Source organism: Ammospiza caudacuta, chromosome Z, assembly GCF_027887145.1.
Source record: "Ammospiza caudacuta isolate bAmmCau1 chromosome Z, bAmmCau1.pri, whole genome shotgun sequence".
In the NCBI taxonomy this organism is placed as follows: Eukaryota; Metazoa; Chordata; class Aves; order Passeriformes; family Passerellidae; genus Ammospiza; species Ammospiza caudacuta.
Window position 1 is genome coordinate 5,767,403 of NC_080632.1, and position 71,486 is coordinate 5,838,888.

The 71,486-nt window shown below is 48.2% G+C and overlaps 1 protein-coding gene across 1 annotated transcript; it reads right to left on the bottom strand.

The window, feature by feature from the left end:
• Positions 1 to 11,657: 11,657 nt before the first annotated feature.
• Positions 11,658 to 52,627, bottom strand: LOC131571249 (serine/threonine-protein kinase PAK 2-like). The gene is made up of 11 exons (XM_058823892.1): positions 52,283 to 52,627; positions 46,940 to 47,014; positions 45,154 to 45,195; positions 21,768 to 21,902; positions 21,158 to 21,490; positions 16,995 to 17,107; positions 16,225 to 16,342; positions 15,052 to 15,151; positions 14,590 to 14,786; positions 13,142 to 13,270; positions 11,658 to 11,771 (listed from the first exon to the last, which is right to left on the bottom strand). The coding sequence occupies exons 1-11, from the start codon at positions 52,625 to 52,627 to the stop codon at positions 11,658 to 11,660; spliced, it is 1,701 nt and encodes a 566-aa protein (XP_058679875.1).
• Between the last annotated feature and the right edge of the window lie 18,859 nt (positions 52,628 to 71,486).

The following is a 71,486-nucleotide window of genomic DNA, read 5'->3' on the forward strand; positions in this document are numbered from 1 at the left end:
AGAATGTATGGAGGACAACTTTTTGTTGCAGCTGGTGGATGAACCCACCAGGGAAGGGACTACATTAGATCTGCTATTTACAAATAGAGATGGGCTGGTGGGAGATGTGATGGTTGGAAGTCGTTTGGGGCAGAGTGATCATGAAATAGTAGAGTTTTCAATACTTGGCGAAGTCAGGAAGAGCACCAGTAAAACTCTTACACTGGACTTCCGGAGGGCGGACTTTGGCCTGTTTAAGAGATTAATTCAGAGCGTCCCTTGGGAAGCAGCCCTTAAAAATAAAGGAGTTCAGGAAGGGTGGGCTTACTTCAAAACAGAGATCTTGAGGGCGCAGGAACAAACCATTCCTGTATCCCGAAAGATCAGTCAACGGGGTAAACGTCCAGCCTGGCTGGGAAAGGAGATCTTGGAGGAACTTAAGAATAAAAAGAGGACGTACCAGCGTTGGAAGAAGGGTCAGGTCTCCAAGGAAGTATTCAAGAGGGCTGCTAGAGTATGCAGGAAAAAAATTAGGGAGGCCAAAGCTCAGTTTGAACTCAGGATGGCAACTACTGTTAAGGATAATAAAAAATGTTTTTATAAATATATTAATGGTAGGAAGAAAGGTAGGACCAGCCTTTGTTCTTTACTGGACAAAGGTGGGAAGTTAGTATTTGCAGATGAGGAGAAGGCAGAAGTGTTTAATGCCTATTTTGCCTTGGTTTTTAATCGGAAGATGACTTGCCCTCAAGACTCCCGTCCATCTGGGCTGGTTGATGGTTTTAGGGAGCAGAATGGTCCCCACATTATCCAAGAGGAGGCTGTCATAGAACTATTGAAATGCTTGGATATTCATAAATCTATGGGACCAGACGGGATCCACCCCAGGGTAATGAGAGAGCTGGCAAATGAGCTTGCAAAACCACTCTCTATCATTTACCAACAGTCATGGCTTACTGGTGAGGTTCCGGATGACTGGAAGCTGGCCAATGTGATACCCATTCACAAAAAAGGTGCAAAGGAAGATCCTGGCAATTATAGACCCGTCAGCCTGACCTCAGTACCTGGCAAAATAATGGAACAGTTTATATTACGTGCCATCATGCAAAATTTGCAGGATGGCCAGGGTATCAGACCCAGCCAGCACGGATTTAGGAGGGGTAGATCATGTCTGACTAACCTGATCACCTTTTATGACCAGGTAACCCGGCTAGTGGACGCAGGGAAGGCTGTAGATGTTGTTTTTCTGGATTTCAGCAAGGCCTTTGACACCATCTCCCACAGCATATACTCCTAGACAAACTCGCTGGCCGTGGTCTGGATAGGAATACCCTTTGCTGGGTTCAGAACTGGCTGGATGGCCAGGCCCAGAGAGTGGTGGTGAATGGTGTTGCATCCAGCTGGCGACCAGTCACCAGTGGTGTCCCTCAGGGGTCTGTGTTGGGGCCAGTTCTGTTCAATATTTTTATTGACGACATGGATGAGGGCTTAGAGCCTTTTATTAGTAAATTTGCTGATGACACTAAATTGGGAAAGTTTGTAGATCTGCTAGAGGGGTGTAGGGCTCTGCAGAGAGATTTGGAATGGTTGGATGCATGGGCAGAATCAAACGGGATGAACTTCAATAAGTCCAAGTGCCGAGTATTGCACTTCGGCCACAATAACCCCCTGTACCGATATAAGCTGGGGACGGGGTGGCTGGATAGTGCTCAGGTGGAAAGGGACCTGGGGGTGCTGGTTGACAGTCGATTGAATATGAGCCAGCAGTGTGCCCAGGTAGCCAAGAGGGCCAATGCCATCCTGGCCAGTATCAGGAATGGAGTGGCCAGCAGGAGCAGAGAGGTCATTCTTCCCCTGTATCGGCACTGGTAAGGCCTCACTTGGAGTATTGTATCCAGTTCTGGGCCCCTCACTTTAGGAGGGACGTTGAGTTACTTGAGCGTGTCCAGAGGAGGGCAACGAGACTAGTAAGGGGCTTGGAGCACAAGCCATACGAAGAGCGACTGAGGGAGCTGGGGTTGTTTAGCCTAGAGAAAAGGAGACTCAGGGGCGACCTCATCACTCTCTACAACTTCCTGAAGGGTGGCTGTGGTGAGCTGGGGGTCGGCCTTTTTCTCCGGGCGATAACAGATAGAACAAGAGGACACAGTCTCAAGCTGCGTCAAGCGAGATGTAAGTTAGAATTAAGAAGGAAATATTTCACAGAAAGAGTGGTCAGATACTGGAATCATTTACCCAGTGAGGTGGTGGAGTCATCCTCCCTTGAAGAGTTCAAAAAAAGACTGGATGTGGCACTTGCTGCCATGATCTAGTTGAATAGTTAGAACATGGGCTGGACTTGATGATCTTACAGGTCTCTTCCAGCCTTGAACTTCTGTGATTCTGTGATTCTGTGATTCTGTGACACCTGTCAGGGATGGAGAGAGATGGAGAAGACTGCCTCGGTGATCACAATCCAACTTTATTGTGGGATACAAGTGCTTATATACTATTTCAGGGAGACTAGTAATGTGTACTACAATGATTGGGTTAAAATCACATACACAAAGTTATGCATATATCAACATCTCTTGCTTGCAGAGTTTAATGGGATTTTCTTTTTCCAGTAAATCCATTTGATTTCATCTTCTGGCAATCTAGGTCTAATTTTCAAAGTTCTGTTTGCTTTTGTCAAGGCATCCCGTTATCAAATCTCTGATATTAACCAGGTCCAAAGTCCTTCATCTGTCTGGTGTCCTCCAACATTCCAATAGACATCCTGTTGATCAGGGGACTGGTAGCAATCCAATTGAAATGGTGGCTGCCATACTCCTGGAGAGGCAGATATGGTTCTGTTGAAGCAGTGATCCTGTAGAAGGGTGTGGTCTTCCTCTGAAGATCCAGTGGTGGTGTAGATGGGCCTGGTCTTCCTCTGGGAATCCAGTGGAAAAGGCAGCTGCTTCTCTGGGAATCCAGTGGAAAAGGCTGTCCTGGTGTCCCAAAATCTCAGCTTCTATCCAGTTAGGAATGTTTGGCTCCTCCCTCTGGGCAGAGCTTCTCACAATGTGGGATGATGTAATTTTATCAGTCATGCTGTGGCACTCAATGGCACATTAAGAGCAGATGTCTCCCTGGAGGGAGGACTGGTTTGTGGAAGAGATGAAGAAAACGGCTCAATTAACAGAAGATAACAGAGCCACGCCTCTAACAGATGCAAATAGAATATACACATTACCTTGCAACCTAGGACAAAATGATGACAAGTGGCAGAACTTCAGTTAAAGAACTTTGCAACTAAAATTTGGCTATGATAAATAGATTTTTTTTTTGGTATCTTAGTGGATATCCCTTGGATCTTAACAATCCTTCTTGAAACAAGGCAATAGTAATGAGTAGGAGTATTAAGAAAACACTTCTTAATACACACACAATTAGACTTCCTTGATGCACAGCAGTAGTTGCCTGAGACAGAAATATGCATTTTCTGAATCATAGGCATATTGATTTTGGTCCTAAAAATCGCAAACACCCATAATGTGCATTTTACTACGAACTCCTGGGCATATTTTACAAACAATTGTACATTTTCCTAACTTTTGTAGGATAATCCTTCAGTGTGTTTATATTAGAGTTTTTGGAACATGAGAACCTTGATTTTTCAGGAACTAAGGTGGTTGTGAGGTTTTAAAAACATTAATAGGGAAATGCTCGCTTTCTCTTGCACTTGGTCAGAGAGTGGCTCTCTCTTAGCTGCTGTGAAATGGCTGTGGCATGTGGCCAGCACCATCTTCTCAGGATGGCTGGGTTGCTATTGCTGGCATGGCCCCACACCCTCGCATGCTCCTTTCCACTGTTTTTTGCTGGTTGGGCCCTCCACAGGGGCTTTTCCCACACTCTGCTTCTGGGTTTGGTGTCTGCAGCTCTTCTCAGATCCATCCTTGGAGGAAGGCTCGGGGGCAGGGCCACTCCCGGTGCAGACATGGCGAGGCTCCATAGAAGTGTGACTTTGGAGCCAGCCCACTCGCTTTCCATGGTGATGGGAAGTGCGGGGGACCCGATGCCAATGGCAGGGTCGATCTCAGCGGCCACGTGGCACGGTTCAATAGCTGTGGAATTGCCCTTCAACCCGGAGGGCTCGGAGCAGCTGCATGGTGTGGTGTACCCAGAGGGGCAGAAGTGCCCACAATGTGCTCTGCTCCCCCAGAGCAGGGTGGCATGGTGTGCCCACCTGAGTCAGCTGCCAGAGCTGTGGGGCCCTCATCTCTCCACTTGTCTGGATTGTGCAATCGGCACCACCTGAGGGGTGTGGGACTCCAGGCAGCTCTCCAAAATGCAGTTTATTCCATCCAAGAGATTACAGCAGTCCAGGGTCATGGGTGACAGAGCCTATGCCTACAGCTGTCAGCTCCAGCTGCAGGCAGGCCTGGAGACCCTTTGGTTTTGGTTACATTGCATTATATACTTTTCTTTGCTTAGCATGTTAATACGGTACAACCAATCTATACCTTAACTATTATCTATAGCCTATCATAACTACTATAATTACCATATTCATGTTACTATTCTCCAATCTCCAAAAGTTAGCACATTACAGTTTAAGCTAGGAGTTGTTTTTCAGTTTTCTTGCAGTGGGAAATTCTGAGACCTTTTTTCTACTTGCAGTTTTGCTGACTTGTTTGCCTGTGCTTTCTGCTTGGTAAAAACATCTTGTTTGAAGTAGGTTTCTCAGACTTTGCTCTAAGTCATAAAAACCCCTTCTAACTAACATACCCTTTGCCTCCTTGGTTATCCAGTAAGACTGGCTCAGCAATTGTTTTCTTCTATATCAAAACTTGCTTCCATCTCTATTCCTTCATCTTCATTCCTTCCACATTTAAAAATCTTTCTGCTAAGCATGCATATCTGTGTGACTTTCTTGTCAAGTTTTCATCCTTCCCAACAGCCACCGGCTCTCTGGACATCGTTGGTGTCCTCGGCTTGGGCAGCCCCTGGATGCTCTCTGTTTTCCAAGATTCCCCCACTCCCTGGTGCTGTGCTGTTTTCCATGACCACTCCGCATCAGTCAGCCACAGTTCCATTGTAGTAGGACACGTTTTCTCAGAAGCTGTGGCCCACCGGCTCCCGCGGCAATGCTGCTCATGCCCAGGGTGGAACAAAGAGGTGGCTGCACTGCTGCCCTTCCCCCTTTGCCCTTCATAATCCAATTTCATAAGTCCAGAACAAGCATCCATGGTTTTATAATACCGATGGAGGCATCATCACCAAATGACACTGCCTCAAATATATTCTGTCCAACCCTCTCCCAAAAGGGCAAATCTAAAATGTCCCCTTCTGATATGTGCAGCTCATGGTTTTCGCACCAGGTGAATAAAGCTTATAGAGCTCGTTCATCATGGTTTATCCCTCTTCTTTGAAAGAAGAAAATCAGTACCTTCATTACGCAGTTTTCTGGTCCTGACATCCAAGCTCCCACGGTCTCCTAAGTGGTTCCAGTCCACAAAAACAAGGCTAGCAACCTCACAGCACTTCACATTACTTAGCAAAGTCCTGGGTTTTCACCATATTGGCTCTGTCACCGTTTCCAGCTCCCAGGCTGTATTTCTCCGGTTCCAAACACCAATCCCGGGTTAGATGCCCTTGTAATCTGGTTCCCACACCGCTTCCCAGCTCTCAAGCTGCTTCTAATCCAGTTCTACACCATTTTCAAACTCTAATGTCGTGTGTCTCCTTTGCTCTGTGCTTCTGAGTTCTTATCATTTCAGAGTTTACCACGTGTTAGGCCACATGAGGGGGTTGCGGGTGCAGGAGACAGAGATTGCTCAGCCTCAAGGTTCGTGCGGCACAGAGAGTGTTTATTTCCCAGGCTACCCCTAATATAGAGCATTTGAAAGACCCGGTCTGCATATGCTCATTGGTCTGAACTCCACGCCCCCTGGGGATCTGGCCAGTGAAATGCTTGCAGCTTCCTAAGAGACCTGACTGGGAGAAGCCCCTGGCAGTCAGTCCTGAGGCTTGGTAGCAAGCTTATCCATGACATTCGGTAACACCAGCAAATGGGTGCCTTCTTTCTGCTCAGTTGTGTTAGGTTTCACTTTGGTTTCAGTTATATCAGGTTGAGATTAAAGGCATAAAAAGGATGCAATTTTTACAATAAACAGATCTCCTTTGGATGCATGAGGGGGTCCCTGTTGCTTTGTTCTCCACTGCCACATGCAAATCTGCCTTTTGGGAGTGCTAATTCAATAAATAGTCGCTATACATAAACAAAGCTAGGGCTATAATTCTCAAAAAAACTTAGAACTGTCTCAAGGTGTTTTGTTTTGTTTGACAGAATACCTTAGGTGTGGAGTTGTGGTGGTGTTCACAGGGGTCCCATGACAAGGGAAGAGACGAGAATCTTGACTCCATGCTTCAGAAGGCTGATTTATTATTTTATTATATATATATTATTAAAATGATATATTAGAACTATACTAAAAGAATAGAAGAAAGGATTTCATCAGAAGGCTTGAAAGGAAAGGAAGGGAATGAATAACAAAAGCTCGTAACTCTCAGAGAGTCCAAGCCAGCTGACTGTGATTGGCCATTAATTAGAAACAACCACATGAGACCAATCAAAGATCCACCTGTTGCGTTCCATAGCAGGAGATAATTATTGTTTACATTTTGTTCCTGAGGCCTCTCAGCTTCTCAGGAGGAAAAATCCTGGCCAAGGGATTTTTCAGAAAATATCATGGCTACATGGGGTAGAGAGTTATATCTTACAGGCTGCCTTAAAAGAAGAGATACTGCAATCCCACGAAATCACATCAACCAAAGCACTCCCAGTCTATTAGTAAGAATTAACAAAGTCTGAACTTCGAGATATTTTCTATCTCAAAGCTTTGTACGTACATCCATCCATACAAAACCACTGTGATTACTACACTGACACACAGGTTTGCATAAGTACTATTTCCTCAAATAGTATGGTAGAGCAAAAGAAAACATCAAAAAACCCTTTGTGTTCACAGCTTTAAATTAAAATTTACCCTTATAAATAAAGGTATTAGAGGTTCCCCATGAACTCCACAGATTTTAAAAAGGTGTTTGAAGGCTGAATCTGAAGAGAGGTATTTCATTAGAAGGTTTCAGTTGCAGAGTTTTCTGACTATTTGCCACCTGTCACTTCTGTTTACAGTGTCTATAAAATCATTTTCATGCTGAAACTCACTAACAACTACCTTCCATATTTATTTATGGTTAGGCACTCATGCCAACTCCTGCTGAAGTCAAGAGCAGGTTTCTAAATATAGCAGGAATAAGATTAAACCTGAAAGGTCTGCCAGTGCTATCACTGAAATATTGATATAAATGTTTTCTTATTTTTTGAACCAAAATATAACCATGGCATTTACAAACGTATTTTGAACCAAAATATGACCATGGCAGCTGGTATGCAGATGCAATAATCACAGAACTGAAGTCATTTGAGATTACAGAAAGGTTAAAAATTATGCATGGGAAGGCAATAACAGGAATTTCTAGCTAACAAAAAATGGTTTCTCCTGCAGCCTTGAGGTCATGTCCTTACACCCTTCTCAAAAGAAAACTTATTCATTGAACTCTCATCATCATCCCACACATATTTAAATTAATTGGAACTGTTGATTAGCCCATGTCAATCTTGCTTTTTCTTTCTGCTGACTAACTGATTCACTTTCAAATCATAAATCTTTCAAGGAAAAAATATACCATGCAGAGGAAAACCCAAGGCATAGGCTTCTGTACATGCTATTGGCAATCCCTGTGTGACAGCCTCCTGCTAGCTTCCTACATCAGACACAGGGCAACTTCGCTGCAGCACTGACTTTCTTAATATTGGTGACATTTTAAAAATCCAAAGACACTGCTTGTTTTAAAAGTCCTAAAAAGAGCATTCTGAGTTCCTGACAGCAAACATAGAGGGACTAATTTTGTTTAGGAGAGAAGGTGTTTGTGCAGTTGGATAACAGCTTGTATGTTGATGTGGCTGTGGGGATTTATATGTTTGCACTCCCCTTGTTTGAGGCAATGAGCGCAATGTCACCTGTGCATAGCCAACACCACAGTTTAAGACTATATGCCTTGAAGGTGCAATGCTTTATTTGTAATCAAAGGGGAAATGTATCTAAACTTATTAGGATAAGCAGTTCCTTTGCAAATAGACTGATCTAGAAACTTTGTCATTTTTAAGGAGTAAACTCCCAAGGTTATAAGGAAAATGCACATATGCTTTTCATCGCCATATAGAATTTTCTTGGACACGATTTCATTTTTTTGAAACTGGACTTGTACACCTGCAAATACATATGAAGGGTCTTGTTAAATTTATTTCAAAGGTATTTCAGACAGCAGGAGTAGCAGTAACATCTTTCATTTCAACAATGCTTGTTGGTTTCTTTTATACTTAACTCCTAGGCTATTCATTTCCTTAAAATGGGATTTAATTTATACAGAGATATGTTATTGTTTTAGTCTACAGCTGTTACTCAGAACTGAGTTTTACAAAATGAATGCTCATAGAAGTGCTGATTTGACAATCTTAAGTACTGCAGCATTTTAAAGAGATAGGATATTGGGGTCTCTATTCCACATCTACTCCAATAGACGTGGAATAGAAACCACATTACCTGTGACTTCCTTTCTCAGTTAAAAAGAAAAAGAAGAGAGAAATAGCTGGGCTTTAGCTGTGTGTCTGGACATGAAGCCATGTGAGATTTTTGAATGGCTCCACACAAGTTTTTCAAGTTTTCTCTGTGTCTCTTAGTTCCCCAGCCCTTGGACCACCACTGTCTGGTTTTGTTGGTTTTGCATGGCTTAATTTTTGGAGAGGAGGAAAGAGGGCAGCCACCAAAGTGGGATTTCTCTGAGGAGCTGCTAAAAGCTTTCTCCACGCAGGCAAAACCAATTACTGACTGGCTCTGAAAATAGGCCCACTGCTGAACCAATCAGAAAAGCTGGTGACGCCTCTGGGACAACATATTTAAGAGAGGAAAAAAGGTGCAGGAAGCTCTTTCTGCCTTCCGAGGGAGGCTGCGGGAACAGCTGAGCCCCTTCCCAGTGGGGTTGGTGGCTCTTTCCCATCAGGGCCGCCGGGCCCTGCTGCCAGGACCCATCCCAGCACCGCCAGCAGCTGCGGCCAAAGCCGGGAGGTGGCCCTGGGGACAGGAGCAGGAATGGCCCCGCTGCCTGTGCCGGGAGCAGCCCCGGGACCGGTGCCAGGGGAGGCCCCACGGCCGAAACTGCGAGGGCCAGGGCCACAGGAGCCCACGCAGCCACCGCCACCTGGGCGCGGCCCGCGACACGCTTTGCCTGCCAGGCCACCAAGAGCCTGCTGCGGCGCAAACCAAAGGACAGAAACCTTCTTAGCAGGACCACTCTCTTTGTTCTCAAGGCTAAGACAACAATTTGCACGCATTAGTCACTGCACTGGGGGAATAGAGGGCTCAACAATGTCTGCTACAGCTAAAGGAATTCAGCATTTGTTACAATTCAACTTTTCTCAACACCTTCCTGCTCTGGGAATTGCTCACAAGCATTTCATCAGTGCACCTCACAAATGCTTTTGCTGACTGAAGCTGCTTTGCCTTTTTCCTTCAGAAATGAATGAAGGAAACACAAACTGCCTTCTGAAACCCTTCTGCTCCCTTCCAAATCAGTTCACTACCCAAGCACAAGCCACAGACTCATCCCTGATTCCCTCTGGGAGATAGGAGGTAATATTTTGCTGCAGCCAAAAGGTTATTAGAAAAAAAAAAAAGAAAGCTGTTGGCACTAGGTGGAGTTAATTATGCTTTGCATTTGTTCCAGTTAATTTAGTGGGTGTTCCTGTGAGCTGGAAAAGGGGAGGGCGTGAACACTAGACCAAAAGGGAAGTAGAAGTGGAGAGGGGACAGAAAATTAGGCTGTCAGGAGAGAACAGAAGTTCCCTAGTACCCAGCCAAAGGGAAAGGGGACGGGGATCGCGCAGGGCTGGGAAAAGCAATAAAAAGCAGTATTACCTTGGCGTGTGTATGTTCGGCTCTCAGGAGAGAGAGATACACAGCTGGCTCAGTTGAATCCTTACCAAGAAGGTTCTCTTTTGCTTAAATAACTTTTTCTCCATTAAATTGTATTTCTAACACCCCTCTCCCAGCAGCTCAGAGCTGCACTACACAGCGCTTGCTGTGTGCCAGAGAGCAAAAAGCAGGCTGGCCTGGTGGGCCTGAATATTCCTGCAAAACACTCTGCATCTCACACCTTTGCTCTGGCTCAGTGCAGAACTGCAGGATTGCGGGCGCTTCCTCCCAGAGCTGTGTGAGGCGCTGGCTCCTGCAGATGTGCCCTGCCAAGCTGTCCCTGCCTCACGCTGGCCTCGCTTCCCCTGGCACAAGAGCCGGGCCTGAAGGAGGCTGCCCTGTGCTCCAGCCTGCCGAGCAGCCCGGCTCCCTGCCCCGGTGCCCAGAGTGCTGCACACACTGCTGACCTTTGCCAGGAGTTGCAGGGCAGCCGGCAGAAGAGGAGGAATCCTCAGGCAGCCCAGCGGCCCTCGCTGCCCTGGGCCTTTCTCTGCTCCTGGGCACACTCCAGACGGCCAATGCCTCCAGGCTGGGCTGTGCCCAGCACGGCTGCGCTTCCCCTTGGCAGCAGCCAGCTGCCACCTGGGCTCTGAGAGCGGAGGATTCGCCCGCTGCCAGGAACAGGCACCCAGGGCCCGGCTGCTGCCTCTTGCAGCTCCAAGGGCCTCCTTCCAGCCTGCCTCTGCCGGGGCTCATGCTGCTCCGGCCTCTGCTGACGCTCTGCTGGGGCTCCACCCCAGCCAAGGCCGGGCCCGCTCTCACCTCATGTTGTCATCTTATTTCAAAAGTTTCATACCTTCTCAGTGATTTCTCATGCCCATCTCCTCACACCACTGATTCCTTCTTTTCCACAGCAAAGCAACAAACTCAATCTCTCTCCTCACCCAACTAACCCACTCTTTTTTAGCACTCATCTTCTCATTGGACACACCTGTGGCCTATTAGGGACAGGCCTGTTCCTAATCTTTGGTGATTAGTACAGCTGCAGCTCCTCAGGGGTGAGATTGCCTTCTGCACTATTCTCTTACATTCTATCCCTCCACAACCTCACAGGTGCTGACATCTCTGCACCACAGGAGACCTTCCCGAGCACCCTCTTTGATCTTTCTGCTTTCTCACTTGAGCAAGGCTCTCCATCTGCCAAAGACATTGCACTTAGGGATACAAATCCAAGTGGCAGGAACTCAAATGCTCTTGAGTCACAGGTCAATGCCTTCATCTGCACAGGGGATTTGGGCTGCTCCATTCTTCCTTTGGTTTTTCCTGCAAACGCCATTGCTTTTTCTGCCTCAACTAGAAATACCACAGCTAGGCAAAAACCAGCCAGTGGGCTGTATTCCAAAGTCAATATGCTCTGGGTAGGATGAATGAAGAAGATCCTACCCCCCTTTTCAAAGCACACCAAAGAAGCCATAAGTGTGACTTAGCACCAGTAAAAAACAACTGGTAATTCAGAAGGAAATGTTGAGTTTTCTGAAGGGGTCAGAAGGAGGGGAATCTTCCAAATGAGTTGATATTTCAGAAACTTTATTTAATTAATCCTAATCTATAATCCTATTCTACAAAACTCTTCAACAATCCTACTCTAGAATCCTACTCTACAATCCTACTCAAAATTGGCTATGGAGATAACGTGTTGACACAATTGTTACGTTCTCGTCTCCTACTTCTCTTGATTGAGCTGATGAGTGGTGCCAAAATGGATGCTGGCTTGGCTGAAGTTACAAATGGATGCTGTCCACAGGAAAAAAATACAAAAACAAAACAATATACAACAATGAACCAATACTTTCCAAGCTCAGTGCTTCACAGCCTCAATCAGGATTCCTCTGGGTCCTAAAAAGACCCAGAAAGTAGAACAGTGGGACCATCTGCTCCCCAGTTGTCATGTGCAAGACTTTGCCATCACAGGCAAAGGAGGCCCAGAATCCCACTCATCTGTTTATTGTGATGTCTTCATCTCCCTGGGATTTTTGCCCTGCCAGTGCTCTAGAAATGGTGCTTTCTTTCCCTGGGGTTTCTTCTTTCAGGAAACTCCAAGGACTCACATAGGTCCCTGCATTTGCAAGACAGGCACTGTGCTGATTTCCACAGGGACAGAAAGCAGTGTCTACCTTTCCATGCCCTGCCCCTCGTGTGCTGGATGGCATCTTCCTTCCCAGCAGGGCCAGCCCAGTGGCACTGGGCCCTGCAGTTCCCTCTCTGCCACACAACCTGGCAGTAACCCTGGCACAGTTCCCATCTGCTTGAGCGTGCCAGGCAGCAGATGGGGCTGGGACAAGTCCCTCCCAGCTGTCCCTGTTTGCGTGGCAGAAACCTCTAAGGGTGGGCTGGGGGGCACAAACCAGGGCCCCTCAGAGGCTCACAGTGAGCCCCCCACGACCCCTGCTGCCCACAGCCAAATCTCTGACTGCTCAGCTGGGACTGGCTTCCTTGGGTTCCTGCACCACCATTTCATGTCTCTGCACCCTGCATTGCTCTACTTCAGTTCTTTTGCGGTTAGATAAAATGAAACATCCCACCAAATTACAAAAGAGGGCGACAGAAACAGTCAGGAAACAGAGCACCTCTCCTCTCAGGAAATGCAGAGAGAGGTGGAGTTACTCAGTTTTGTGAAGAACAGGCCCCAGGGAGACTTTGTTGCCACTTTCCAAGACTTCAGAATGGCTTTGAAGAAAGTGGTGGATAGCTTTTTTACAAGGCCACTTAGAAGAGGATGTGGGTGAATTTTTTAAAAAACAAAGGACATCTAATCAGAGTAGGTCTAAACAAGAATTTGTTCACTCAGAGCATGGTGCCACCCTTGCACAGGTTGTTCCAAGAGCTTGTTGGTGCCCCGTCCATGGAACCATTCCAGGTTAGGTGGCAAAGGGCTCTGAGCAGCCTGATCTCTTTAAAGATGTCCCTGCTCATTGCAGGACACTTGGACCAGAGGAACTTTACAGGGCCCTGCCAGCCCAGCCCAGTCTAGGATTCCTCACCATTTTCAGTTGAAGAGCAGCAAGAGTGGAGGTGAGGAGGAAGGGGGCTCAGCCTTGGACTTGAGTGGTGGAGGAGCCCAACCCTCGGACCCCTGTTTCACCTGCAGCCCCTTCACATTTTACCTTCAGGAGCTCCCTGGCAGACCAGCGCTTCTGCTCATCTGTCTGCAGGCAGCAGCTTAGGAAGTCACACAGGCAAGACGAGAATCTGTTGGGCTGCTGCAGCTGTGGGGTCCCTATTATGGGTTTAACCTGGGAAGAAAGGAAACACGAGGCTCCACCTGCTGCTTTCACATCTCTAGGTGCTCTCCCAGATCCCTTTGTTTAACCTCTGTTCTTCAGTGGCAGTTCCTGCCCTGGCAGAGACCCAGAGATGACCTTCCTTTACCAACCAAAAACCCAAACCCCAATGCAACCACAGCTTTTCCACCATCCCGTAGATCTTGCCTTGTCAGCTGATTTCATTGACTGACCTAGTTAGTTGGAACTACATCAACAAAAGCATGTTTGCTTCTCCAAGGATTCATACCAGCTTGAGAGGCTTTTTGGAAGAGGGACTTTGCTATACTAACTAATTTCAAAGATTAGTACATGAAAGGCATCTCTGCAGTGCTTGTTGGTCCCTTAAAACAGCTGCCGTAGAAAAAAACTCATCAAGCTTTTTGTGCTGTTCTTGAAAACAATGGTAATTGGAAGAAAGAATCCATCAGTTAATCCCCAGGTTAGGAAACAAACATTTACAATCTCATCTTCCAACACAGACACATTAAGATGCATGCACAAATGTATTTGGATTAAAATGCCTGCTTGGGCACACAGGAGTCACCTGCAGTTCTGTCTCTCAGCAGTCTAAAAAATTTCAGCTTCCCATTTTTCAGCAAAAGAAAAATTGTTGTGGTCAGAAGAAGAAGAGGTTCCATCCCTATGGTCACCCGCTGCTCATTTGGCTACTCAAGTGAATGCATTTATGGTAGGCCCAGAAAATGCCAGGAAACACTGGGAGGTTTTGGCAGGCTCTCTGCATCACCAGACTCTGGCTTGGTGACGTGGAGAACATGCCTTGGGCTATGAGAGAAACACGGTCACTGAGCATTTCAGCAACACTGCACAAGAAGCAGAAGAGACTCTGTTGCCTTTACACCCTCATGCCCAGGTTTCAGGCATGTTTCCTAGTGAGAACATACTGCACAGTGGGCAAGGTTCCTCCCTAAAAACTTTAGAAACTTTGTTGGGTTTGGGTTTCCTTCCTTCATGTCTGGAAAGATAACAGCAGTTCTAATGTGCTTGTTTCCTGTTACTGGGGCCATCTTCACAGATAAAAGAACTGGAACCAAAGGGAAGTGTTGCCTGAGAATAGAGTTTCTTTGGAGTTTGTTTCATGTGGTAAGGCTTGTGTTCCCCCACTGATGCAACCAAAACTACAGCAGATGCTGATGTGTTGCAGGGACATTTTTAGGAGGGGACGTTGGTGGAAGTAGTTCCAGCAGATGGCAATGGGATTTTGTCCAATGGCACACAGGACACGGGGCAGGTGAGAAAGACAGTAGGATCAGTGAGTATTTGCTCCTTACTGAGGCAGGACTTCGATTCCAGTAAGGAGGTTCTTGATCTACCATTTCGATGCCCACGATTCCAAAAGACCATATGTCCACTTTGGGGCCATATGGTTGATGCGTCACCATTTCAGGCCCCAGCCACCAAGTTGTCCCGGCTACCGAGCACCGTCTGCTCTGCTCAGGTGTGAGCTGAGTAGAGAGGCCAAAATCAGCTGAGGAGAAAACAAAATACGGGTTTTATTTGAATTCTGTGCAATTAGGAAAGCAAGCAAAAGAATTCCCCAGTAGAAGTTTGAAAATGTGCACTGCTTGTTCCTTCTCATACCTCTGTGCACATTGCAACCATGTCACCAGCTCATGGTTGACATGGTGTTCCTGTGCTGCCACCAGCACCATTTTTGGGGAGCTGGCTGTCACTCAAAGCAGCCCTACACCCCACATCCCTGGAATGCTGAACGTGACGAAGAATATACTAACCCAGCTTGACAGAACCGTTGCTTCTGAGAAGGATGTTGCTGCTCTTCACATCTCCGTGGATCACATGGTTTGAATGAAGAAAATGCAGTCCTTGCAGGCACTGAAAGAGAAAACAGAAAGAGGAAGGAAAAAATAAGTGATGGGATTTCATCACACAAGAAAGGAATCAAAGAATCTAAAAGATTCCCTTTCCACAGAGGAATGGGGAGTAATGGCAGAACACAGTGCCACTGAGAGGAAGAGCTTGCTGTTCCAACACTTGCAGAGCAGGACCTTTCTGAGGAAAGGCACATCAGCTTCTGAAAGAGCAACAGCACCTGCTGTTGTAGACTGTCCCCTGCAAACCAGCCAGGATGACGGCTGCTGCAGTGCATGTGTTCAGAAGTAAAGAGCATTTGGGCTGCACTCTTGTCCTTTTTAGCTGAGGACTGAGAGAAACGAGTCTCTCTCTTTTTTCCTTTGCTGTTTGTTTCAAATCCTGCCACCAGCACCTTTGCTTTCACAGGCAAGAAATGTAGTGAAGACAGGCAAAAGTTTAGCGAGGCAAGATGGACAACAGCAAATACATGAGGCAGAGTGAGAGTACAACAGCAGGAGATAAGAGTACTGGCACTGAGTACAGTGAATGCAGGGGCACTGGCAGGCATTTCACTTGAAGTGCTTTTACTTGCCTATGGCATACCAGCAGCACAGAAACACAGCTTGGCACGTGAAACTATAGGTGGCCTTGGAGTCACAGTAAAAGATATGTATTGTATGTAAATATGTCTATGAAACCTGTTCTTCTAAGTAAAAGGGAAAAAATATAGTAGTATAGTAGGAATCTCTGTAAAATCTATGTACTGTATAAGTGGCCTTGCCCCAGTTCTAGTTATTCTAAATGAGCCACAGCTGTGAAGCCCGTAGTTGGGCAGTAGCTGTGGCTCGTGAAGGTTACTAAGCTAAAAGGGGGTGGGTTAAGAGCCCTGGAGCAGCCCTGATGAAGTCACAAGGAACTGCACTGCTAAGAAGAGCTGCATGTGAGAAAACTACTCAGAAGGTACGGACTTTAGAAATAATATAACAATATGGGACTCTAGAAATATGAATACAACGTGAAACCTCTCCTGATCTGAGCCCCTGTTTCCCAGACAACCCTGCCCAAGCCCTTGGAAACACAGATGGATTGCTGACCTCCCAACAGATGGCTGCCATGTGGTCTTCAGACAGGCAAGTCTTGCTGATGACGTCGCTCAGAGTGCCTCCGTCCATGTACTCCATAACTAGCCAGAGTTCCTCACCCAGAAGGTAGCTGAAAGAAGGAAACAAGGGTGTGGAGATAAATATGCATGGCTATGTTGATTTTTTACTTCTGGGTTTTTTGTTTCCAGGTTCCTTTGTGACTAGGACAGAATCAAAGGAATAGACGTTCCCTGTCAGCTCTGCATTGTTTGCAGTCTGTGCAGTCTGGAGGAGAAAGACACAGCTGTGAAAAGGGAGATGTCTTAGTTGGACAGCAAGTGAAATGTGCAGTTTAGTAACAGCCCAGATAAAAATATGTCAGGCATAGTGTTTCTGGAAATAAGCACCTAGTCATTGCAATGGCAACGAGCGCTAACGATCTAAGGGAAATCCACTTCAGGATGGTTCATCAGCATTTAAGAAACTTTAAAAAATCTATCCCAAAAAAGTGTGGAGGCCATGTACTTCAAGGCTATTGACTTAGGAAGACACAGCTGATCCAGGTTTTGAATAATTTTGGAATAATTTTCAAACTAGGAGTGCCAGGGAAGACTCATGCTGACAAGATGCACTCTCTTCTCATCCATTGGAGATGAATAGAGAAATACGAATGAATCAAAATTAACAGCTCTACTTTCTGCCACTGACCAAAGTGGGTTTTTAAGCTCTCATATTTGCTGTATGTAAATGCCTATTGATGGGATAAGACCAAGACCTCTCACCTGTCTAAATAATTCACAACACTGGGACTCCTGTATCTCTTCATAATCATGATTTCATTAACAGTTAGTTGCTTGCTCCTCAGTCCTTTTAGATTTATTTTCTTTATGGCCACCTAAAATGACATTGAAAATCAGTAACTTGAGAAGTGTGTGGCATGAGACCACAATGCAATGGAGCAAGTGATTTTGCAATGACACAGCTGAGCTGTGCCAAACTGCCTTGTGATTAGGCACTGCAGTAATTAGGAACTGACATTCCAACAGCCGATTTCTCTGCTCCCTTGGGAGACAGCTACAGGACACCTGCAGCCACTGACGTTTTGCCTTGACCACTTGGTAACAGTGGTGTCTCAGCTATGACCCACAAACCTCTGACCACACTCTCTGCTGCTTTGTTTGGGATTCAGAAGAAGTAATCCATGCCTTAATACTCTGTGGATACATCTTGGGCTATGGGCAGGGCTTAGAGCTTTTAGGGACACCTTGCAGATCTCTCCCTACATGCAGTTCCCAAGTGCAGCACTGCAGGTGGCTAAGGAACTACCAGTAACTTTCAGATGGATTTGCTGGCAGCCAGAATCGAGAATTCAGTACTCTGAAGCTGTAGCCCCAAAGAGCAGTGAGGTGCTCTAAGGCACCGCCTTTGTTTTAGCAATGGAGAGCAAGTGAGCACGTCCTTCTCTGAAAGGAAGCGCTTCCCTCCACGCCTTCCTTCTGGCAGCTGAGGGGGACAAAAACTGGCCCAGATGTATTTTGCAGGCTGGCACCAGTCTGTGCTTCTTGTGCCTTTTCAGCACAGCTCTACCCAAAGCTCCAGCCACAGCTCACACCAGAAGGGAAAGCCCCTCAAGAGGTCTGAGGGCCTGTTGACATTTACCTCTCCTCCTGTGCCATTGTGGAGTGCTCTGACCACTTGTCCAAAAGTTCTAGAAACAAAACAGAAGGAGAGAAAGGAGAAGCTGTTTAGGTCCTAGAGTGAAAGTCAGCCCACACAGGAGATCTGTGCTGGCAGTGTCAAAAACCTGGAGGATGCAGGAGGGCTCTGCCAGAAGGCAAATGATGCATTTTCCTCTCAAGTGCAGGCACTGGGCCTGTTCCTGAAGCGATGGAATTCAACTTCTAAAGGGAGTTTATTCTTTCCCCTTGGGTTTCACTTTCTAAACTGTGTGGTTCCTGTCCTGACCACAGAGTATTTCCTTCTGCAAACAAGGGGAAAGAAATGCTCCTGGCAACTCTTATCTCAAACAGCTTTGATAGGGAACAAGTTACTCTTTGAGGCAAGCAAGTTTCTTCTTTTTCCATTAGTGTGCCAGTATGATTTTGAGACACAGAAAAATGCTAAAGAAATTAACACAGAGGGTTCCCACATTTGAGAGACAAGGAGATCTCCCAGATCCTGTTCTTTGATGCAGGCAAGACTTTGTCAGCATAGAAATGTCTCTGACAGTGCCTTCTGAGCACACTCACAAATTCTGAGCAGCACTGAGAGATGTGATTATCTATCCCCAATGTGTGAACATGTTTGCAGCTGGCCTGACTTCATGCTGCATACACATTTCACCAAAAAAACCTGGCCCATGACTGTGCAGGGGTGTCTGTAGTTGGACTCACCCGCTGCCAATACGTTCCTTTTCAGTGTATTTCATCACAGGATTTTCCTGGTTCACCATTCTCCCTGAGAGAAACAAAATGCAAGATGCTGACTTTAAAGCAGAGATCCCAGCTTCCAGGAGATACAAAAGGCAGCCCCACTCTCTGGGGCTCCCCACCGTTTGTGCTCAGCTGGGTAACAACCACCACAACAGCAACAGGATGGGCAGCCCTGCAGTGCAGATGGCTGGCACAGAGACTGATTTTGTACAGTCCTTTGAGAAGTTCTCTTAACAGGAAACAAAAGCACAGGGACATGCATTTCCAGGAGAGAAGGACATCTTCTCTACCTTTCAGCTGTTTGCCAAAATAATGCCTTTCCGTTTGTAAAGCAGAGCAGCTCATGCTAGAACCAATCCCGATGGGGTTTCAGCATCAGGACCCTGACCTGTTCATGAGCAGGCTGAGCTCAAAGATGCCCCTCTCCCAGCTAAGGAAGGCTCCAGCCTCTGCAGTCAAAGCAACCCTCAGGGACAGGGTAGCTAGCACAACAAAGCCCAAGCATGAGCACTGACAGGCAGTGGGAAGAAGCCACAGCCAGTCTGAGCCCCGTATAACCTGTTGTCCCCATTCAGAACACAACAGGATGGGCTTTGACATCAGCCCCACCGAGGCGTGGATCAGTGCCCTTTTTGTCCCAACAGGTGATGGTAGACACAGAATCCACTGGGCTCTGCTCTCAGCCCCACCAGGTCTTATCTGAGAGCACAGCACTGGCAGCTGGTATGGGCAAGAGGCAGATTCATTGGGTTGTGCTGCAGAATCACAAAGGACTTGATGTGTTTTCCTAGAAACTGACCTGAGCAGGGCTTGGCCCAACAGGTAGGATCCTAACAGTCAGGGGAAAGAGTGGGAATTTGGTATGGGAAAGTGCCATGGATCTGAGGAATATACCATGGCTGGGCTGGAGGCTCTCTCCTGAGAAATGCCTGCAGTACAGTTTTATCTGATCACGCCACTTGGATGTGTCTCTTGGACACATCTTGATAAGCATAAAACTAGAAGATTAAATAAAGGTTGTTACAAAAGTATCTGGTTTCTTTGGGGGGGGGCACATGGAAAACACCTCTTGCTTTCTATTTGTCCTGTAACCTGATGTTCTTTCAAAGTAGGTCGTATTGACAAAAATATAGTATTCTCTTATTGACAAAAAATATAGCATTCTCATGAAAATAAACTGCAGGTGTAGTAGTGGTAACAGTAACAGTCATAAAAATGCCAGCAGTTAGACGTGACACAGAAGAGCTCTTTCAGGATGGAGATAAACCAACTCCACCAAAAAAACCCCACAAACCATCAACAAAAAAAAAAAAAAAAAACCCCAAAACACAACAAAAACCACACAAAAACCAAAACCAAAAATCCCCACAAAAAATAAACAGTACAAAAACATCCTCCCTGAAAAAAAAAAATCCAACCAAAAAGACAAAACTCCAAAACCAGTCCATTTCTGTGAAGGTTTTCTGCTCTGATGACTGGTTGGAAGTCAGGACTCTAAGGAGAATTTAGGAAGCTGAAAATTCTATTCAGTTTGGCCACTAGCACACAGGACTTTCCTAGATCATTTGCTAGGTCACAGCATTCTGCTGATGCAAGAACAATCCCTGCTTCAGCCTTTAGCAGAGAGGGAAGCTCAGGCCAGTCCAAGGTGCCCTCAGAGGCAGCAGGAACACCCAGAGCGCTCTCTCGCTGCCTCAGAGCACAGCACTACTCAGGGGAGTCCTAAATGGCCCTGTGACACCAAACTCAGGAGGAGCATTTGGTACAGCTCTGCTGACACCTGCACACAATGCACTGTCCCTCAGACAAGAAACACACCAGACGTACCCAGCATCTCCAGGTACCTCTTCTCAGTCTCCTGTTTCGGAGAGATGAAGGAACTGCCCAAGCTTGAGGTCCCAGGTTTGATAGAAAGGCTTCTTCCAGGCAATGCTGCTGCGGCAGCAAGCTCAGAGCCCTTGATGTGCTGGACCTGGAGCACTTCTGGTGGGCACTGTTCCTGTTCCTCACTCCAAACAGGGGGCCCTTCATTGCCAGACATTTGCTGGAAGTCTTCGCCGGCTGCCTGGTCAGATGTCAACTCTTGCTCCTCAAATGAAACAGAACAAAGCAGTCAGACACTACAGCTTGTGCCTGTCAGCCAGGAGTCATCAACTGTGAGGAAAGGGAAAGAAGATTGACAAGGGATACAGACAGCTTGTTTCAATCCTCCACCTGGGTCACCATGTTCCACTGTAAAAACACCTCAAGAAACAAGGAGAGCAGGAACAGGCCAGCAGGAATCAATTTGGATGACTGCTGGCCCAAAGGCCAAAGGACAAGTCCCTCTATCCAGGGCAGCAGAAGAGATTGAGCACACCAGGAAATGCCCTTCGGAGTGACTGTGATACACACTACAGCAGGATGGCACTCAGAGGCATCACCCCACTCCCTGCTGCTCTGCACTGGAAAGGCAAGAAGGGCAGAAACCACCAGTTTGGTGACTGCAGTGACTGCATCCCTCTTTCACTCACTTGCTTTTGTAGAGAATGAGGGAAGCAATTAAGTTTATCCCTGATGATTTTCATTTCTTCCTCCAGCCTCTTCTGCCTTGTCTTGATCCTAGTGTCAGCTATCTGAAGCTCTGTGTTCAGCTGTTCCTTCATCTTCTCTAAAAAACAAGAGAGAGGATGTTTCATGAGTGGAGTGCCTGCCACTCTTTCACTCACCTGGTTTTGTTGATCGCCCCTCTGCTGATTGAGATTCTCCTCTTGAATTCTTCCCATGTCTTCCTTTTTCTTTCTCTTCACGTCCATGATGGCACTCTGAGCTTCGGGCAGCTCTGCTTGTGGCTCTGCCTTGATCTTCTGTACACACAAATGCAGAGCAAGTGACTGGGAGCTGCCATCAGGCTCAGCTTTTTCCTCTTGCAGCCTCAAAATCACATTTATTCAGCCACTTCTTTCTGCCTCCCTGCCCACCTTTGCTTCCGTTACAAACTTCCTGTCCCAGAGCTGATCTCTGCAGATTCCAAGGCTCTGTGATTCCAGTGCCTGTGGGATTCCTGGCCTCCTCAGTCCCAAGAGCTCTGGTTTATGCCCCTCTTCCTGCCGTTCCCTCTGTGCCCTGGCCAGTCAGGCTTACCTGGCTTTTCTCCTGTGGCTCTTCCACCTGCTGCCCAAGCTGCTCTTCCTGTTCTTGGGCTGGGAACAACTCTCCCTGAATCTGCCATGGCATCTCTGTTGAAGCAATCTGCTCCTGCTCTTTCTCTAGAAGCACCTGCATAGAAAGCAAGAGAAGATGGGTTTCAGCTTCCCATATAACCCTTGTGGGCCAAGACTCAAAGAATGCTGGGCTCACACATTCCCAAAGCACTGTGCTGCTGCTCTCTGGGGTCATTCTCTGTTTGAGGGGAGGCACAGATTCCAGAGTGACCCTGGCCCTACAATCAGGGGCCATCTGGGACTGAAGCTCCAAGAGCCTCTCAGGCAGCTGACAGGGAAGCTGTGGCATTTCTCAAGGGTCTGGTGAGGGCCTCCCTCTGCTTCTGCCATGTCCTGTTTGTCTTTCAGTAGTGACTGACACCCTGCCCTGTCCCACAGCTCCATCCTGGCTCTGCAGGTGGCTTCAGCCCTTGTAAGACACTTCTGGAGTTCATGTTCTCTTCAGGCCTGCACCAGCATTCCTGCCTTTCTGACATCTACACTCTTGTTAGAAAACCTGGTCATTCAGAAGATGAGGATGCATGCAAAGTTCTCTGATGGATGTCACTGAGCCCCTATGGCCACCTCAGTATATGGAAGAGGACCAAGGTGTTTCTTCTCCCTCTTTTGTCAACTGAGAATTCTGACCAGCAGTTACAGAGACTCTCTTAAGGCCCCATTAATGAATGCACTTACACAGCCCTGGGGATGCCAGTGAAGGAAACCATGTGTCATGTAATGCATGGCATGTATGACCAGAGTCACCGAACACCACCTAAACCTGGAATTGTTCCACCTCTCTAGGACAGGCAGAAATTTAAAGAATTAACTGGGGACTTCAGGGCAGAAGAGGCCAGAGGACTAAAACAACTCTGAGGGGAAAAACTATCATATCTGGAAGGGAAAACATCTCTGCCTGCTCAGAATTGGTCAAGGGAACATGTCTCTAATCCCCTCCTGAGAGGGATGCTTTAGGTGACCTTTGCATCTCCAAATGCCTTAGACCAGAACCAGGGAGATTCAATTATGTAAGTGTTGCATAGATAGATAGATAGATAGATAGATAGATAGATAGATAAATAGATAGAGAGATCTCATTACTGAAATATCTCTTTACTGTCCTCTCTGTTGCCACACACATCAAAACTTGGTAGCCAGTGCCCCGCTCAGCAGCAATCCTGAGATTGCTCTCCTGTTGCTTCAATAAACCACATTCTTGGGGGATCTGGAGCATGTAGGTCCTTATGGACAGGGATCAGACCCAGAGCATTGCACTGGGAATTGCACTCTTTGTGCATCTGTGCTCGATCAAGTTCTTGTCTTGGACTCAACCACACTGATGGTGCTAAAGTGTCTGGAATCAGAAATGCAGCCCAGCCCCTCCCAGCTCCTGTGATCTCTGAGGAGCAGCTGGAATGCAAGGACAATGATCTCCTGCTTAATTCCTAAACACAACACACACTGATTCCCTGGGCTGCAAAAAGGCATGGGCACTGCTAAGCTCAAAGTGATTTCTAAGGCCATGCTGGCTGGCCTGGAACCACAACAGCTCCTTTTGTACCAAGGTCCCTGCACCAAATGATGTGTTCTCATGCAAAAACACTGCATTCTCCAGAAGTGCTACCGTGGATTATAAAATTTAAGCATAGCCAGGCCCAGAGATTTAAAAGGGCAGGAAATAATTACAAAAAGCACCATGCTTGGGAGAAAAAGAAAATTAATAAGTCTCCTCCTCCAAGCAAAACAAAATATAACAATTAAAACAAAGGGGAAAAAGTCACTTCCAAACGTGGCTAAAATATTTGGATACACTGAGGAGATTCTGAAGGCCCCTCATGAGCCTCTTGTTATCCAGACAAAAGCTCCCTCTGCACCTCCTCCCTGGGCTAGTGCTGCACACCCTTGCCCAGCTCCCCTGTCCTCCTCTGCACACACAGCAGCCCCTCCCAGCGACTTTCTGCTTCCCAGGGGCCCACAAGTGCACACAGCACTCCAGCTGTGGCCGCAGCGCTGCCCAGCACAGGGCCACGCTCACTGCCCTGCTCCTGTTGGCTCACTGTTGCTGACACAGGCCACCATGCCCTTGGCCTTCTTGGCCACCTGGTCTCAGGCTGGCTGCTCTTCAGCTGATCTTCTACCACACCCCTGGGGCCTTTTAACCCATGCATTCCCCAGCCACAGCATGGCCTGTTTGAGTTCAAATACAGCATCCACCATTTCAACATGTTCCTCTTCTGAGCAACACAAGAAACCAGTCAAGGACTTGCAGCTTTACCCCCACTCCAGGCTCCAAGGCTCTTGCCTAAGCTGCAGACTTCATCACTAAATGCACCAACAGAATCTTGCCCCTTATGCTTTTTTGCCTCACAAGAAAGCTTCCTGAGTCTTTGCTTCTTTTCTTTGGCCACACACGACAAGAATGGCTCCCCACAGCTTCATGCACAACCATCTCCTTGCAGCTTATGAAAAGACAAAAGACACTTGGCCCAAAGGTATTTGTTGAACTGCAGAATAACTCAAGAAAACTGCAGACCAATTTCACAAGCCAAACACACCTTTCCAGCAAGGGATAACAAAGAAAAAAAGGCCCGTCACATCCAGCACTACCATAATGTCCTGGGTTGACTATATGATGCTTTTATCCCAAATCGTCTCTTTCTATTTATGTTGAATAATAAGTTTTGTACCTTTAAGAGTGTTCCAGAGAGTGAAGGGAGGTAGAGAAGAAGCGTGCTGTTTGTTTTCAGACACTGCACTCCTCCTCCACATTCTTGCTCCTGGACTGTGTTGTCTGTAGATGAACAGACAGCGGGACAGAGCTCTTCTTTTGCTTTTTAGTTAGTTTTAGCTAGCTGAGGCAAAGAAGTTCCCTGGATTATTGTTTTTTTCCTTTTTCTTTGGACCTCTTGAAACTGCTCTGGACTGAGCACCCAGGAGAGCACCGGCAGCTGCTGCTGTGGCCCACCGGGCCAGGCCTGGCCTGCGACAATTCCAGCTCCGGAGGGACTGATCAGAGACTGAGTGAGCTGAGCTTCAACCCAGGGTTTTCTCAGTTTGTCATCTCTTTTAGAGTGGCAAGGGGTCTCATTGTTTGATATTGTTTTGGTTTTATTGTTTAATAAACATTTTTTTTCCACCTTTCTCCAAGGAGGTATTTTTTTTCCTCCCGGACCAGTTGGGGAGAGGGGCTGATTGGATCTGCTTTTCCCACTGGAGCTCCTTTGGGGGAATCTTCCCCAAATTTGCTCTAAACCTGGACAAATACATGATTGAGGGAATGCTTGAGGGAAATGGCAGTGGCTGAGATTGTCTTCTCAGGTGATGGAAACACTGTAAATCCAGACTTGGTACCATGCACATCTGTGATGTGGAGAAAACTTGTACGACTTGGGCCACAAGAATACGCTTCTGCTTTAGCAATAATGAAGCAGGAGGATGGTGAGGAGACTGTGCTGGATATGGCAAAGAAGCTCCGAGCATATGCAGACACTCTGCATGGCCCAACACATGCCAGAATCGCAGTGGTGGAAACATGTCTGCAAAAATTAGAAGACAAGATAGAGGAGGGTCACAAGAAACTGAGGGAGGAGATTAAAGAGAGCTTTCTCCAAATCTCGGCAGTACAGATCAGAGGTTCTGGTACCCAACGCAGACGTTCCCCAGATGGCAAGAGAAGGTATACATCCCACGAGCTGAGTGGTGATTCACTGCGTGATTGTGGGGAAAACATGAGAAGGTGGGATAGAAAAACTACCGCTGCTCTGGCACAACGGGTGCGTGAACTGAAGACTCAGAGAGGAAGTTCCAAAAGGGAAGCAGCTCCAGTGGCCAGTAACTGAACTGTCACATATGATGATAATGACAATATTTTTGATCCCCTTGAAGAAACCTCCAAGACATATGCCCAAGGAAAGAAGGATAACCAGGCTTTGAGGGGCCCTGCCTCTAGCCAGATAGAGGCTGGGGAAAACCGTGTTTTTTGGACTGTGTGGATTCATTGGCCTGGCACATCTGAACCACAAGAATACAAAGCTTCAGTTGACACTGGTGCACAATGTACATTAATCCCATAGAGACATGTGGGGACAGAGTCTGTTTCTATTGCTGGTGTGACAGGGGGATCACAGGATTTTACTTTGGTGGAAACTGAGGTGAGCCTGACTGGAAATGAGTGGAAGAAACACGCTATTGTGACTGGCCCAGAGGCCCCATGTATTTTGGGCATAGACTACCTACCAAGTGGGTATTTCAAAGACCCAAAGGGACTCAGATGGGCATTTGGAATAGCTGCTGTAGAGACAGAGGGTGTCAAGCAGTTGAACAGCTTCCTTGGACTGTCAGAAAGCCCATCTGCAGTAGGTCTCCTGAAGGTGGAAGAGCAACAAGTACCAATTGCCACCTCAACAGTGCACCACCGACAATACTGAACGAATCAAGATGCTGTGATCCCCATCCACAAAATGATCCGTGAGCTGGAGAGCCAGGGGGTGGTCAGCAAGACCCACTCACTCTTCAACAGTCCCATTTAGCCTGTGCGTAAATCTGAAGGAGAATGGAGATTGATAGTGGACTATCGTGCATTGAATGAAGTGACTCAACCCCTGAGCAGTGCTGTGCCGGACAGGCTGGAACTCCAGTACAAGCTGGAGTCCAAGGCAGCAAGGTGGTATGCCACTATAGACATTGCCAATGCATTTTTCTCCCGGTTAGCTTAGTCGGTAGAGCATGAGACTCTGAATCTCAGGAGCGTGGGTTTGCCAAATCATGTATTAGTACAAGTCTACAGCAAATTTGGGGAAGAATCCCCCAAAGGAGCTCCAGTGGGAAAAGCAGATCCAATCGCCCCCTCCCCCCAACTGGTCCTGGAGGAAAAAAAATTACCTCCTCGGAGAAAGGTGGAAAAAAAATGTTTATTAAACAATAAAACCAAAACAATATCAAACAATGAGACCCCTTGCCACTCTAAAAGAGATGACAAACTGAGAAAACCCTGGGTTGAAGCTCAGCTCACTCAGTCTCTGATCAGTCCCTCCGGAGCTGGAATTGTCGCAGGCCAGGCCTGGCCCGGTGGGACACAGCGGCAGCTGCCGGTGCTCTCCTGGGTGCTCAGTCCGGAGCAGTTTCAAGAGGTCCAAAGAAAAAGGAAAAAAACAATAATCCAGGGAACTTCTTTGCCTCAGCTAGCTAAAACTAACTAAAAAGCAAAAGAAGAGCTCTGTCCCGCTGTCTGTTCATCTACAGACAACACAGTCCAGGAGCAAGAATGTGGAGGAGGAGTGCAGTGTCTGGAAACGAACTGCACGCTTCTTCTCTCCCCTCCTTCACTCTCTGGAACACTCTTAAAGGTACAAAACTTATCATTCAACATAAATAGAAAGACATGATTGGGGATAAAAGCATCATATAGCCAGCCCAAGACACATCTATTCCCTTAGCCAAAGCACTGCAGAAGTCAAGGCACAGAGCTTCCCTTAGCTAGGCAGCCAGATGCTCTCCCACAAGCAACAGCCCTTTGGACTCTCAACATCACAGGTCAAAGGCCAAGTTCTGCTGTCACTGCCTGCAGGAAATCCCTAGCTCCTGGCAGCATTCCTGGACTCAGCATCCTCAGCCAGCAACAGGAAGCGCTGGCTGCTCCAAAACTTGCACCTCTTCCTTGCTCTAAAGACAGCATCACACACAACTGGCACTTACAGGCTCAGAATATTCAGGCTCTGCTGTGACTAGTGATGGAGCCTGGTGATCATTCGCTTCAATATCCTCCTCTTTGTCTTCTTCTCCAGGAGCAGCGGAAGCCAGGGGAGACATGGCTCTTGGTTCTGTCAGCTGTGGCAAGACAGAAGCAAGAGGGACAGGTCACCACCTATCATTCAGAACCTCATTTCTTTCCAGATCTACCACCACATCTTCTGAGGAGAAATCAGAACATTTCATAGCAACACATGGATTCTAAGTCCCACCCACCAAATTAATATGAGCCAAGTGAATAGAACTCTCGATGGATATGAGGTTGATATTGCTCCATGGCTGCTATCAGTAAGCAACGTTTTCTCTGTAAAACGCAGCTTTAGGTCCTGAAAACTCTGAATTGGAAGAGTTGGAAAGAGACAGCAATCCATTGCTACTGCTGCTACAGACGTGGAAAACTCAAAGTGGATCACAATCTCATCCAGTGCCGCAACAGAGCAGGAAACGTTGTGCAGAAGTATCATTGCTTGCCGGAAAAAGAGAAAACAAACAGGGCTTCCTCTTCTAGCAAACCAACTAGCCAGCAAACCACAAGAGAGAAGTGTCTCCCACTCCAGTGTCTAAAGCACTTGGATTCAGTGTGGGTATTTTTGGTAGGGAAACAGCCCTTGTGCTGAGCACCGTCGGGTAGGGATTGATGGAAGTCTGCCTGAAGGTTCCTCCTGTGCCTCTCGTTGTCCAGACTAAAGCTCCCTCAGATCCTCCTCACTGGGCTTGTGCTGCACTCCCTTGCCCAGCTCCCCTGTCCTCCTCTGCACACACTGCAGCCCCTCCATGACTTTCTGCTTCCCAGGGCCCACAAGTGCACACAGCACTCCAGCTGTGGCCGCAGCGCTGCCCAGCACAGGGCCACGCTCACTGCCCGGCTCCTGCTGCCCCAGCACTGTTGGCACAGGCCACAATGCTCTTGGCCTTCCTGGATACCTGGCCACTGGCTGCTCTAGTTCAGCTGATCTTCTATGGCACCCCTGGGGCCTTTTAACCCATGCCGTTCCCCAGCCACAGCATGGCCTGTTTGAGTTCAAATACAGCATCCACCATTTCTACATGTTCCTCTTCTGAGCAACACAAGACAGCAGTCAAGGACTTGCAGCTTCAGCCCCACTCCAGGCTCAAGGCTCTTGCCTAAGCTGCAGACTTCATCACTAAGTGCAACAAAGGAAACTTGCCCCTTCTGCTTTTTGCCTCACAAGAAGGCTTCCCAACTCTGTGCTTCCTTTCTTTGGCCACACATGACAAGAATGGATCCCCACAGCTTCATCCACAACCATCACCGTGCAGCTTATAAAAAGACAAAAGACACTTGGCCTAAAAGAATTTGTTGAACGGCAGAATAACTCAAGAAAACTGCAGACCAATTTCACAAGACAAACACAACGTTCCATCAAGGGAAAACAAAGAAACAAATGCCTGTGACATCGAGCACTACTACGTGTGCCCTGAGCCACAGCGCTGCAGAAGCCCAGAGACAGAGCTTTCCCGAGCCAAGCAGCCACATGCTCTCCCACAGACACCAGCCCTTTGGACTCTCAACATCACAGGTCAAAGGCCAAGTTCTGCTGTCGCTGCCTGCAGGAAATCCCTAGCTCCTGGCAGCACTCCTGGACTCAGCATCCTCAGCCAGCAACAGGATGTGCTGGCTGCTCCGAATCTTGCACCTCTGCCTTGCTTGAAAGACAGCATCACACACAACTGGCACTTACAGGCTCAGAATATTCAGGCTCTGCTGTGACTAGTGATGGAGCCTGGTGATCATTCGCCTCAATATCCTTCTCTTGGGCTTCTTCTCCAGGAGCAGCAGAAGCCAGGGGAGAGATGGCTCTTGGTTCTGTCAGCTGTGGCAAGACAGAAGCAAGAGGGACAGGTCACCACCTATCATTCAGAATCTCATTTCTTTCCAGATCTACCACCACATCTTCTGAGGAGAAATGAGAACATTTCATAGCAACACATGGATTCTAAGTCCCACCCACCAAATTAATATGAGCCAAGTGAATAGAACTCTCGATGGATATGAGGTTGATATTGCTCCATGGCTGCTATCAGTAAGCAACGTTTTCTCTGTAAAACGCAGCTTTAGTTCCTGAAAACTTTGAATTGGAAGAGTTGGAAAGAGACAGCAATCCATTGCTACTGCTGCTACAGATGTGGAAAACTCAAAGTGGATCACAATCTCATCCAGTGCCGCAACAGAGCAGGAAACATTGTGCAGAAGTACATTGCTTGCTGGAAAAAGAGAAAACAAACAGGGCTTCCTCTTCTAGCAAACCAACTAGCCAGCAAACCACAAGAGAGAAGTGTCTCCCACTCCAGTGTCTAAAGCACTTGGATTCAGTGTGGGTATTTTTGGTAGGGAAACAGCCCTTGTGCTGAGCACCGTCGGGTAGGGATTGATGGAAGTCTGCCTGAAGGTTCCTCCTGTGCCTCTCGTTGTCCAGATTAAAGCTCCCTCAGGTCCTCCTCACTGGGCTTGTGCTGCACTCCCTTGCCCAGCTCCCCTGTCCTCCTCTGCACACACTGCAGCCCCTCCATGACTTTCTGCTTCCCAGGGCCCACAAGTGCACACAGCACTCCAGCTGTGGCCGCAGCGCTGCCCAGCACAGGGCCACGCTCACTGCCCTGCTCCTGCTGCCCCACTGCTGCTGCCCCAGCCCACCATGCCCTTGGCCTTCTTGCCCATCTGGCCACATGCTGCCTCATCTTCAGCTGCTCAAGACTGGCAGAACGCCTAGGTCCTTTCGCATACGCAGCTCCCCAACTACAAAGTTGCCTCTTTGACTTCAGATACAGCATCCACCATTTCAAGATAGCCTTCCCCTCTGGAGCAGCACAAGACAGCAGTCCAGGACTTGCAGCTTCAGCCCCACTCCAGGCTCACATGCACTTTCCAAAGCAGCAGACTACATCACAAAATGCATCAAAAGAAACTTGCCCCTTCTGCTTTTTGCCTCTTGAGAAGGCTTCATAATATGCACTTTGTTTCTTTGACCACATGGGAGGAGAATGAGCCTGCCCAGCTTCATAGACGTCATAACCATCTCCTTGCAGCTTATCAAAGCAAAAAGGCAGCTAGGCAATAAGACATGATAGAACTGAAGTATTACAGAAGAAAACTGCAGACCAATTTCAAAAGACAAACACACCTTTCCATCAAGGGAAAAGAAAGAAACAAATGCCCGTGACATCGAGTACTACCTCGTATGCCCTTGGCCATAGCGCTACAGAAGCCCAGAGACAGAGCTTCCCTTAGCTAGGCAGCCAGATGCTCTCCCACAGGCACCAGCCCTTTGGACTCTCAACATCACAGGTCAAAGGCCAAGTTCTGCTGTTGCTGCCTGCAGGAAATCCCTAGCTCCTGGCAGCACTCCAGGACTCAGCATCCTCAGCCAGCAACAGGATGCGCTGGCTGCTCCGAATCTTGCACCTCTGCCTTGCTTGAAAGACAGCACCACACACAACTGGCACTTACAGGCTCAGAATATTCAGGCTCTGCTGTGACTAGTGATGGAGCCTGGTGATCATTCGCCTCAATATCCTCCTCTTTGTCTTCTTCTCTAGAAGCAGCAGGAGCCAGGGGAGACATGGCTCTTGGTTCTGTCAGCTGTGGCAAGACAGAAGCATAAAGGACAGGCTGTCAACTATCATTCAGAATCTCATTTCTTTCCAGATCTACCACCACATCTTCTGAGGAGAAATCAGAACATTTGATAGCGACATATGGATTCTAAGTCCCACCCACCAAATTAATATGAGCCAAGTGAATAGAACACTAGATGGATATGAGGTTGATATTTCTCCATAGCTGCTATCAGTAAGCATCGTTTTCTCTGTAAAACGCAGCTTTAGTTCCTGAAAGCTCTGAATTGGAAGAGTAGGAAAGAGACACTGATCCATTGCTACTGCTGCTACAGACGTGGAAAACTCAAAGTGGATCACAATCTCATCCAGTGCTGCAACAGAGCAGGAAACATTGTGCAGAAGTATCATTGCTTGCTGGAAAAAGAGAAAACAAACAGGGCTTCCTCTTCTAGCAAACCAACTAGCCAGCAAACCACAAGAGAGAAGTGTCTCCCACTCCAGTGTCTAAAGCACTTGGATTCAGTGTGGGTATTTTTGGTAGGGAAACAGCCCTTGTGCTGAGCACCGTCGGGTAGGGATTGATGGAAGTCTGCCTGAAGGTTCCTCCTGTGCCTCTCGTTGTCCAGACTAAAGCTCCCTCAGGTCCTCCTCACTGGGCTTGTGCTGCACTCCCTTGCCCAGCTCCGCTGTCCTCCTCTGCACACACTGCAGCCTCTCCATGACTTTCTGCTTCCCAGGGCCCACAGCTGCACACAGCACTCCAGCTGCGGCCGCAGCGCTGCCCAGCACAGGGCCACGCACACTGCCCTGCTCCTACTGCCCCACTGCTGCTGCCCCAGCCCACCATGCCCTTGGCCTTCTTGCCCATCTGGCCACATGCTGCCTCATCTTCAGCTGCTCAAGACTGGCAGAACGCCTAGGTCCTTTCGCATACGCAGCTCCCCAACTACAAAGTTGCCTCTTTGACTTCAGATACAGCATCCACCATTTCAAGATAGCCTTCCCCTCTGGAGCAGCACAAGACAGCAGTCCAGGACTTGCAGCTTCAGCCCCACTCCAGGCTCACATGCACTTTCCAAAGCAGCAGACTACATCACAAAATGCATCAAAAGAAACTTGCCCCTTCTGCTTTTTGCCTCTTGAGAAGGCTTCATAATATGCACTTTGTTTCTTTGACCACATGGGAGGAGAATGAGCCTGCCCAGCTTCATAGACGTCATAACCATCTCCTTGCCGCTTATCAAAGCAAAAAGGCAGCTAGGCAGTAAGACATGATAGAACTGAAGAATTACAGAAGAAAACTGCAGACCAATTTCAAAAGACAAACACACCTTTCCATCAAGGGAAAAGAAAGAAACAAATGCCCGTGAACTCCAGCACTACCACGTGTGCCCTCGGCCATAGCAATGCAGAAGCCCAGAGACAGAGCTTTCCTGAGCCAAGCAGCCAGATGCTCTCCCACAGGCACCAGCCCTTTGGACTCTCAACATCACAGGTCAAAGGCCAAGTTCTGCTGTCACTGCCTGCAGGAAATCCCTAGCTCCTTGCAGCACTCCAGGACTCAGCATCCTCAGCCAGCAACAGGAAGCGCTGGCTGCTCCGAATCTTGCACCTCTTCCTTGCTCTAAAGACAGCATCACACACAACTGGCACTTACAGGCTCAGAATATTCAGGCTCTGCTGTGACTAGTGATGGAGCCTGGTGATCATTCGCCTCAATATCCTCCCCTTGGGCTTCTTCTCCAGGAGCTGCAGGAGCCAGGGGAGAGATGGCTCTTGGTTCTGTCAGCTGTGGCAAGACAGAAGCAAGAGGGACAGGTCACCACCTATCATTCAGAACCTCATTTCTTTCCAGATCTACCACCACATCTTCTGAGGAGAAATCAGAACATTTCATAGCAACACATGGATTCTAAGTCCCACCCACCAAATTAATATGAGCCAAGTGAATAGAACTCTCGATGGATATGAGGTTGATATTGCTCCATGGCTGCTATCAGTAAGCAACGTTTTCTCTGTAAAACGCAGCTTTAGTTCCTGAAAACTCTGAATTGGAAGAGTTGGAAAGAGACAGCAATCCATTGCTACTGCTGCTACAGACGTGGAAAACTCAAAGTGGATCACAATCTCATCCAGTGCAGCAACAGAGCGGGAAACGTTGTGCAGAAGTATCATTGCTTGCTGGAAAAAGAGAAAACAAACAGGGCTTCCTCTTCTAGCAAACCAACTAGCCAGCAAACCACAAGAGAGAAGTGTCTCCCACTCCAGTGTCTAAAGCACTTGGATTCAGTGTGGGTATTTTTGGTAGGGAAACAGCCCTTGTGCTGAGCACCGTCGGGTAGGGATTGATGGAAGTCTGCCTGAAGGTTCCTCCTGTGCCTCTCGTTGTCCAGACTAAAGCTCCCTCAGGTCCTCCTCACTGGGCTTGTGCTGCACTCCCTTGCCCAGCTCCCCTGTCCTCCTCTGCACACACTGCAGCCCCTCCATGACTTTCTGCTTCCCAGGGCCCACAAGTGCACACAGCACTCCAGCTGTGGCCGCAGCGCTGCCCAGCACAGGGCCACGCTCACTGCCCGGCTCCTGCTGCCCCAGCACTGTTGGCACAGGCCACAATGCTCTTGGCCTTCCTGGATACCTGGCCACTGGCTGCTCTAGTTCAGCTGATCTTCTATGGCACCCCTGGGGCCTTTTAACCCATGCCGTTCCCCAGCCACAGCATGGCCTGTTTGAGTTCAAATACAGCATCCACCATTTCTACATGTTCCTCTTCTGAGCAACACAAGACAGCAGTCAAGGACTTGCAGCTTCAGCCCCACTCCAGGCTCAAGGCTCTTGCCTAAGCTGCAGACTTCATCACTAAGTGCAACAAAGGAAACTTGCCCCTTCTGCTTTTTGCCTCACAAGAAGGCTTCCCAACTCTGTGCTTCCTTTCTTTGGCCACACATGACAAGAATGGATCCCCACAGCTTCATCCACAACCATCACCGTGCAGCTTATAAAAAGACAAAAGACACTTGGCCTAAAAGAATTTGTTGAACGGCAGAATAACTCAAGAAAACTGCAGACCAATTTCACAAGACAAACACAACGTTCCATCAAGGGAAAACAAAGAAACAAATGCCTGTGACATCGAGCACTACTACGTGTGCCCTGAGCCACAGCGCTGCAGAAGCCCAGAGACAGAGCTTTCCCGAGCCAAGCAGCCACATGCTCTCCCACAGACACCAGCCCTTTGGACTCTCAACATCACAGGTCAAAGGCCAAGTTCTGCTGTCGCTGCCTGCAGGAAATCCCTAGCTCCTGGCAGCACTCCTGGACTCAGCATCCTCAACCAGCAACAGGATGCGCTGGCTGCTCCGAATCTTGCACCTGTACCTTGCTCTAAAGACAGCATCACACACAACTGGCACTTACAGGCTCAGAATATTCAGGCTCTGCTGTGACTAGTGATGGAGCCTGGTGATCATTCGCCTCAATATCCTCCTCTTTGTCTTCTTCTCTAGAAGCAGCAGGAGCCAGGGGAGACATGGCTCTTGGTTCTGTCAGCTGTGGCAAGAGAGAAGCATAAAGGACAGGCTGTCAACTATCATTCAGAATCTCATTTCTTTCCAGATCTACCACCACATCTTCTAAGGAGAATTCAGAACATTTGATAGCGACATATGGATTCTAAGTCCCACCCACCAAATTAATATGAGCCAAGTGAATAGAACACTAGATGGATATGAGGTTGATATTTCTCCATAGCTGCTATCAGTAAGCATCGTTTTCTCTGTAAAACGCAGCTTTAGTTCCTGAAAGCTCTGAATTGGAAGAGTAGGAAAGAGACAGCGATCCATTGCTACTGTTGCTACAGACGTGGAAAACTCAAAGTGGATCACAATCTCATCCAGTGCTGCAACAGAGCAGGAAACATTGTGCAGAAGTATCATTGCTTGCTGGAAAAAGAGAAAACAAACAGGGCTTCCTCTTCTAGCAAACCAACTAGCCAGCAAACCACAAGAGAGAAGTGTCTCCCACTCCAGTGTCTAAAGCACTTGGATTCAGTGTGGGTATTTTTGGTAGGGAAACAGCCCTTGTGCTGAGCACCGTCGGGTAGGGATTGATGGAAGTCTGCCTGAAGGTTCCTCCTGTGCCTCTCGTTGTCCAGACTAAAGCTCCCTCAGGTCCTCCTCACTGGGCTTGTGCTGCACTCCCTTGCCCAGCTCCCCTGTCCTCCTCTGCACACACTGCAGCCCCTCCATGGCTTTCTGCTTCCCAGGGCCCACAAGTGCACACAGCACTCCAGCTGTGGCCGCAGCGCTGCCCAGCACAGGGCCACGCTCACTGCCCTGCTCCTGCTGCCCCACTGCTGCTGCCCCAGCCCACCATGCCCTTGGCCTTCTTGCCCATCTGGCCACATGCTGCCTCATCTTCAGCTGCTCAAGACTGGCAGAACGCCTAGGTCCTTTCGCATACGCAGCTCCCCAACTACAAAGTTGCCTCTTTGACTTCAGATACAGCATCCACCATTTCAAGATAGCCTTCCCCTCTGGAGCAGCACAAGACAGCAGTCCAGGACTTGCAGCTTCAGCCCCACTCCAGGCTCACATGCACTTTCCAAAGCAGCAGACTACATCACAAAATGCATCAAAAGAAACTTGCCCCTTCTGCTTTTTGCCTCTTGAGAAGGCTTCATAATATGCACTTTGTTTCTTTGACCACATGGGAGGAGAATGAGCCTGCCCAGCTACATAGACGTCATAACCATCTCCTTGCAGCTTATCAAAGCAAAAAGGCAGCTAGGCAGTAAGACATGATAGAACTGAAGAATTACAGAAGAAAACTGCAGACCAATTTCAAAAGACAAACACACCTTTCCATCAAGGGAAAAGAAAGAAACAAATGCCCATGACATCGAGCACTACCTCGTATGCCCTTGGCCATAGCGCTACAGAAGCCCAGAGACAGAGCTTCCCTTAGCTAGGCAGCCAGATGCTCTCCCACAGGCACCAGCCCTTTGGACTCTCAACATCACAGGTCAAAGGCCAAGTTCTGCTGTCACTGCCTGCAGAAAATCCCTAGCTCCTTGCAGCACTCCAGGACTCAGCATCCTCAGCCAGCAACAGGAAGCGCTGGCTGCTCCGAATCTTGCACCTCTTCCTTGCTCTAAAGACAGCATCACACACAACTGGCACTTACAGGCTCAGAATATTCAGGCTCTGCTGTGACTAGTGATGGAGCCTGGTGATCATTCGCCTCAATATCCTCCTCTTGGGCTTCTTCTCCAGGAGCTGCAGGAGCCAGGGAAGACATGGCTATTGGTTCTGTCAGCTGTGGCAAGACAGAAGCAAGAGGGACAGGTCACCACCTATCATTCAGAACCTCATTTCTTTCCAGATCTACCACCACATCTTCTGAGGAGAAATCAGAACATTTCATAGCAACACATGGATTCTAAGTCCCACCCACCAAATTAATATGAGCCAAGTGAATAGAACTCTCGATGGATATGAGGTTGATATTTCTCCATAGCTGCTATCAGTAAGCAACGTTTTCTCTGTAAAACGCAGCTTTAGTTCCTGAAAACTCTGAATTGGAAGAGTTGGAAAGAGACAGCAATCCATTGCTACTGCTGCTACAGACGTGGAAAACTCAAAGTGGATCACAATCTCATCCAGTGCCGCAACAGAGCAGGAAACGTTGTGCAGAAGTATCATTGCTTGCTGGAAAAAGAGAAAACAAACAGGGCTTCCTCTTCTAGCAAACCAACTAGCCAGCAAACCACAAGAGAGAAGTGTCTCCCACTCCAGTGTCTAAAGCACTTGGATTCAGTGTGGGTATTTTTGGTAGGGAAACAGCCCTTGTGCTGAGCACCGTCGGGTAGGGATTGATGGAAGTCTGCCTGAAGGTTCCTCCTGTGCCTCTCGTTGTCCAGACTAAAGCTCCCTCAGATCCTCCTCACTGGGCTTGTGCTGCACTCCCTTGCCCAGCTCCCCTGTCCTCCTCTGTACACACTGCAGCCCCTCCATGACTTTCTGCTTCCCAGGGCCCACAAGTGCACACAGCACTCCAGCTGTGGCCGCAGCGCTGCCCAGCACAGGGCCACGCTCACTGCCCGGCTCCTGCTGCCCCAGCACTGTTGGCACAGGCCACAATGCTCTTGGCCTTCCTGGATACCTGGCCACTGGCTGCTCTAGTTCAGCTGATCTTCTATGGCACCCCTGGGGCCTTTTAACCCATGCCGTTCCCCAGCCACAGCATGGCCTGTTTGAGTTCAAATACAGCATCCACCATTTCTACATGTTCCTCTTCTGAGCAACACAAGACAGCAGTCAAGGACTTGCAGCTTCAGCCCCACTCCAGGCTCAAGGCTCTTGCCTAAGCTGCAGACTTCATCACTAAGTGCAACAAAGGAAACTTGCCCCTTCTGCTTTTTGCCTCACAAGAAGGCTTCCCAACTCTGTGCTTCCTTTCTTTGGCCACACATGACAAGAATGGATCCCCACAGCTTCATCCACAACCATCACCGTGCAGCTTATAAAAAGACAAAAGACACTTGGCCTAAAAGAATTTGTTGAACGGCAGAATAACTCAGGAAAACTGCAGACCAATTTCACAAGACAAACACAACGTTCCATCAAGGGAAAACAAAGAAACAAATGCCTGTGACATCGAGCACTACTACGTGTGCCCTGAGCCACAGCGCTGCAGAAGCCCAGAGACAGAGCTTTCCCGAGCCAAGCAGCCACATGCTTTCCCACAGACACCAGCCCTTTGGACTCTCAACATCACAGGTCAAAGGCCAAGTTCTGCTGTCACTGCCTGCAGAAAATCCCTAGCTCCTGGCAGCACTCCAGGACTCAGCATCCTCAACCAGCAACAGGAAGCGCTGGCTGCTCCGAATCTTGCACCTGTACCTTGCTCTAAAGACAGCATCACACACAACTGGCACTTACAGGCTCAGAATATTCAGGCTCTGCTGTGACTAGTGATGGAGCCTGGTGATCATTCGCCTCAATATCCTCCTCTTTGTCTTCTTCTCTAGAAGCAGCAGGAGCCAGGGGAGACATGGCTCTTGGTTCTGTCAGCTGTGGCAAGAGAGAAGCATAAAGGACAGGCTGTCAACTATCATTCAGAATCTCATTTCTTTCCAGATCTACCACCACATCTTCTGAGGAGAATTCAGAACATTTGATAGCGACATATGGATTCTAAGTCCCACCCACCAAATTAATATGAGCCAAGTGAATAGAACACTAGATGGATATGAGGTTGATATTTCTCCATAGCTGCTATCAGTAAGCAGCGTTTTCTCTGTAAAACGCAGCTTTAGTTCCTGAAAGCTCTGAATTGGAAGAGTAGGAAAGAGACAGCAATCCATTGCTACTGTTGCTACAGACGTGGAAAACTCAAAGTGGATCACAATCTCATCCAGTGCTGCAACAGAGCAGGAAACATTGTGCAGAAGTATCATTGCTTGCTGGAAAAAGAGAAAACAAACAGGGCTTCCTCTTCTAGCAAACCAACTAGCCAGCAAACCACAAGAGAGAAGTGTCTCCCACTCCAGTGTCTAAAGCACTTGGATTCAGTGTGGGTATTTTTGGTAGGGAAACAGCCCTTGTGCTGAGCACCGTCGGGTAGGGATTGATGGAAGTCTGCCTGAAGGTTCCTCCTGTGCCTCTCGTTGTCCAGACTAAAGCTCCCTCAGGTCCTCCTCACTGGGCTTGTGCTGCACTCCCTTGCCCAGCTCCCCTGTCCTCCTCTGCACACACTGCAGCCCCTCCATGGCTTTCTGCTTCCCAGGGCCCACAAGTGCACACAGCACTCCAGCTGTGGCCGCAGCGCTGCCCAGCACAGGGCCACGCTCACTGCCCTGCTCCTGCTGCCCCACTGCTGCTGCCCCAGCCCACCATGCCCTTGGCCTTCTTGCCCATCTGGCCACATGCTGCCTCATCTTCAGCTGCTCAAGACTGGCAGAACGCCTAGGTCCTTTCGCATACGCAGCTCCCCAACTACAAAGTTGCCTCTTTGACTTCAGATACAGCATCCACCATTTCAAGATAGCCTTCCCCTCTGGAGCAGCACAAGACAGCAGTCCAGGACTTGCAGCTTCAGCCCCACTCCAGGCTCACATGCACTTTCCAAAGCAGCAGACTACATCACAAAATGCATCAAAAGAAACTTGCCCCTTCTGCTTTTTGCCTCTTGAGAAGGCTTCATAATATGCACTTTGTTTCTTTGACCACATGGGAGGAGAATGAGCCTGCCCAGCTACATAGACGTCATAACCATCTCCTTGCAGCTTATCAAAGCAAAAAGGCAGCTAGGCAGTAAGACATGATAGAACTGAAGAATTACAGAAGAAAACTGCAGACCAATTTCAAAAGACAAACACACCTTTCCATCAAGGGAAAAGAAAGAAACAAATGCCCATGACATCGAGCACTACCTCGTATGCCCTTGGCCATAGCGCTACAGAAGCCCAGAGACAGAGCTTCCCTTAGCTAGGCAGCCAGATGCTCTCCCACAGGCACCAGCCCTTTGGACTCTCAACATCACAGGTCAAAGGCCAAGTTCTGCTGTCACTGCCTGCAGAAAATCCCTAGCTCCTTGCAGCACTCCAGGACTCAGCATCCTCAGCCAGCAACAGGAAGCGCTGGCTGCTCCGAATCTTGCACCTCTTCCTTGCTCTAAAGACAGCATCACACACAACTGGCACTTACAGGCTCAGAATATTCAGGCTCTGCTGTGACTAGTGATGGAGCCTGGTGATCATTCGCCTCAATATCCTCCTCTTGGGCTTCTTCTCCAGGAGCTGCAGGAGCCAGGGAAGACATGGCTATTGGTTCTGTCAGCTGTGGCAAGACAGAAGCAAGAGGGACAGGTCACCACCTATCATTCAGAACCTCATTTCTTTCCAGATCTACCACCACATCTTCTGAGGAGAAATCAGAACATTTCATAGCAACACATGGATTCTAAGTCCCACCCACCAAATTAATATGAGCCAAGTGAATAGAACTCTCGATAGATATGAGGTTGATATTTCTCCATAGCTGCTATCAGTAAGCAACGTTTTCTCTGTAAAACGCAGCTTTAGTTCCTGAAAACTCTGAATTGGAAGAGTTGGAAAGAGACAGCAATCCATTGCTACTGCTGCTACAGACGTGGAAAACTCAAAGTGGATCACAATCTCATCCAGTGCCGCAACAGAGCAGGAAACGTTGTGCAGAAGTATCATTGCTTGCTGGAAAAAGAGAAAACAAACAGGGCTTCCTCTTCTAGCAAACCAACTAGCCAGCAAACCACAAGAGAGAAGTGTCTCCCACTCCAGTGTCTAAAGCACTTGGATTCAGTGTGGGTATTTTTGGTAGGGAAACAGCCCTTGTGCTGAGCACCGTCGGGTAGGGATTGATGGAAGTCTGCCTGAAGGTTCCTCCTGTGCCTCTCGTTGTCCAGACTAAAGCTCCCTCAGATCCTCCTCACTGGGCTTGTGCTGCACTCCCTTGCCCAGCTCCCCTGTCCTCCTCTGTACACACTGCAGCCCCTCCATGACTTTCTGCTTCCCAGGGCCCACAAGTGCACACAGCACTCCAGCTGTGGCCGCAGCGCTGCCCAGCACAGGGCCACGCTCACTGCCCGGCTCCTGCTGCCCCAGCACTGTTGGCACAGGCCACAATGCTCTTGGCCTTCCTGGATACCTGGCCACTGGCTGCTCTAGTTCAGCTGATCTTCTATGGCACCCCTGGGGCCTTTTAACCCATGCCGTTCCCCAGCCACAGCATGGCCTGTTTGAGTTCAAATACAGCATCCACCATTTCTACATGTTCCTCTTCTGAGCAACACAAGACAGCAGTCAAGGACTTGCAGCTTCAGCCCCACTCCAGGCTCAAGGCTCTTGCCTAAGCTGCAGACTTCATCACTAAGTGCAACAAAGGAAACTTGCCCCTTCTGCTTTTTGCCTCACAAGAAGGCTTCCCAACTCTGTGCTTCCTTTCTTTGGCCACACATGACAAGAATGGATCCCCACAGCTTCATCCACAACCATCACCGTGCAGCTTATAAAAAGACAAAAGACACTTGGCCTAAAAGAATTTGTTGAACGGCAGAATAACTCAGGAAAACTGCAGACCAATTTCACAAGACAAACACAACGTTCCATCAAGGGAAAACAAAGAAACAAATGCCTGTGACATCGAGCACTACTACGTGTGCCCTGAGCCACAGCGCTGCAGAAGCCCAGAGACAGAGCTTTCCCGAGCCAAGCAGCCACATGCTTTCCCACAGACACCAGCCCTTTGGACTCTCAACATCACAGGTCAAAGGCCAAGTTCTGCTGTCACTGCCTGCAGAAAATCCCTAGCTCCTGGCAGCACTCCAGGACTCAGCATCCTCAACCAGCAACAGGAAGCGCTGGCTGCTCCGAATCTTGCACCTGTACCTTGCTCTAAAGACAGCATCACACACAACTGGCACTTACAGGCTCAGAATATTCAGGCTCTGCTGTGACTAGTGATGGAGCCTGGTGATCATTCGCCTCAATATCCTCCTCTTTGTCTTCTTCTCTAGAAGCAGCAGGAGCCAGGGGAGACATGGCTCTTGGTTCTGTCAGCTGTGGCAAGAGAGAAGCATAAAGGACAGGCTGTCAACTATCATTCAGAATCTCATTTCTTTCCAGATCTACCACCACATCTTCTAAGGAGAATTCAGAACATTTGATAGCGACATATGGATTCTAAGTCCCACCCACCAAATTAATATGAGCCAAGTGAATAGAACACTAGATGGATATGAGGTTGATATTTCTCCATAGCTGCTATCAGTAAGCAGCGTTTTCTCTGTAAAACGCAGCTTTAGTTCCTGAAAGCTCTGAATTGGAAGAGTAGGAAAGAGACAGCGATCCATTGCTACTGCTGCTACAGACGTGGAAAACTCAAAGTGGATCACAATCTCATCCAGTGCTGCAACAGAGCAGGAAACATTGTGCAGAAGTATCATTGCTTGCTGGAAAAAGAGAAAACAAACAGGGCTTCCTCTTCTAGCAAACCAACTAGCCAGCAAACCACAAGAGAGAAGTGTCTCCCACTCCAGTGTCTAAAGCACTTGGATTCAGTGTGGGTATTTTTGGTAGGGAAACAGCCCTTGTGCTGAGCACCGTCGGGTAGGGATTGATGGAAGTCTGCCTGAAGGTTCCTCCTGTGCCTCTCGTTGTCCAGACTAAAGCTCCCTCAGGTCCTCCTCACTGGGCTTGTGCTGCACTCCCTTGCCCAGCTCCCCTGTCCTTCTCTGCACACACTGCAGCCTCTCCATGACTTTCTGCTTCCCAGGGCCCACAAGTGCACACAGCACTCCAGCTGTGGCCGCAGCGCTGCCCAGCACAGGGCCACGCTCACTGCCCTGCTCCTGCTGCCCCACTGCTGCTGCCCCAGCCCACCATGCCCTTGGCCTTCTTGCCCATCTGGCCACATGCTGCCTCATCTTCAGCTGCTCAAGACTGGCAGAACGCCTAGGTCCTTTCGCATACGCAGCTCCCCAACTACAAAGTTGCCTCTTTGACTTCAGATACAGCATCCACCATTTCAAGATAGCCTTCCCCTCTGGAGCAGCACAAGACAGCAGTCCAGGACTTGCAGCTTCAGCCCCACTCCAGGCTCACATGCACTTTCCAAAGCAGCAGACTACATCACAAAATGCATCAAAAGAAACTTGCCCCTTCTGCTTTTTGCCTCTTGAGAAGGCTTCATAATATGCACTTTGTTTCTTTGACCACATGGGAGGAGAATGAGCCTGCCCAGCTTCATAGACGTCATAACCATCTCCTTGCCGCTTATCAAAGCAAAAAGGCAGCTAGGCAGTAAGACATGATAGAACTGAAGAATTACAGAAGAAAACTGCAGACCAATTTCAAAAGACAAACACACCTTTCCATCAAGGGAAAAGAAAGAAACAAATGCCCGTGAACTCCAGCACTACCACGTGTGCCCTCGGCCATAGCAATGCAGAAGCCCAGAGACAGAGCTTTCCTGAGCCAAGCAGCCAGATGCTCTCCCACAGGCACCAGCCCTTTGGACTCTCAACATCACAGGTCAAAGGCCAAGTTCTGCTGTCACTGCCTGCAGAAAATCCCTAGCTCCTTGCAGCACTCCAGGACTCAGCATCCTCAGCCAGCAACAGGAAGCGCTGGCTGCTCCGAATCTTGCACCTCTTCCTTGCTCTAAAGACAGCATCACACACAACTGGCACTTACAGGCTCAGAATATTCAGGCTCTGCTGTGACTAGTGATGGAGCCTGGTGATCATTCGCCTCAATATCCTCCTCTTGGGCTTCTTCTCCAGGAGCTGCAGGAGCCAGGGAAGACATGGCTATTGGTTCTGTCAGCTGTGGCAAGACAGAAGCAAGAGGGACAGGTCACCACCTATCATTCAGAACCTCATTTCTTTCCAGATCTACCACCACATCTTCTGAGGAGAAATCAGAACATTTCATAGCAACACATGGATTCTAAGTCCCACCCACCAAATTAATATGAGCCAAGTGAATAGAACTCTCGATGGATATAATGTTGATATTTCTCCATAGCTGCTATCAGTAAGCAACGTTTTCTCTGTAAAACGCAGCTTTAGTTCCTGAAAACTCTGAATTGGAAGAGTTGGAAAGAGACAGCAATCCATTGCTACTGCTGCTACAGATGTGGAAAACTCAAAGTGGATCACAATCTCATCCAGTGCCGCAACAGAGCAGGAAACATTGTGCAGAAGTATCATTGCTTGCTGGAAAAAGAGAAAACAAACAGGGCTTCCTCTTCTAGCAAACCAACTAGCCAGCAAACCAACTAGCCAGCAAACCACAAGATAGAAGTATCACCCATTCCCGTGTCTAAAGCACTTGGATTCAGTGTGGGCATGTTTTATAGGGAAACAACAACTGTGCTGAGCACTGTTGTGTAGGGATTGATTGAAGTCTGCCTGAAGGTCCCTCCTGTGCCTCCCATTGTCCAGACTAAACGTCCCCTGCACCTCCCACTGGGCTTGTGCTGCACTCCCTTGCCCAGCTCCCCTGTCCTCCACTGCACGCACTGCAGCCCCTCCATGACTTTCTGCTTCCCAGGACCCACAAGTGCACACAGCACTCCAGCTGTGGCCGCAGTGCTCCCCAGCACAGGGCCACGCTCACTGCCCGGCTCCTGCTGCCCCAGCACTGTTGGCACAGGCCACAATGCTCTTGGCCTTCCTGGATACCTGGCCACTGGCTGCTCTAGTTCAGCTGATCTTCTATGGCACCCCTGGGGCCTTTTAACCCATGCCGTTCCCCAGCCACAGCATGGCCTGTTTGAGTTCAAATACAGCATCCACCATTTCTACATGTTCCTCTTCTGAGCAACACAAGACAGCAGTCAAGGACTTGCAGCTTCAGCCCCACTCCAGGCTCAAGGCTCTTGCCTAAGCTGCAGACTTCATCACTAAGTGCAACAAAGGAAACTTGCCCCTTCTGCTTTTTGCCTCACAAGAAGGCTTCCCAACTCTGTGCTTCCTTTCTTTGGCCACACATGACAAGAATGGATCCCCACAGCTTCATCCACAACCATCACCGTGCAGCTTATCAAAAGATAAAAGACATTTGGCCTAAAAGAATTTGTTGAACTGCAGAATAACTCAAGAAAACTGCAGATCAATTTCACAAGACAAACACAACGTTCCATCAAGGGAAAACAAAGAAACAAATGCCTGTTACATCGAGCACTACTACGTGTGCCCTGAGCCACAGCGCTGCAGAAGCCCAGAGACAGAGCTTTCCCGAGCCAAGCAGCCACATGCTTTCCCACAGGCACCAGCCCTTTGGACTCTCAACATCACAGGTCAAAGGCCAAGTTCTGCTGTCGCTGCCTGCAGGAAATCCCTGGCTCCTGGCAGCACTCCTGGACTCAGCATCCTCAGCCAGCAACAGGATGTGCTGGCTGCTCCGAATCTTGCACCTCTGCCTTGCTTGAAAGACAGCACCACACACAACTGGCACTTACAGGCTCAGAATATTCAGGCTCTGCTGTGACTAGTGATGGAGCCTGGTGATCATTCGCCTCAATATCCTCCTCTTGGGCTTCTTCTCCAGGAGCAGCGGAAGCCAGGGGAGAGATGGCTCTTGGTTCTGTCAGCTGTGGCAAGACAGAAGCAAGAGGGACAGGTCACCACCTATCATTCAGAACCTCATTTCTTTCCAGATCTACCACCACATCTTCTGAGGAGAAATCAGAACATTTCATAGCAACACATGGATTCTAAGTCCCACCCACCAAATTAATATGAGCCAAGTGAATAGAACTCTCGATGGATATGAGGTTGATATTGCTCCATGGCTGCTATCAGTAAGCAACGTTTTCTCTGTAAAACGCAGCTTTAGTTCCTGAAAACTCTGAATTGGAAGAGTTGGAAAGAGACAGCAATCCATTGCTACTGCTGCTACAGACGTGGAAAACTCAAAGTGGATCACAATCTCATCCAGTGCCGCAACAGATCAGGAAACGTTGTGCAGAAGTATCATTTCTTGCTGGAAAAAGAGAAAACAAACAGGGCTTCCTCTTCTAGCAAACCACAAGATAGAAGTATCACCCATTCCCGAGTCTAAAGCACTTGGATTCAGTGTGGGCATGTTTGATAGGGAAAGAGCAACTGTGCTGAGCACTGTAGTGTAGGGATTGATGGAATTCTGCCTGAAGGTCCCTCCTGCGCCTCCCATTGTCCAGACTAGAGCTTCCCCAGCACCTCCCACTGGGCTTGTGCTGCACTCCCTTGCCCAGCTCCCCTGTCCTCCTCTGCACACACTGCAGCCCCTCCATGACTTTCTGCTTCCCAGGGCCCACAGCTGCACACAGCACTTCAGCTGTGGCCGCTATGCTCCCCAGCACAGGGCCACGCTCACTGCCCGGCTCCTGCTGCCCCAGTTCTGCTGCCCCAGCCCACCATGCCCTTGGCCTTCTTGGCCACCTGGTCCCAGCCTGGCTCTTTTTCAGCTGATTTTCTACTGCAACCCTGGGGCCTTTTAACCCATGCAGTTCCCCAGCCACAGCATGGCCTGTTTGAGTTCAAATACAGCATCCACCATTTCTACATGTTCCTCTTCTGAGCAACACAAGACAGCAGTCAAGGACTTGCAGCTTCATCCCCTCTCCAGGCTCCAAGGCTCTTGCCAAAGCAGCTGACTTCATCATAAATGCATCAAAAGAAACTTTCCCCTTCTGCCTTATGCCTCACTAGAGGGCTTCATAATATGCCATTTGTTTCTTTGGCCACACAGGACAAGGATTGCTCCCATACCTTCATGGACAATACAACTGTTTCCTTGCACCTTATGAAAAGCCGAATGACACCTGGCCAAAAAGACTTTGTAGAACTGAAGAATAACTCAAGAAATCTATAGACTAATTTCACAAGCCAAACACACCTTTCCAAAATGGGAATAAAAGGAAACAAAGTCCCGTGACCTCCAATACTACCACATGCTCCCCGTCTACAGACCTTCAGAAGCCCAGAGACAGAGTTTCCCTGAGCCAATCTCTCTGGGCACCAGCTTTTTCGGCCTCAACATCCCAGGTCAAAGGCCTAATTCTGCTGTTGTTGCCGGCAGGAAATCCTGAGCTCCTTGCAGCACTCCAGCACTCAGCCTCCTCAGCCAGCAACAGGAAGCGCTGGCTGCTCCAAAACTTGCACCTCTGCCTTGCTCGAAAGACAGCACCACACACAACTGGCACTTACAGGCTCAGGATATCCAGGCTCTGGTGTGAGCACTGATGGAGTCTGGTGCTCATACACCTCAATTTGCTCCTCTTGGGCTTCTTCTCCAGGAGCAGCGGGAGCCAGAGGAGAGACAGCTGTTGGTTCTGTCAGCTGTGGCACGAGAGAAGCATGAGGGACAGGCCGTCACCTATCATTCAGAAACTCATTTCTTTTCACATTTACCACCACATCTTCTAAGGAGGAATGAGAAACTTTGATTGCAATTGGATTCTAAATCTATAGGAATAGAATTCTCAGTCACTCTGACTAAATTGAAATGGGCTAATTCTAATCTATAGGAAATTGCTCTTAGTTCAGTACGTCCCTCTAGCTACTGTCAGGATACGACATTCTCTCTGCCAAACTTAGTTCATATTTTTCAGGACTCTGAGATGGAAATTTAAAAATATCCACTTATTCCTTTTTTGTTTTTGTCCAAGGCATGAAAATTATTTCCTTTCAGCCTCCCTAGCTGGCCCTCTACCCTCTACTGTACTGGCCAAGCTGACAGCTGGCTCTACAATTCCTTAACACAAGAAATGAACATGAAATCTCCCTTTCTCACTCACCTCATCATCAGCACCTCTGAATACATGCTTCAGTTGACCTGTAGTGGGCAAGGGAAAATGAACAAAGGCTATGAGAAAACTGCTTGGGCTGCTGAATCCCTCAGAACAAGACAACCCAAACAGATGATTTCCCATTTCACAAAATCCCTCCAGGAGACACATTTCATTCACACGGCCAGCAAGAGATCAGGACAATATTCTTGCTTGTGCCTACACTTTGGCCTGTTTTGCCAGTAAATGAATACAAACATGACCAAGAAAATGCAAATTCATCTGTAACACTCAATGCTCCTGTTTTACCAAACACATCAAGCAGCTTTTTTTATCCTCTCCCTTAGGTACTTTTTTTAAAAAAATCATTTGCATACCCTAATTCTCATTAACTTGCTGGAAACAAGTTGCCCAGAAAAGCTTTCCCAAAATCCTCCTGAGCTCTGGCAGTTCTATTGTGAAACAGCACAGCAGCAGCTCCAGGGTTCTGGAGCAGACATTTACTGTTTTGGAGTTTGCACTTCCTTGCAAAGGGAATCAATATTTTAGTACTCAGTAAAAGATCAAATTAGACAGTGAAATCCCCTTTCATGACAAAATTTAGAAAGAAAGAAGCTTTCCCTGAATTCTGGGAACAACTGCAGAGGTTGCAGTCTGCCAGTCTACATTTCCAAAGCTGTCTTGCTTGTCCTTCCAGGTTCCCTTGCAAATGCTGCCCCTGTGGGTACAGAAACCCCTTTTTTAGCTGAATGACTTGACAGGAGCCTTACACAACCAATGGCCTCCTAATATTCTTTTCTTTCTAATTCAATGGAGTCACTAAGAAAGAGCAGGAAGGCATACAAAAGTTATCGGTTAGGTTACAGCCAGGGAAAACCTCTACTTACGTGCCAGCTGAGTCAGGTAATAAGCAGAATAAAAGATGGTAAAAGCAGCAAAAACTGCAGCAGTGAGTTCCTCCCTCATTGTGGCACTGCTCTACAGGTGTGCAGGCTGTGCTTACACAGTTGGAAAGACAAGGCTCTTGTCAGTGCGCAGCTGTCCAATGACAAATGTCTTAACCAGGAGGATGCTCCTGCTCTCAGCAAGACCTACAGCTGCTCTGACACTCAGGCCTTCTGTGCACCAAGGCAACCTTCTGATGTCACTACGACAACGTGGAAACCATGCCCTGACATCACAAAGCAAACCTTCTATGTTGGTCTGTGAGTTTATGCCAAGCAATAACCAACCTTCCCTGCAGCAAACACAAAATAGCCTGCAAAGTTCTCCTCTGTCAAAAAGCAGCACAAATTCCCGTCATGGGCCAAACCCTGTTGTTCAAGAGATCCAAGAGGAACTCCAAGAGTGCACAAAGCAGCTACAGGATGGACCCCAATTGAGCACTCAGATGGGACCCAAGCAAAGAAAACCAGGCCAAGAAAATGGCCCACAGCATTGCACAGAACCAGGAGAGAAGCCACTGCTGGCATAACAGCTGAAATCATTCCTACAAAATCTCCCCACATATTTGCACATTATTGGACATGCCCAGGGCTCTGGTGCATGTACATCTCTCCCTTTATTCCCCTTGGAAGCAGTCGAACTGGCAGCATCTGCCTGCATGCAGGAGCTGCTCCAGGCTGGGAACGCGACTGGCGGTGCTGATTTCCAGAGGCTTCTGTGTGCCAGGGGAAGCCAAGGCAGGAGCGGATTGAACGGTGCTGCTGCTGCTGCTGCTGCTCTGTGCCAGAGAGCCCCGGCTGGGCAGGGCACGGTGCCCACTGCGCTGCGGGCTCTTTCTCCTGCCAGAGCTGGGCACACCTGGAACAAGGCATGACAACTGGTGGGCAAGCCAAGGGGTTTCTGGGGCTGCTCTGCTCTGCACACACCCAGGCCACCCTTGGCTCTCAAAAAGGTGAATGAGAGTAAAACAGCTGTAGAGGTTTCATTTTGACCTTTCTTAACTGCTAACAGAAGTTGCCAAAATTAAAGTTCCCAAGCAGGGTCTGATCCCTGCTGCCAGTTCAGGGTTGGAAAGGAGGCATTACTGTATTTTAGTACTCCATGCATAGGGAATCACTTCTCTTACATATGCACACCCAGCAATCTCACTTACTACTTTGTATCCATGGAATTAAGACATATTCAATACTTTGTGGAAACTCACATGCTAAACATTGCTCCAGTTTTATCCGACATATTTCAATCACTCTCAGAATTTACTGACATCAGAGTAGGAGTGTCCTGTAGGTCCCTGGTGGTCACTGTCACAGGTTCAGGAGGAGACCCATGCACAAAAGAACCTAAGACACAACCAGGCCTGCAAAGCAAATAATACACAGAATCACACAGAATCACTGAATTTCTAGGTTGGAAGAGACCTTTAAGATCGAGTCCAACCCATGTTCTAACACCTCAACTAGATCATGGCACCAAGTGCCACATCCAGTCTTTTTTTAAACACATCGAGGGATGGTGACTGCACCACCTCCCTGGGTAGATCATTCCAGTGTTTGACCACTCTTTCTGTGAAAAACTTCCTCCCTAATTCTAGCCTGTATCTCCCTTGAGACAGCTTGAGACTGTGTCCTCTTGTTCTGTCTGTTGTTGCCCGGAGAAAGAGACCGACCCCCAGCTCATTACAGCCACCCTTCAGGAAGTTGAAGAGAGTGATAAGGTCACCTCTAAGTCTCCTTTTCTCCAGGCTGAACAACCCCAGCTCCGTCAGTCATTTTTCACACAGCTTGTGCTCCCAGCCCCTCACCAGCCTCGTTGCTCTCCTTTGGACATGCTCCAAGCATCTCAACATCCCTCCTAAAGTGAGGGAACCAGAACTGGACACAATACTCCAGGTGAGGCCTCACCAGTGCTGAGTACAGGGGAAGAATGACTACCCTGCTCCTGCTGGCCACACTATTGCTGATACTGGCCAGGATGCCATTGGCCTTCTTGGCCACCTGGGCACACCGCTGGCTCATGTTCAGCCAACTGTCAACCAGCACCCCCAGGTCCCTTTCCACCTGAGCACTGTCCAGCCACACTGTCTCCAGCCTATAACGTTGCAGGGGGTTATTGTGGCCAAAGTGCAAGACTCAGCACTTGGACTTACTGAACTTCATCCCATTAGATTCTGCCCATAAATCCAACCATTCCAAGTCCCTCTGCAAAGCCCTCCGTCCCTCTAACAGATCAACACATGCTCCCAGCTTAGTGTCATCTGCAAATTTGCTAATGAAAGACTCTAAACCCTCATCCATGTCGTCAATAAAAATATTAAGCAGAACTGGCCCCAGCACAGACTGCTGAGGGACACCACTGGTGACTGGCCACCAGCTGGATGCAGCACCATTCACCACCACTCTCTGGGCCTGGCCATGCAGTCAGTTCCTAGCCCAGCAAAGAGTGCTCCTGCCCAAGCCACAGGCTGCCAGCTTGTCTAGGAGTATGCTGGGGGGGACAGTGTCAAAGACCTTGCTGAAATCCAAATAAACAACATCTACAGCCTTCCCTGCATACACTAGGTGGGTTACCTGGTCATAAAAGGTTGGTTAAACATGAACTACCCCTCCTAAACCCATGCTGGCTGGGTCTGATACCCTGGCCATCCTGTAAATACTGTGTGATGGCACTTAATATAAACTCTTCCATTATTTTGCCAGGTACTGAGGTCAGGCTGACGGGTCTATAATTACCAGGATCTTCCTTTGCACCCTTTTTGTGAATGGGTACCACATTGGCCAGCTTCCAGTCATCCAGAACCTCACCAGTGAGCCGGGACTGTTGGTAAACAATGGAGAGTGGCTTTGCAAGCTCATTTGCCAGCTCTTTCCTTACCCTGGGGTGGATCCCGTCTGGTCCCATAGGTTTATGAACATCCAAGCATTTCAGTAGTTCTTTGACTGCCTCCTCTTGGATAATGTGGGGACCATTCTGCTCCCTGACACCATCAACCAGCCCAGGTGGGCAGGTGTCTTGAGGGCAAGTCATCTTCCACTAAAAACTGAGGCAAGGTAGGCATTAAGCGCTTCTGCCTTCTCCTCATCTACAGATACTAAGTTCCCTCCCTTTCCCAATAAAGAACAAAGGCTGGTCTTGCCCTTCCTTCTAGCATTAATGTATTTGTAAAAACATTTTTTATTATCCTTTACAGAAGTTGCCATTTTAAGTTCAAAATGAGCTTTGGCCTCCCTAATTTTTTTTTTCTGCATGCTCCAGCAGCCTTCTTGAATACTTCCTTAGAGGCCTGACCCTCCTTCCAATGCTGATACATCCTCTTTTTATTCCGAAGTTCCTCCAAAGCATCCTTGCCCAGCCAGGCTGGACATTTACCCTGCTGACTGATCTTTCAGCACACAGGGACAGTCTGTTCCTATGCCCTCAAGATCTCTATTTTGAGGCATGCCCACCTTTCCTGAACTCCTTTGTTTTTAAGGGCTGTTTCCCAAGGGACGCTCTGAATAAGTCTCCTAAACAGGCCAAAGTCTGCCTTCCGGAAGTCCAGTGCCAGAGTCTTACTGGTGCTCCTCCTGACTTCACCAAATATTGAGAACTCTATTATTTCATGATCACTCTGCCCCAATCGACCTCCAACCACCGCATCTCCCACCAACCCATCTCTATTTGCAAACAGCAGATCTAACATAGTCCCTCCCCTGGTGGGTTCCCCCACCAGCTGTGACAAAAAGTTGTCCTCCATGCATTCTAAGAATTTCCTGGACTGCCTCTTTATTGCTGTATTAAGTTTCCAGCAGATGTCTGGTAGGTTGAAGTCACCCACAAGAACAAGGGCTGATGATCTTGAAACATTACCTAGCTGCTTATAAAATAAGTCACCTACCTCTTCTTCCTGGTTGGGTGGACGACAGCAGACTCCCGGTAGGGTGTCAGCCTTGTTGGCCTTCCCCTTAATTCTTACCCATAGACATTCAACTCCATCTTCCTTAGTTTCAATTTCTACGGCATCAAAAGTCTGCTTAATATAAAGGGCCACCCCTCCTCCTCTTCTTCCTTTCCTGTCTCTTCTGAGGCACTTGTATCCATCCAGTGCAGTATTCCAGCTATGTGAGTCATCCCACCATGTTTCCGTGATGGTAACTACATCATAGCTCTGCAGTTGCACCATGGCCTCCAGCTCTTCTTGTTTGTTGCCCAAGCTGCGTGCACTGGTATACATGCACCTCATCTGGGCTACTGACTTCACCCCTAACTTAGCCTTGCAACCCTTGGGCCTGCTTCCAGACAGCTAAGCTGCTTCCCCTTCCCCCTTCAAACCTAGTTTAAAGCCCTCTCAACAAGGTCTGCCAGTTCATGAGCTAAAAACCTTTTGCCCTTAACAGAGAGATGTACCACATCTGGTTCCAGCAGAGCAGATGCTGTAAAAGTTTCCCCATGATCAAAGAATCCAAAATTTTGCCAATGACACCAACACTTAAGCCACTTGTTCATGATGTGGATTCTCCTTCGCCACCTGAGGGACTGAGCAGAACACTACCTGTGCTCCTGCCCTATCAACTACCTGACCCAGTACCCTGAAGTCCTTTCTAATTGCCTTGACACTCCTCTTTTCAATCTCATCACTACCAGCCTGGAGTATTAGCAGTGGGTAATAATCAGAGGGCTGAGTCAGCCCAGGAAGTCTCTCAGAGATATTTTGTACCCAGGCTTCAGGGAGGCAACAGATATCCCTGTGGGATGGGTCTGGCTGACATATGGGGCCCTCAGTTCCCTTCAGAAGGGAATCACCAACTATGATTACCCTTCTTTTCTTCTTGATCTTAGAGGTAGTGATCCATCTTACAGATGAATCATAATTTGGGGGTTCACTGGGCAGACAATTTTCTCCTAAATCATCTAGTTGGGTCTCTCTATCCAGGACCTCATACCTACTCTGAAGTGTGACATACCAACCCCTGGATTCCCAAAATCTGCTGAGCAGGAAGAGATGGATTGTGGTGCTCGGCACCAGGGGCAGGTAGGCAGTGCACTTCCAGGACATCCCCTGGATCAAAACGCTGTGCGTCTCATCCTTCTCACCCCTCCACCCCAGAACCAGGCCCTGTATCTCCTGTTCAGGAGTGGAATTTTCCCAGTTACAGCATCGGCCCACACATGGCCGGTGTGTGAGATGAGGCCATGATGGCTCAGGATACCGACTCCCTGCCACCAAGGGCTCCATTATGCACTGCTCCCCTTTCAAAGCTTGACTGCCCACCGATTGACCAATACATTGTTTCTCTTTCAAGGGTGTCCAGGCCTGACTATATCCCCAGTCACCTGTTCTGGTTTTGCTGAATAATAAGTTTTACACTCCTAAAACTTGTTCCAAGAGTGAAGAGGGGGAGAGAAGAAGCATGGAGTTTCTTTTCAGAAACTTCACTCACTCCCCCACATTTCCTGCTCCTGCACTGTGATGGCTGCGGATGGACAGCAGGAGAGAGTTCTCCTTCGCTTTTTGTTAGTTTTAGCTAGCTGAGGCAAAGAAGTTCTCTGGACTGTGGTTTTTTTTTTTTTTTTCCTTTTCTTTGGACCTGTTTAGACCCTCTCCAGAATCAACACCAGAAGAGCACTGGCAGCTCATACCTGTGACACACCAAGCCGGGCCTGGGCTGCAGCATTTCCAGCACCACAGGGACTGACAGGAGACTGAGTGAGCTGAGCCACAGCCCACGGAGGAGACTTTTTGAGTTGGTCTTTTTTTTGGAGCCGCAATGGGTTTTATTCTTTATTACTGTTTATATTTTATTGTTTAATAAAGAGTTTTCTCCACTCTTCTCCAAGGAGGTATTTTCTCCCAAACTGGTTGGGAAAGGGGCTGATTGAATGTGCTTTCTAGAGGAACACTTTCAGGGGTTCTCTCCCAAATTTGCCCTCAACCAGGACAAAGGGTCAAGTTCCCACCCATTAAACAAGATACTTTTCTTCATTGCCTTGTCAACCTGCTGAAACATCAAATATGACAGGGCCTTGGAGACAGTTGTTTGAGAAATATTCCCATTCAAATTCTCCTTTACTAATCAAGAGCATCCTAAAAACACTTTCTTCCCTTGAATGCATTCCAGCTACCTTCTTGGAAAGACCATTCTCTTTATTCTCAGGATTAGTATAGCCACTAGCACGCATTAAGCACTGTATTGGGGGAATACAGGCTTCAGCACTGCCTGTTAAAGCTCAAGGAATTCACAAGGCTAAGCCCCATTTGTTACGCTTTAACATTTTTCCAACGCCTCTTCTTCCTACTCTGGAAACCAAACACAAGCATTTCTTTAAAAAATCCTGCAAGTGCTTTAGCTGAGTGAAGAAACACTGCATCTTTCCTTCTGAAACTAATAAAAAAACCACAAGTTGCCTACTGCAACTCTTCTGCTCCCTTCCTAATCAGTTCACTACTCAAGCAAAACCCTCAGGCACATCCCCGACTGCCTCTCTCCCAGCAGCTCAGAGCTGCATTGCACAGCGCTTGCTGTGTGTCAGAGAACACAAAGCAGCTGGCCTGGTGGGCCTGAATATTCCTGCCAAACACTCTGCATCTCACACCTTTGCTCTGGCTCAGTGCAGAACTGCAGGATTGTGGGCGCTTCCTCCCAGAGCTGCGTGAGGCGCTGGCTCCTGCAGATGTGCCCTGCCAAGCTGTCCCTGCCTCACGCTGGCCTCGCTTCCCCTGGCACAAGAGCCGGGCCTGAAGGAGGCTGCCCTGCGCTCCAGCCTGCCAAGCAGCCCGGCTCCCTGCCCCGGTGCCCAGAGTGCTGCACACACTGCTGACCTTTGCCAGGAGTTGCAGGGCAGCCGGCAGAAGAGGAGGAATCCTCAGGCAGCCCAGCAACCCTCGGCTGCCCTGGGCCTTTCTCTGCTCCTGGGCACACTCCAGACAGCCAATGCCTCCAGGCTGCGCTGTGCCCAGCACGGCTGCGCTTCCCCTCGGCAGCAGCCAGCTGCCACCTGGGCTCTGAGAGCGGAGGATTCGCCCGCTGCCAGGAACAGGCACCCAGGGCCCGGCTGCTGCCTCTTCCAGCTCCAAGGGCCTCCTTCCAGCCTGCCTCTGCCGGGGCTCAGCCTGCTCCGGCCTCTGCCGGTGCTCTGCTGGGGCTCCACCCCGGCCAAGGCCGGGCCCGCTCTCACCTCAGAGGCGCTGACAGCTCTGCACCACAGGAGACCTTCCCGAGCACCCTCTCTGATCTTTCTGCTTTCTCACTTGAGCAAGGCTCTCCTTCCACCAAAGAAATTGCATTTAGGGATACAAATCCATGTGGCAGGAACCCAAATGCTCTCGAATCATAGCTCAGTGCCTGAATCCACACAGGATGTTTGGGCTACCCCATTCTTCTTTTGATTTTCCCTGCAAATGCCATTGCCCTTTCTGTCTCAACTAGAAATACCACAGCTAGGCAAAAACCAGCCAGTGGGTCATATTCCAAAGGCACTGTGGTCTGGAGAATATGAATGAAGAAGATCCTTCCCCACTTTCAAAGCACACTAAAGAAGCCATAAATGTAACTTTGCACATTCAAGGGACAACTGACAACTCAGAAAGAAATGGTGAGCGTATTCACAGGGTGAGAAAGAATGGAATCTTCCAGATGAGTTGAAGTTTCTGAAACTTTATTTACAATCCTTCTCTGTAATCCTACTCTACAGTCGTACTCTAAGCTAGTTATGGAGTAAATGGTCCTGATGTCATTATCACAGTGTTAACGTCTCCTTCCTCCTCTTCACTGAAATGATAAGTGGCACCAGGAAGGAAGCAGGCTTGGCTGATGTTACAAATGGATGCTGCTCACAAATAAAGCCCAAAACAATAAAGAACAGTGAAGCATGACTTACCAAGCTCAAGTGCTTCACAGGCTCCATCGGGATTCCTCTAGTTCCTAGAAAGACACAGAATAAGGAGCATAGGGACAATCTGCACCTCTATCTTCATGTGCAGGACCTTGCCATCACAGGTAAACCTGGCCCAGAAACCCACTCATCCATTTGTTCTGGTTGCTTCATTTTGCTGGGACTTTTGCCCTGCCAGTGCTCTAGAAATTGTGCTTTCTGTCCCTGGGGTTTCTTTCTCTCACGAAACTCAGGGTGACAAAAACAAAACAAGGCAACAGAAATAGTCAGAAAACAGAGTACCTCTCTGTGGGCATCGTCAAATAAGAGGGTTTTGAGAAAGTGGCAAAAGGCAGGCCTCAGAGACAGCTGATCTTTGATTAAAGCTGAGAAGTAGCAATCAGTTTTGTCAGCAGAAAAGTTACATAAGTAGAAAAGAAAAAAGAAATAGAGCAATAATTTGTGTATTAATGCTTCTCTAGATAAAGTCCCTAAGCTTCAGAAAAGTGTATCTAGCAAGATATTAGTAAGTTTGAAGCTTAATAATGGAGCTCTATGCATTGTGTTTTAAGGCTTACAAGCAGGTATTGTATTTGGAATAAGCAGCCATTGCTTTAACCAGATACATGTGCTTATAGTGGTTGGATAGAACTACTGTCAATATGCTTTTGCTTTGTGTGATTGGTCAAAAAACTTATAACGTAAGTTGTAACATTAAGTTCTTGGTCTGCTGCTGGGGATGTGAGCTGCTGGCATCTTCCCATTGTCATAACCATGTAATGAGACTGACGCTGAAAAACAAAACAGCTCAAGGAGCGTTCCACAGAAGTCCCATCCTGTTTGTTATTTGTATATAGACCCTCGGCCGGCAATACTTACCATAAAGAAAAGACATTGAATGACCAGAAACACCAGGGATTTTGCGGGAAGAGATAGGAGAGATGAAATCTCTTTCATTCTTTAAGTTCTCTTGAATAATTCTGCAAGTTTGCAAAGTGCACATAGATGCAGTCACTAGAAGGAGGCCATTACTCTCATCTGGCATCCCTAAGCCTTTGCCTCAGAGTTTGCATACAGTTTGTAAATGAGGGAGAAATGCAAGATTGGTCTAATTAGTATGGGTAAAGGTTCACCTGGGGTTTGATGTGTGGGGATCTCTGCAGTCCCAGAAGGCACGCTGAGACCAATTTCTTTGGTTCCATTCCCTCACAGCAAAAAAAAAAAAAAGGAAAAAAATGATGAGGCTCTTTCTGTGCCACACTGTGGCAGCTCTGCCCTCTCAGCCTTTGCCTTGAGCCTGTTGGTTCTTTTCCCTGAGCCCTGATCCCCGTCCTCGGCCAAGGGCCCTTGGAGCCCTTTCCAGTGCTGAAGGAAAAGCTCCCTCAGCCATGACCACGCAAGAGCTTCTGGAAGAGCTGATAGTCTCTTGCTGTCTCTTAGAATTGTTATGGATCAACTTGCAGCTGTAGAGGAACAAATTTTCAGGCACTATTCCTCTTCAAATTTATTTTGTTCTAACCCAGAAGGAAGACAAAGAAGAGGTTCGGTGTTGGTGCTAAGTTATGCTTGCAAGTAGTGTCACAGTAGTTATTAAGTTGGGAGAACCAACAAGAGCAGTGCAGCAAGCACTTCATGCAATACAAGTTAGAACCCAGCCCAAAAGATCCCAAGTTGATGCAGTTACACAGCTTGGTTTTGCCCAGGAAGTTTGTGTTGTTTTCTTTTCCTAGGAACGGCCCCAGCTCCCTGCTAAAGATCAGAAGACCCAGTCTGGGTGTGGGGCACCTGCCAGCAGTTTTAAATTGAGATGTGATGATCATTTTTCACTTAGGCTCTGTCACCTTTGGCATAGATACAAGAGGCTTTTCTTTCCTTTTAATAATGGGTATGTAATGGGCCAAATTTTCTCTTTTCTTTTTTAAAGAAACCTTCCTACAGTTGAGATGGAGCTGTGGCTGAGCCAATGAAATTTTGAATTGCCACCACAGTTGCTTCTATTGACAATTTACTAATTTATGACTTGTCTGTATTCTCATCACAAGTGACATGTTGGGAGACTAAATATGAGTTAAAGAACTTCATTTTATTTTTTGAATGAAAAAACAAGTGGTGTAGGAAAACTCCTATGGATGTATAATTTTTATCAACATAAACTTCTACGTATTTGAAATCATGTTAACCTTCCCAGCTCTGCCTTGAGAGGTTTTACAATTATTATGGTGAAGCAAAGTGAAAAATTTTCAGGATAGAAATCCATTTTAATTTAGGTGAAATGTACATTTTTGAGTTGAGCCTGTGGTTGGAAATCGTAGTTATTTAGCCAGGCTGCAAGGCCTAAGCTCAGTGAAGTTACTTCAACGAAGGACAGAGATAAAGGGGAGGAGACAGAAGATGATAGAGAGAGACAGGGACTGCTGTAAGGGCAAGTCAGCCTGACCTCGGAATTCTTTCTGATAAAAAGGAACTAGTGGTAAAAGTCACAAGAAACCCATAAAAATGAATATGTATGAATCTATTGTGAAACTGTACGCATATGTATTTGAGAGGAGGATAAAAAGAGACCTGAAGTTCTCAGAGGTATGCATGCCTTTTGAGGAGAGTTCTCTCTGCATGTGTCCGGCGCCGTAAATAAACATACTGAGCTTTACAACTTTTATAAAGTTGTGAGGTTTCTTCTTTTCTCCACAAAACAATGGTCTGGCTACATTTCTCAGATTTCATAATAAGGAACTAAAGAATCCGAACAGAAAACAAAAAATGTCCATGAGGAATGGTTCTCTTCACCTTCCTCAACTCCTTTTCGGTGGCTGTGCTGTCACCTCAGCAGCAGTGCCATTGCAGCAGTGAGTCTGAGAGGCGGCAGCTCTCTGGCCCACACGGGGCTGCTGGCAGAGCCGGCTGCTGCCTACTCCAGGCTCAGGCAGGCACCTGAGCAGCCTCGCTGCACGGCCAGAGCCATCTCGATGCTGCAGTGCAGGCCAGAGGCGCCGCTCAGCCGGAAACTGCAGGACTTGCCGCAGGGCAGTGCCGTGAACTGGCAGGAGCAGCCAGGCCGACAGCACCAACATTTGCACCCAGTGGGTGACTTTCTTGGCATCCAAGTAAGAGCCTGTGCAGAGGGTGTCCATCAGGTACCACTCCTGATCTGTAGGCAGCTGGCCATCAGAGGCGTGCAGAAAGCACGTGTGCCCGAGCAGCTGCTCCCCGGAGCACAGGCACTCCAGGGCCACACGGATGCGCCTGGCTGGCCGCCACTTCCTGTTCTCCAGGCTGAAGGAGTGGCCGGGGGGTGGCCGCAGGATGACCAGTGTGTGGTAGGTGCTGCTGTTCTCCTGGATGCCATAGACTGCAGGGCTGGTGTCCATCCCAACAGCTGGGTGCAGCTCCGGCATGAAGCTCCTCCGGGAGAGCACTCAGCAGACACTGAGGAGCTCATCCACCAGCTCCTGCAGCATCTTCATGCTGGGCAGGCCCTGCTGCAGAATCACAGAATGATAGAACAGCTGGGCTTGGGGGTGACCTTTGTGGACCATCCAGTGTAACCCCACAGCAATGAGCAGGGACATTCCCAATGAGATCAGGTTGCTCACAGCCCACTCCAGCCTTATCCTGGATGTGCCCATTGGTGATGGGCTGGGCACAGACAAAATGCTGCCACTCCAGTCTGCACCTTTGTCCTTCTCATGCTCACTGACCTTCTCCTTACTGCTGAACTTCCCCCTGACAGTGTTCCACTTGCTGCTGGATCCCTCCTGCGTCCTGCAGCTGGCAGAGCCACGGTTCCATCTCCTGACCAGCCAGAAGGCCAGAGAGAGCAGAACAGCCTCAGTGAGCAAAGGCAGCCACAGCAGCTGCTGTGCAGAAGGGAACTGGCTTTCCATGATGGAATTGTTGCCATCCATCTCCTGCAGGAGCCAAGTCATTTCCTGAAGCAGATACTCCTCGTGCTCCTGCATCCATTCAGCTTCACTCTTTTCAGTTTCTGGATTCACCTTCTGCCCAGTGTTGGTGAGCCATGGCAGCCACAGCAGCTGCCATGCAGAAAGGAACAGGCTTTCCATGATAGACTTGTTGTCATCCACCTCCTGCAGAAGCTGAATCATCTTCTGATGCAGAAATTCCTCCCGCTCCCACATCCGCCTGACCACATCCGTATCAATTTTCATGTCCGCTTTCAACCCACTGGGGGTGCATAACAGGGCCAGGATGAAGGCCAGTGTTGGAGACATGGCCTGGTGGGAGAAAGGGGGCTCAGCACATCTGGCTGGGAGGGAGCAAGGGGCTGGAAACACTGCAATGTCCCCAGAGCCTCTCTGGGCACCTGCCATGCTGAGAGCCCCAAGCCCCACTTCTCCCAGCCCTGGGGACAGTGCCCTGCCCCGAGAGTCCCCACTCTCCCTGTGGCTTTAAATCCCCAGGACATCTTTCCCAGCCCCCATCCAGCCCAGCTGTCCCCCTGTGTGTGCACTCACTGACTGCCAGAATCCAACTGCCCAGTGCTGACCCTGGACACAGGTGCCAGCGTGACCTGTCGTCTGTGATGTCACGGCCATCAGAACCATGTCACTCAGCTGCCAAGCTGGCCATGCCCCTTTGCAGAGGATCAGTAACAGGACATCATGCCATGATCAATATGATCAGTTGAAACGGATTTATTATGAAAAGCAAACTATATTTATGCTGTTCTCTATTGTTCACGCCTCAAGGTAATACCTGATTGGTTAAATCCCTTTTTACACACTCATTTTAATATTTCAGTTAATTTTGGTTAAGTCTTTCTTCTTCATGCATCTTGCTGCGGTTTTCTTGTCTGCCTTGGCATCCTGAACTGTCTGCTTCTCAGTGTATTTTTCTCCTTTCATGTCCTTCAATGGCATTGTGACCTTTCTCAGTTTCTATGAAGGCTGGATTGTGCATATGTTGCATATGTCCAGTGTCCTGCAAAAACTCTCAACACCCCTGCTAACAGCTCCCACTGTGACCCATGGCCTCGCATGTCACAGCCCCCAGAGCCACACCTGCCAGGCCACAAGCCCCAGCCCTGGTCCCCACTGCCGACCTCAGCAGCTCCTGGGCATCCTCACCCTGAGTGAAAAGGCAGCCACAGGAGCCCCCCAGAGCGCTCTGGATCCAGGCTGCAGACACCCTAAAGCCACCACTGAAAGGGACATGGATGGGGACTGCAGCTGGATCTTCCAGTGCTCACCACTCCTGTCTACCCTCTAGGGGAACCCAAACCTCACCTGCAGCAACTTCAGAAGTGCAGAAGACTCTTTGCTCTATATGTGTGAATGTCATGTAAAGTCATATACCAATGTTCAATTGCTCAAACACATGCAAGTCATCTGATTATAAAAAAAAAAGGCAAGTCAAAGAAATACAGAAATATCAAAGCAACTGCTCTGTTGCTTTGATATTTCTGTATTTCTCTGACTTCATCTATCATGCCTAAATGTTTTCTTCTTCCATTTTTGAAAATCTTTCCTTGACACTTGCTCCCTTCTCTTTGGTCTGTCTGGTGTATCATAAGTGAGAGCATCCAGGGGAACAAGTATGTTGTCTTCAAAGGGACGATTATACTCCTCCAGGATACGGCTCATGGAGGCCACGAAGCGGGCGTTGCTGCTCCGCAGCCCCTCCTGCACCGCAGCCCCTCCTGCACCGCAGCCTCTCCTGCACCGCAGCCCCTCCTGCACTGCAGCCTCTCCTGCACTGCAGCCCCTCCTGCACCACAGCCCCTCCTGCACCACAGTCCCTCCTGCACCGCAGCCCCTCCTGCACTGCTGCCTCTCCTGCACCACAGCCCCTCATGCACCGCAGCCCCTCCTGCACTGCAGCATCGCATTTCATGGCGAGGAGCCGCTCCTGCCACTGGCCGCCCCCCATTCTGCACACAAATAAGACTCTTTGTTCTATATGTGTGAATTTCATGCAAAGATATATACCAATGTTCAACTGGTCAAACACACACAAGTCATCTGATAAAATAATTAAAAATTTACAAAAAAAGGAATAGCTTCTTTTATAGCTATTTCTTGTGAGCTTTTAAGAACGCTTTCCATTTTCAAAATTCTGTTATATTCTAACTGCACAGCTCTGTCTCCTTTTTATAATGGTAATTAGAAGATCCAAGTGAATTTGTCTTAAGAATAAGGAGTCTTTAAAGCCATTGAGAAGCAGAGAGCTAAAACCCTCTAACAGCCTCACTAAAAGGAAGTGTAACTAAATACAATTTTGTCTCTCTATGTATTTGAAAAAACAAGTGGTGTATTCTAGATGTAACAAATTTGTGAATTGAAGTTTGCAAATACTCAGTCTTTATTAAATCTTGCAGCCTATTACAATTTAATTTTTTCTTGCAGATGTATTCTATTTACAGGTTGTTTTCCAAGAAATTACCTCCAAGGCAGCCCTGCTTGCCCATGAAGCCTCTTGGAAATCTTGCTCCCCACCAGAAAATAAATGGTCCCATGGCCAAAGTGACCCACGTGACTTGGGGAAGCCTGCTCTGCCAGCACCTAACATTACCATAATTTGTGACCAAAAAGATTAAGCTCAACAGATTTGTCCATCAGTTTAAATCTGGCTGCAGAAACAAAATTGATTTTGAGGTAGAAAAAAGAAAACAGCAGCCTCAGTATTGGTCCTTGGGGTTACTGCTGCAAAAAACTTTAAAAAATGCTAAGTGAATTGAAACTGCTAGCTCAGGAAACAAACCAGTGCTACATCCTAAGCACCAAGTGAGCTGCTAACAAATGCTAATGGCACTAAGCATGTAACACTATAAAACCAGCAGCAATAGACTTTTCACTGCTTGCCTGTGGACACAGCTGCCACGACTTTGAGAGGATGCTCTGCTTCAACTTTTCTTCACACTCAGCATCTATGCACGTAAACATCCAGGGCTGAAAGAGCAAGTAAAGGACTTAAAAGGTGAGAAGAACTCAGATGACATCAATGAATTTTTTGGACAATGGAGGTTGACAGGATAGATTTCATCATTTCTTAGAGGAATGTTTTGGGTTGTAATCATTGTTTTTACCCCTGTTTCCCTGTTTAGTTAAGTGTCTGCAGAGGTCCACTGGGGAAGTCTTCATAGTAAGGAAAAACAGAGGAGTTGTGGAATCCTCTGACTCCCCCCCTCAAACTCAGTATCGTAGAGTTTTCCCCACCTAGGCTGATAGAGAAGACTTAACCCATGACCCTCTGCAGCACTACTGCCAATCTACATCAGATTGCCTCCCCCACTGGCCAGTTGACACTGCCCACCCCAATTATTCATCCCTCATCCCCCCTACAGGTTGTTGTTGCCCTTGGCCCTGCCCTTTGCCCGCCCCTGTGCCCTCCGGTCATTGGTCACTGACCCCACACTTAGGTCATGCAAAACAGATGGTTTGCTCCTTTGTCTCTGGTCCCTTTGATGTGAGTGATGCAATAAAACCCTCCCTGGAATATCTCGTGAAAAGACCTTTGCTGTCTTTCCTCTGCTGAGCTATCTGTGAGTCCATGAGTCCATGCACACATGGACTGGAAGTGGCTATTCTCGTGGCCTTCCTCTGAGCAGCTTCTGAAGGAGACACCTCAAAGAAGGCTGCAGCATTTCCACCATCCTGCAATGCTGCAACAGTGAACAAATACACAAAAATCAACTTAAGTTAAAAAATGAAATTTTTTATAAATTACTACACCTGTGCTGCCAACATACAAATATCAATTTAAGGTTACAAAAGAAATTTATTGTTACTATCATGCAATGTAAATATTTACAAATATCAAATGCAGTTAAAAAACTAATGTACTGAAACCATCTACAAACACTAAATGTTTTGCAGAGAAAAGAAGAAACTTCACAACTTTATAAAAGTTGTAAAGCCCAGTATGTTTATTTACGGCGTTGGACGCATACGGAGAAAATTCTCTTCAAAAGGCATGCGTGCCCTTGAAGATCTCAGGTCTCCTTTTATCTCCCTTTCTAAATGCATATGCATATAGTTTCACAATAGGTTCATACATATTCATTCTGCATGACATTTATTGCTAGTTCTCCTTTATCAAAGGAATTCTTAGGTCGGGGGCAAATTGACCTTGTGGTCATTTCTGTTTTTCTTTCTCTGTCATTTTGCTGTCTCTGGCATCTGACTTTTCTTTCAGCTTTGGCTTCACAGACTTTTCACTTCTCTTAGACACTTCACTTAATTCAGAATGGATCTCTACTCTGTCTCATTAACTATAAGGAAATATCAATTGAAGTTTAATAAATTTATTACATACTTCTACAACTGTACAGCCCATATACAAACACAGAAATATCAATATCCCTCTCTAAATAACCCTAGGCCTAAAATTAAAGGAATACAATTTCAGAACTATACAAATCCATACACATTTTAATATAATAGAAGTAAACACACAAATGTACACTATAAATATATATTAAGTGTACATATTACATCTAAGAAGACACATGTAAATATATACATAAGAATCCTATCTGTAAATACAAATATCAATGTACCAATATAAAAATCCATCTAACTTTACCAGTAGAACTATGCAGCTGTACAACTGTACACATAGGTGAATATAAGAAAGCAGGGATGTAAAGTGAACACAGACATATAACTAGATACATAGATACACATAACTGCATACATATCTATGTTTATATCTATATTTACACATATATATACATATATATGTACGCATAACATACATCCATAAATGTAACTAGATACACATTCATAATATCCCCATACAAATACCAGTCAATGCATGTAAATATCTCTACACTTGTAACTATCCAAGTCTAACTCTACACATCCATAAACAGCACGAGGTCAGGAGGAATTGCAGCGCCGATGTTCCCAGGCTCTCCCTCGGGCTCCTCCTCCCGTGCAGAGCAGCTCTCCTGGACAGGGACAGCAGATGGGGCATCTGGCAAGCAAAGGGAACACTGAGTCAGTATGGGGATGTTTCCCTTGGCAGCTGCTGCACTTCAGTCAGGGAAGAGGAAATGTCAGAGCCTCCCCAGGAGGGTCAGAAGGAAAAGCAGCTGAGCGGGCCGGGCTGTGATGAGCTGTCCACCTCTTTCAGGCATCCCAGTTGCTCTGAGGGAACTCCCTCATGTCACGTTACTGAACCACCTCTGCAGTTACCAAGACTGTGGCTCCCAAATCAATCAGTATTTATGTCTCCAGCTGCTTGCACCAATGACAGGCAACGTCCTCTAACAGTGCTGGGGCACAAAGTTACCTTCCACAGGTCATCTGACAGGGAGGACCTTGTTCTTCCTGTGCTGCCTGTCTTTCTCCTTATCTTCCACTTGGAATTTTTACATTTCTCTTTCTTTCCCCTTGATCAGTGCTAAAATGCATGTTTCTTTTCCAAGCTTTAGTTTGTTCAGTGATCCTGTCAAGCCTTTTCTCAGAAGCTTTTATCATGGAATTGAGGGTTAATTTCAGCAATTTTGGTGATTTTCTGTGAGATTTATGTAAGTCTCCTGTTCATTAGGGCACCATTTAGGAAGGTACCAAGAGAAAAGGATGTTTCTACATGTCAGTTCACTAGTGGAATATTCATGGATAGAGAGAGTGATTAGCTGAATTTTACATCTACTCCTAACCTGAATGTGCAACAGGTAACTTGGGGAGAATTTAAAGCCAGATCTCTCCTTCTACCAGCCTGTATTCAAATGTAAACTCAATAGAGCAGAGTGAGAATGTTAGTGTTCGGTTCCTAAAGTCCCTTATTAAGGTGTTCTTAAAGTAACAGAGTCAGTTTCAGTGACGCTGAAAACAGCAGAGATGTGCCCATAATACCTTATCAACCCATTTGGGGATGTTTTAGGTTCAGATTCTCTGAGGCTTTAGCTTCTTAGATCTTTAGAAAATGCTTCCAGGAATCTAAATGGCTTTCAGAAATTAAACTTTTCTCCTTTTTTTCTCAGTCTTAGCCCTCCTGTGCACCAAAAACCTCCAGTGAATGAATTCCACTCCAATCCAACTCCAAGCTGAATCTCTCAAATGTGTTTACACTGGTGGTTCACGTCTCTCTTCTGCAGAGTGCAACTTTAAAATCTTCATTCCTTTCTATCTCTGCCCTTCTTTTTCTGTTTTAGCTTGCAAATGCATGCAGATGTATGAGAAATGATACACTTCATTTCTGATAGATAACTTCCTGTCTAACAATTTCATTTTATCCTGTTCTGATGTTATGCTAGCCTCATATGTATTATTCTTAGTGTACTCCTGTTTTCTTGAATGTGGAAGTTTTATAATGCAATGCTCTCATTCACCTGCTTTCATTAAACCTTTCCTTAACATTAGCACAAGTAACTGTGTGGTTCCCTTCTGCTTTGTAAAAGATTTGGGAAATTCAAGTCCTGCTCAGCTACAAAAAACATTTATGGGGCTGGGTAATTCCCCTAAGAGCTTCAGTTAATGGTAAACAACTGCAGCTTATTCATTTCATAGAAGTTGGGAGAAAAGACATTGCAAATATTGAGGAATGCAGTGCAAGGTTGATGGGCATACCTCAGTTATCCAGACAGACTCATGTCACTGGCAAAATTCCCTCTTTTCCAAAGGTTTTCATTTGCTTTGGCTGTACTTCGTATGGCTGCAGGTCACATTTCCCTTGATTTAAGGAAGTATCTTGGCAGGTATTCTTAGCAATATAACTTGCTAATTCTGCCCTTGGAGGAATTACAGAGTTCTGCAGTCCTTATTACACTGTATAGCCCTAAAAGACTTTTATGCTATTTTTCCTCTATCTCTGTTTTCGCACTTGTTCAAAAAGGTTTTCTTTCTAAGAATATTAATCACAATATCCCAAAGGATTAAAAGATACTTGGGTATTTTTCCCCTAAGTATTTGCAAAAGAAAAAAAAATCTGCATACTTGCTGGATGTAAAATGCAAATAGAAATAAACTTGAAAGTTCTCCCAAAAACCTTAAGGAGAAAACCCCATGTATTTTATAAAATCCAGAGTATTCATCTACAGAATACAAAAATGGGCAGGTTCTAGAAGACAAAATTTGTAAAATGATTCTGCACAGAATTCTATGCTTTCAAGCTTTTTGCCCTTCAGGGGCAGTGCCATTCTCTGAACTGGAGTGCTCTGAGCATGTTCTGCTCACCACGGCAGCTTTCTGTTCTCCCCTGGTACAGATCATCCTCCCAGCAAAGGGGGAGTGCAGCCACCGCAACTCGCAGCACCTTCCCACACAGCAGGAACCTGAAGGACAGAGATGGCTTTCACCAGCTCCTGCGGGTTCTAATAGCGCCACCTCTCGGCTGCTGAAACCCTGAATTTCTCTATTGTAATGTGCTAGTTTATTGACTCAGATCTTCTGTTATCTTGTTCAAGTGTTCCCTGAGTTATTACAGTTAGTTTCTCCCCTGTGTTATGCCCTCCTACCCAAGTGTCCCTCAAGGAATCCCCTCCCTCCTCACCAGATTTTTCCCTGTCTGTCAAGATGACCCGGCCCCTTGGGCCCATCCATCAGCCCAAACCCTACCCTTTGTTCCAGAAAGTTCCCTGTCCCTCACCCTAAGATCCAATCCCTATCCCAACCCTCTCTCCTCCTGTCCTGGGTTGACTATATGATGCTTTTATCCCCAATCATCTCATTCTGTTTATGTTGAATAATAATAAGTTTTGTACCTTTAAGAGTGTTCCAGAGAGTGAAGGGGGGTAGAGAAGAAGCGCGCAGTTTGTTTTCAGACACTGCATTCACTCCTCCACATTCCTGCTCCTGACTCTGTTGTTTGTGGACAGACAGCGGGGCAGAGAGCTCTTCTTTTGCTTTTTAGTTAGTGTTAGCTAGCTGAGGCAAAGAAGTTCCCTGGACTGTTTCTTTTCCTTTTTCTTTGGACCTCTTGAAACTGCTCTGGACTGAGCACCCAGGAGAGCACCGGCAGCTGCAGCTGTGGTCCACCAGGCCAGGCCTGGCTTGCGACAATCCCAACACCGGAGGGACTGATCAGACTGAGTGAGCTGCTGCTTGAACCCGGGGTTTTCTCAGTTTGTCATCTCTTTTAGAGTGGCAAGGGGTCTCATTGTTTTGATATTGTTTTGGTCTTATTGTTTAATAAACAGTTTTTTTCCACCTTTCTCCAAGGAGGTATGTTTTCCTCCCAGACCAGTTGGGGGAAGGGGCCGATTGGATCTGCTTTTCCCACCGGAGCTCCTTTGGGGGATTCTTCCCCAAATTTGCTCTAAACCTGGACACCTCCCCTTGTTCTGATTTGTTGTAGCCTTCGAAACCGCACTATGAGAGTCCCTTATTGGTTACTATATGGTGTCCACCCCCCGTTTTGAAAGATTTTAAAAAGCCGTGCACAGGGGTGCTGGGAGTTGTTTTTACTTCTGCTTGCCTTTGGCAATTTTGTCTTGTGTGCTTTCCCCCTGTCTCTCCTGACAAATTCTCTGCACTTTACACTGTAGAAGAGCTTCCTCTGCCTCCTTCACTCAGTCCTCCAGGGGTCTCTACTGCTAGGCAGCTGGCCTAGAGGTTCTGGCTCAGGCAAAACCCTAGCCTAGCCAGTTCCCCACTCTTGCCATTGTCCCTGCAACACCACAGAGCTAGCCAGGGCTCTGGAGGGCAGTGACAGTGACCCATGCCCTGGCATGTCACAGCCCCCAAAGCCACACCTGCCAGGCCACAAGCCCCAGCCCTGGTCCCCACTGCCGGCCTCAGCGGCTCCTGGGCATCCTCAGCCTGGGTGCAAAGGCAGCCACAGGAGCCCCCCAGAGCGCTCTGGACCCAGGCTGCAGACACCCTAAAGCCAGCACTGAAAGGGACATGGATGGGGACTGCAGCTGGACCTTCCAGTGCTCACCAGCCCTGACTGCTCTCTGAGTGAACCCAAACCTCATCTGCAGCACCTTGAGCAGATTTACCTTTCTCACCCATCCTGGAACGTGGTGGTGATACCCACCCATCATACACTAGCACTTTGCAGGGAGTGACCAGCTTCCAGCTGCTCTGCTACCCTGGCTTTACTTTCTGTTTCCTAGCAATGAACTTAAGGGATACACTCATGAGAGTTCTAACACAACATTTGCTTCTTAGGAGCTCTTGCAGCGACGAGTATCTAGCCTTCTAGAGCAGAGAAGGTCAGAGTCCGGCTAGCTGAGGTTAAGGCTGACACCTTGCTGCATAACCTGCCAGCACACCTTGGCGTTGTAAGGCCTCGGGCTGTGCTGGTTGTGGACTGGATCGCTGCTAAACGACAAGAAGGAAGGAGCTGGACACTCGCCGGGGGGCTAAACTTGTTTTATTGGAAAGCCCACGATGTCCCAGCGAATGACCAAGAACAAAGGGTGCTTAGGGGTTATAAAGGGAAGCAGTGGACCCGGGAGGGGTTTACAGAACACCAATAGGTGGAGAAGAGGAGATGAACTTAATACAAATGATATAGTGGAGAGCCCAATAGGCTCAAATGGTGAGGGGCAGGGCCCCATGTGTGAGGGAAGGAGTTCCAGGCTGTCAGGGGTGGGGATCCAGTCAGTGAGGGGTGGAGCTATAGCCAGTGATGGGCGGGGCTCCATGAGTTAGGGATCGGGCTCCATGCAGTGAGGGGCAGGGCTCCATGTTTGACCGGCGGGGCTCAAATAGGGAGGGGCAGGGCCCTATGAGTGAGGGAAGGGGTTCCATGCTGGCAGGAGTGGGGTTCCAAGCTGTCAGGGGCTGGGATTCTGTTATTGAGAGTCGGGGCTCTAGGCAGTGATGGGCGGGGGTCCATGAGTTAGGGATCGGGCACCATGCAGTGAAGGGCAGGGCTCCATGTTTGAGGGGCGGGGCTCCAATTGTGAGGGGCAGCGCCCCATGAGTGAGGGAAGGGGTTCCAAGCAATCAGGGGTGGGGATCCATTCAATGAGGGGCGGGGCTCTAGGCAGTGATGAGCGGGGCTCCATGAGTTAGGGATCGGGCTCCATGCAGTGAGGGGCAGGGCTCGATGTTTGAGGGGCGGGGCTCAAATTGTGAGGGGCTAGGACCCATGAGAGAGGGAAGGGGTTGCATGCTGTCAGGGGCGGAGATCCAGGCTGTCAGGGGCTGGGATTCAGTAAGTGAGGGGCGGGGCTCTAGGCAGTGATGGGCGGGGCTCCGTGAGTTAGGGATCGGACTCCATGCAGTGAGACACAGGGCTCCATGTTTGAGGGGCGGGGCTCAAATGCTGAGGGGCAGGGCCCCATGAGTGAGGGAAGGGGTTCCATGCTGTCAGGGGTGGGGTTCCAGGCTGTAAGGGGCTGGGATTCTGTAAGTGAGGGGCGGGGCTCTAGGCGGTGATGGGCGGGGTTACATGAGTTAGGGATCGGGCTCCATGCAGTGAGGGGCAGGGCTCCATGTTTAAGGGGCAGGACTCAAATGGTGAGGGGCAGAGCCCCATGAGAGAGGGAAGGGGTTCCATGCTCTCAGGGGTGGGGTTCTAGGTTGTCAGGGGCTGGGATTCTATAAGTGAGGGGTGGGGCTCTAGGCAGGGGTGGGCTATGCTCTATGAGTTAGGGATCAGGCTCCATGCAGTGAGGGGCAGGGCTCCATGTTTGAGGCGCAGGGCTCAAATGGTGAGGGGCAGGGCCCCATGAGTGAGGGAAAGGGTTCCAGGCTATCAGGGGGTGGAAATCCAGTCAGTGAGGGGCGGAGCTCAAGGCAGTGGTGGGCGGGGCTCCATGAGTTAGGGATCGGGCTCCATGCAGTGAGGGGCAAGGCTCCATGTATGAGGGGTGGGGCTCAAATGGTGAGGGGCAGGGCCCCATGAGTGAGGGAAGGGGTTCCAGGTTGTCAGGGGTGGGGATCCAGTCAGTGAGGGGGGGGCTCTATGAAGTGATGGGCGGGGGTCCGTGAGATACGGATGGGGTTCCATGCAGTGAGGGGCAGGGCTCCATGTTCGAGGGGGGGATATCAAATGGTAAGGGGAAGCGCCCCATGAGTGAGGGAAGGGGTTCCATGCGGTCAGGGGTGGAGTTACAGGCTGTCAAGGGCTGGGATTCTGTATGTGAGGGGCGGGGCACTAGGCAGTTATAAGCGGGGCTCTGTGAGTTAGGGATCGGGCTCCATGCAGTGAGGGGCAGGGCTCCAGGTTTCAGGGTCGGGGCTCAAATGGTAAGGGGCAGGTCCCCATGACTGAGGGAAGGGGTTCCAAGCTGTAAGGGGTGGGGATCCAGTCAGTGAGGAGCACGGCTCTAGGCAGTGATTGGCGGGGCTCCATGAGTAAGGGATTGGGCT

Bases quoted from the DNA above. Each gene is read 5' to 3' on its own strand.
- LOC131571249 (XM_058823892.1), bottom strand. From the start codon at position 52,627: ATGAGGTGCATGTATACCAGTGCACGCAGCTTGGGCAACAAACAAGAA. The intron at 21,491-21,767 runs GTAAGCCTGACT...TTGTGTGTACAG, and splicing joins AGCCACAGGAGAAAAGCCAG to AAGATCAAGGCAGAGCCACA. The intron at 14,787-15,051 runs GTTAGTATATTC...TTTTCTCCTCAG, and splicing joins CAACGGTTCTGTCAAGCTGG to CTGATTTTGGCCTCTCTACT.